The sequence below is a fragment of the Rattus norvegicus genome, chromosome 17 (genome assembly GCF_021556685.1).
Source record: "Rattus norvegicus strain SHRSP/BbbUtx chromosome 17, alternate assembly SHRSP_T2T, whole genome shotgun sequence".
NCBI lineage: Eukaryota > Metazoa > Chordata > Mammalia > Rodentia > Muridae > Rattus > Rattus norvegicus.
The window spans coordinates 47,340,021-47,412,109 of record NC_141550.1 but is presented as its reverse complement, the minus strand read 5'-3'; positions in this window follow the sequence as shown (position 1 = coordinate 47,412,109).

Genomic DNA, 72,089 nt, shown 5'->3' with positions numbered 1-72,089 from the left:
TTTAGTTCGTTAAAACGTTGGTCTATCTTGCATAGTACTCTTATTACATGCGAATCCTATTGGGAACCTACTGAATACAACATGATACTTAGATCGGTTTGTAAAAATGTTGAAATATCGTAAAAAGCACACTCATACAAGCATGTCCCATTGGGAACTCACTGAATTCGCCTAGAAATTTTGATTCCATTCGTGAAAATTTTTCTATATCCCGACCAGTCCACTTATTACTATTGTGGCCTATTGGGAACTAACTGAATTCACCATGTTACTGAGATTCGTTTCACGAAATTTTGATTACGCTTTAAAAGTACACATATTACAATAGCCTGCTAATGGGAACTAACTGGATTCACGAAGAAACAGTGTTTCAGTTCTTTAAAAGTTGCTCTATCTTGCAGAGTACTCTTATTACCTGCGAATCCTATTGGGAACCTGCCGAATTCACCATGATACTTAGATTCCGTTCGTTAAAATGTTGCTCGATCTTGAAAAACACACTCATACAAGCATGTCCCATTGGGAACTCACTGAATCAGTCTAAACATTTTAATTCCATTCGTGCAAATTTTTCTATATCCTGAGGAGTCCACGTATTACTATTGCGGCCTATTTGGAACTAACTGATTTCACCAAGTTACCTAGATTCGGCTCACGAAATTTTGATCAAGCTTTAAAAGGACACATATTACAATAGCGTGCTAATGGGAACTAACTGAATTCACAAAGAAACAGTGTTTTAGTTCGTTAAAACGTTGGTCTATCTTGCATAGTACTCTTATTACATGCGAATCCTATTGGGAACCTACTGAATACAATATGGTACTTAGATCGGTTTGTAAAAATGTTGAAATATCGTAAAAAGCACACTCATACAAGCATGTCCCATTGGGAACTCACTGAATTCGCCTAGAAATTTTGATTCCATTCGTGAAAATTTTTCTATATCCCGAACAGTCCACTTATTACTATTTCGGCCTATTGGGAACTAACTGAATTCAACAAGTTACTGAGATTCAGGTCACGAAATTATGAGAAATCTTGAAAAGTACACATATTACAAGAGCCTGCTAATGGGAACTAACTGAATTCACAAAGAAACAGTGTTTCAGTTCGTTAAAACGTTGCTCTCTCTTGAATACTACTCTTATTACATGCGAATCCTCTTGAGAACCTACTGAATTCACCAATATACTTAGATTCCGTTCGTTAAAATGGTGCTATATCTTCAAAAGCACAACATACAAGCATGTCCCATTGGGAACTCAATGAATTCGCCTAAAAATTTTGATTCCGTTCGTAAAATTTTTCTATATCCCGAACAGTCCACTTATTACTATTGCGGCCTATTGGGAACTAACTGAATACCCCATGTTACTGAGATCGGCTCACGAAATGTTGATCAAGCGTTAAAAGTAGACATATTACAATAGCCTGCTAATGGCAACTAACTGAATTCACAAAGAAACAGTGTTTCAGTTCTTTAAAACGTTGCTCTATCTTACATAGTACTCTTATTACATGCGAATCCTATTGGGAACCTGCTGAATTCACCAATAAACTTAGATTCCGTTCGTTAAAATGGTGCTATATCTTGAAAAGCACAACATACAAGCATGTCCCATTGGGAACTCACTGAATTAGTCTAGACATTTTGATTCCATTCGTAAAAATTTTTCTATATCCTGAGCAGTCAACTTATTACTATTGTGGCCTATTAGGAACTAACTGAATTCACCAAGTTACTGAGATTCGGCTCACGAAATTTTGATAAATCTTTAAAAGTACACATATTACAAGAGCCTGCTAATGGGAACTAACTGAATGCACAAAGAAACGGTGTTTCATGTCGTTAAAATTTAGCTCTACCTTTAATACTACTCTTGTTACATGCGAATCATATGGGGAAACTACAGAATTCACCATTATACTTATATTCCGTTCGTTAAAATGGTTATATATCTTGAAAGCACACTCATACAAGCATCTCCCATTGGGACTCAGTGAATTCGCCTAGAAATTCTGATTCCAATCGTGAAAATTATTCTGTATCCCGAGCAGTCCACTTATTACTATTGCGGCCTATTGGGAAATAACTGAATTCATCAAGTTACTGAGATTCGGCTCACGAAATTTTGATAAATCTTTAAAAGTACACATATAACTAGAGCCTGAAATAGGAACTAACTGAATTCACAAAGAAACAGTGTTTCGGTTCGTTGAAACGTTGCTCTACCTTGAATAGTACTCATATTACATGCGAATCCTATTGGGACCGTGCTGAATTCATAATGATACTTAGGTTCCGTAAGTTAAAATGTTGCTATATCTTGAAAAGCACACTCAAACAGGCATGTCCCATTGGGAACTCTATGAATTCACCTAGAAATTTTCATTCCACACGTGAAAACTTTTCTTTATCCCGTACAGTCCACATATTACTATTGCGGCCTACTAGGATTTAACTGTATTCACCAATTTACTGAGATTCGGCTCACGAAATTTTGATAAATCTTTAAAAGTAAACATACTACAAGAGCCTGCTATTGGGAACTAACTGAATTCACAAAGAAACAGTGTTTCAGTACGTTAAAACGTTGCTCTCTCTCGAATAACAACCTTATTACATGCGAATCCTATTGGGAACCTACTGAACTCAACGTGTTATTTAGATTCCGTTCCTTAAAATGTTGCTATATGTTGAAAAGCACACTCATACAAGCATGTCCCATTGAGATCTCGCCTAGAAATTTTGATTCCATTCGTGAAAATTTTTCTATATCCCTAAACTCTCTTTATTACGATTGCGGCTGATTGGGAACTAAATGAATTAAACAAATTATTGAGATTCGACAAAAGAAATTGTGATAAATCTTTAAAAGTACACATATTACAAAAGTCTGCTAATGGGAACTAACTGAATTCACAAAGAAACAGTGTTTTAGTTCGTTAAAACGTTGGTCTATCTTGCATAGTACTCTTATTACATGCGAATCCTATTGGGAACCTACTGAATACAATATGGTACTTAGATCGGTTTGTAAAAATGTTGAAATATCGTAAAAAGCACACTCATACAAGCATGTCCCATTGGGAACTCACTGAATTCGCCTAGAAATTTTGATTCCATTCGTGAAAATTTTTCTATATCCCGAACAGTCCACTTATTACTATTTCGGCCTATTGGGAACTAACTGAATTCAACAAGTTACTGAGATTCAGGTCACGAAATTATGAGAAATCTTGAAAAGTACACATATTACAAGAGCCTGCTAATGGGAACTAACTGAATTCACAAAGAAACAGTGTTTCAGTTCGTTAAAACGTTGCTCTCTCTTGAATACTACTCTTATTACATGCGAATCCTCTTGAGAACCTACTGAATTCACCAATATACTTAGATTCCGTTCGTTAAAATGGTGCTATATCTTCAAAAGCACAACATACAAGCATGTCCCATTGGGAACTCAATGAATTCGCCTAAAAATTTTGATTCCGTTCGTAAAATTTTTCTATATCCCGAACAGTCCACTTATTACTATTGCGGCCTATTGGGAACTAACTGAATACCCCATGTTACTGAGATCGGCTCACGAAATGTTGATCAAGCGTTAAAAGTAGACATATTACAATAGCCTGCTAATGGCAACTAACTGAATTCACAAAGAAACAGTGTTTCAGTTCTTTAAAACGTTGCTCTATCTTACATAGTACTCTTATTACATGCGAATCCTATTGGGAACCTGCTGAATTCACCAATAAACTTAGATTCCGTTCGTTAAAATGGTGCTATATCTTGAAAAGCACAACATACAAGCATGTCCCATTGGGAACTCACTGAATTAGTCTAGACATTTTGATTCCATTCGTAAAAATTTTTCTATATCCTGAGCAGTCAACTTATTACTATTGTGGCCTATTAGGAACTAACTGAATTCACCAAGTTACTGAGATTCGGCTCACGAAATTTTGATAAATCTTTAAAAGTACACATATTACAAGAGCCTGCTAATGGGAACTAACTGAATGCACAAAGAAACGGTGTTTCATGTCGTTAAAATTTAGCTCTACCTTTAATACTACTCTTGTTACATGCGAATCATATGGGGAAACTACAGAATTCACCATTATACTTATATTCCGTTCGTTAAAATGGTTATATATCTTGAAAGCACACTCATACAAGCATCTCCCATTGGGACTCAGTGAATTCGCCTAGAAATTCTGATTCCAATCGTGAAAATTATTCTGTATCCCGAGCAGTCCACTTATTACTATTGCGGCCTATTGGGAAATAACTGAATTCATCAAGTTACTGAGATTCGGCTCACGAAATTTTGATAAATCTTTAAAAGTACACATATAACTAGAGCCTGAAATAGGAACTAACTGAATTCACAAAGAAACAGTGTTTCGGTTCGTTGAAACGTTGCTCTACCTTGAATAGTACTCATATTACATGCGAATCCTATTGGGACCGTGCTGAATTCATAATGATACTTAGGTTCCGTAAGTTAAAATGTTGCTATATCTTGAAAAGCACACTCAAACAGGCATGTCCCATTGGGAACTCTATGAATTCACCTAGAAATTTTCATTCCACACGTGAAAACTTTTCTTTATCCCGTACAGTCCACATATTACTATTGCGGCCTACTAGGATTTAACTGTATTCACCAATTTACTGAGATTCGGCTCACGAAATTTTGATAAATCTTTAAAAGTAAACATACTACAAGAGCCTGCTATTGGGAACTAACTGAATTCACAAAGAAACAGTGTTTCAGTACGTTAAAACGTTGCTCTCTCTCGAATAACAACCTTATTACATGCGAATCCTATTGGGAACCTACTGAACTCAACGTGTTATTTAGATTCCGTTCCTTAAAATGTTGCTATATGTTGAAAAGCACACTCATACAAGCATGTCCCATTGAGATCTCGCCTAGAAATTTTGATTCCATTCGTGAAAATTTTTCTATATCCCTAAACTCTCTTTATTACGATTGCGGCTGATTGGGAACTAAATGAATTAAACAAATTATTGAGATTCGACAAAAGAAATTGTGATAAATCTTTAAAAGTACACATATTACAAAAGTCTGCTAATGGGAACTAACTGAATTCACAAAGAAACGGTGTTTCAGGTCGTTAAAACTTTGCTCTACCTTTAAGAGTACTCTTATTACATGCGAATCATATAGGGAACCTACTGAATTCAACCTGATATTAGATTCCGTTTGTTAAAAAGGTTATATATCTTGAAAGCACACTCATACAAGCAAGTCCCTTTGATAACTCACTGAATTCATCTAGAAATATTTATTCCTTTCATGTAAATTTTTCTATATCCCGAAAGTATACTTATTGCTATTGCGGCCTATGGCGAACTAACTGAATTCACCAAGTTACTGAGATTCGGCTCACCAAATTTTGATAAATCTTTAAAGTACACATATTACAAGAGCCTGCTACTGGGAACTAACTGAATTCACAAAGAAACAGTGTTTCAGTTCGTTAAAACGTTGCTCTATCTCGAATAACAAGCTTATTACTTGAGAATCCTATTGGGAACCTACGGAATACAACGTGATATTTAGACTCCGTTCCTTAAAACGTTGCTATATATTGAAAAGCACACTCATACAGGCATGTCCCATTGGGAACTCACTGAATTCTCCTAGAAATTTTGATTTAAATCGTGAAAATTTTTCTATATGCTGAACAGTCCACTTATTACTACTGCGGCCTATTGGGTACTAACTGAATACACCAAGTTACTGAGATTCAGCTCACCAAATTTTGATATATCTTTAAAAGTACACATATTACAAGAGCCTGCTACTGGGAACATACTGAATTTACAAAGAAACAGTGTTTCAGTTCGTTAAAACGTTGCTCTATATCGAAAACAAGCTTATTACATGCGAATCCTATTGAAAACCTGCAGAATTCACCATGATACTTAGATTCTGTTCCTTAAATGTTGCTATATATTGAAAAGCACACTCATACAAGCATGTCCCATTGGGACCTCAGTGAATTCTCCTAGAAATTTTGATTCCATTCGTGAAAATTTTTCTATACCCTGAACAGTCCACTTATTACTACTGCGGCACATTGGGAACTAACTGAATTCACCAAGTTACTGAGATTCGGCTCACCAATTTTGATAAATCTTTAAAAGAACAAATATTACAAGAGCCTGCAGCTGGGAACTAACTGAATTCACAGAGAAACAGTGATTCAGTTCGTTAAACCGTTGCTCTATCTTGAATAACAAGCTTATTACATGCGAATCCTATTGGGACCCTACTGAATTCACCATGATACTCAGATTCAGTTTTTTAAAATGTTGCTATAGATTAAAAGCACACTCATACAAGCATGTCCCATTGGGAACTCAGTGAATTCGCCTAGAAATTTTGATTCAGTCCGTGAAAATTTTTCTATATTCTGAACATTCCACTTATTACTTTTGCGGCTTACTAAGAACTAACTGAATTCACCAAGTTACTGAGAATCGGCTCACGAAATTTTGATAAATCTTTAAAAGTACACATACTACAAGAGCCTGCTAATTGGAACTAACTGAATTCACAAATAAACCGTGTTTCAGTTCGTTAAAACGTTCCTCTATCTTGAATAGGACTCTTATTACATGCGAATCCTATTGGGAACCTACTGAATACACCATGATATTTAGACCGGTTTGGAAAAATGTTGAAATATCGTAAAAAGCACACTCATATAAGCATGTCGCAATGGAAACTCACTGTATTCACCTAGAAATTTTGATTCCATTTGTGAAAATTTTTCTAATTCCCGAACACTCCACTTATTACTATTGCGGGCTATTGGGAACTAACTGAATTCACCAAGTAACTGAGATTCGGCCCACGAAATTATGAGAAATCTTAAAAAGTACACATATTACAAGAGCCTGCTAATGGGAACTAACTGATTTCACAAAGAAACAGTGTTTCAGTTCGTTAAAACGTTGCTCTATCTTGCATAGTACTCTTATTACATGCGAATCCTATGGGGATCCGGCTGAATTCACCATACTTAGATTCCATTCGTTAAAATGTTGCTATATCTTGAAAAGCACACTCATACAAGCATGTCCCATTGGGAAATCACTGAATTCGTCTAGAAATTTTGAATCCATCCGTGAAAATATTTCTATATCCCGAGCAGTACACGTATTACTATTGCGGCCTATTGGGAACTAACTGATTTCACCATGTTACTGAGATTCTGCTCACGAAATTTTGATCAAGCTTTAAAAGTACACATATTACAATAGCCTGCTAATGGAAACTAACTGGATTCACAAAGAAACAGTGTTTCAGTTCTTTAAAACGTTGCTCTATCCTGCATAGTACTCTTATTACATGTGAATCCTATGGGAACCTGCTGAATTCACCATGATACTTAGATTCCGTTCGTTAAAATGTTGCTCTATCTTGAAAAACACACTCATACAAGCATGTCCCATTGGGAATTCACAAATTTCCACAGGAATTTTGATTACGTTCATGAAAATTTTTCTATGTCCCGAGCAGTCCACTTATTACTATTGCGGCCTATTGGGAACTAACTGAATTCACCAAGTTACTGAGATTCGGCTCACGAAATTATGAGAAATCTTTAAAATTACACATATTACAAGAGACTGCGAATGGGAACTAACTGAATTCACAAAGAAACAGTGATTCAGTTCGTTAAATTGTTGCTCTATCTTGAATAACAAGCTTATTACCTGCGAATCCTATTGGGAACCTGCTGAATTCACCATGATACTTAGATTCTGTTCCATAAAATGTTGCTATATATTGAAAAGCACACTCATACAAGCATGTCCCATTGGGAACTCACTAAATTCGCCTAGAAATTTTGATTGCATTCGTGAAAATTTTTCTATATCCTGAAGAGTCCACTTATTACTACTGCGGCATATTGGGAACTAACTGAATTCACCAAGTTACTGAGATTCGGCTCACCAAATTTTGATAAATCTTTAAAAGTACACATATTACAAGAGCCTGCTACTGGGAACTAACAGAATTCACAGAGAAACAGTGATTCAGTTCGTTAAACCGTTGCTCTATCTTGAATAACAACCTGATTACATGCGAATCCTATTGGGAACCTACTGAATTCACAATGATACTTAGATTCCGTTCCTTAAAATGTTGCTATATATTAAAAGCACACTCATACAAGCATGTCCCATTGGGAACTCACTGAATTCGCCTAGAAATTTTGATTCAGTACGTGAAAATTTTTCTATATTCCGAACATTCCACTTATTACTTTTGAAGCTTACTAAGAACTAACTGAATTCACCAAGTTACTGAGATTCGGCTCACGAAATTTTGATAAATCTTTAAAAGTACACATACTACAAGAGCCTGCTACTGGGACCTAACTGAATTCACAAAGAAACAGTGATTCAGTTCGTTAAAACGTTGCTCTATCTCGAATTACAACCTTATTACATGCGAATCCTATTGGGAGCCTACTGAATTCACGATGATACTTATATTCCGTTCCTTAACATGTTGCTATATATTGAAAAGCACACTCATACAAGCATGTCCCATTGGGAACTTGCCAAGGAATTTTGATTCCATTCGTGAAAATTTTTCTTTATCCCAAACTGTCCACACATTACTATTGCCGCCTATTGGGAACTAACTTAATTCACCAAGATACTGAGATTTGGCTCACCAAATTCTGAGCAATCTTTAAAATTACACATATTACAAGAGTCTGCTAATGGGAACTAACTGAATTCACAAAGAAACAGTGTTTCAGTTCGTTAAATTTTTGCTCTATCTTAAATAACAAGCTTATTACATGCGAATCCTATTGGGAACCTGCTTAATTCACCAGGATACTTAGATTTCATTCGTTAAAATGTTGCTATATCTTGAAAAGCACACTCATACAAGCATGTCCCATTAGGAACTCACTGAATTCGTCTAGAAATTTTGATTCCATTTGTGAAAAATTTTCTATATCCCGAACAGTTCACGTATTACTATTGCTGCCTATTGGGAACTAACTGATTTCACCAAGTTACCTAGTATCGGCTCACGAAATTTTGATTAAGCTTTCAAAGTACACATATTACAATAGCCTGCTAATAGGAACTGACTGAATTCACAAAGAAACAGTGTTTCAGTTCGTTAAAACGTTGCTCTATCTTGAATAGTAGTCTTATTAAATGCGAATCCTACTGGGAACCTGCTGAATTCATATTTAGACACCGTTCGTTAAAATGTTGCAATATCTTGAAAAGCACACTCATAGAAGCATGTTCCATAGGGAACTCACTTAATTTTCAACTTTATTTTGTTTCCCCTGTGAAAATTTTATATATCCTGAGCTGTCCACTTATTACTATTGCGGCCTATTGAGAACTAACTGAATTCACCAAGTTACTGAGATTCGGGTCACGAAATTTTCATAATACTTTAAAAGTACATATATTACTAGAGCCTGCTAATGGGAACTAACTGAATTCACAAAGAAACAGTGTTTCAGTTCGTTAAAACGTTCCTCTATCTTGAATAGGACTGTTATTACATGCGAATCCTATTGGGAACCTACTAAATACGCCATGATATTTAGATCGGTTTGTAAAAATGTTGAAATATCATAAAAAGCACACTCATACAAGCATGTCCCAATGGAAACTCACTGTATTCGCCTATAAATTTTGATTCCATTTGTGAAAATTTTTTAATTCCCGAACACTCCACTTATTACTATTGCGGGCTATTGAGAACTAACTGAATTCACCAAGTTACTGAGATTTGGCTCACGTAATTTTGATAAATCTTTAAAAGTACACATATTACAATACCCTGCTAATGGGAAAAAACTGAATTCAGAAAGAAAGAGTGTTTCAGTTCGTTAAAACGTGGCTCTATCTTGAATAGTAGTCTTATTAAATGCGAATCCTACTGGGAACCTGCTGAATTCACAATGATACTTAGATTCCCTTCGTTAAAATGTTGCTATATCTTGAAAAGCACACTCATACAAGCATGTCCCATTAGGAACTCACTGAATTCGTCTAGAAATTTTGATTCCATTTGTGAAAAATTTTCTATATCCCGAACAGTTCACGTATTACTATTGCTGCCTATTGGGAACTAACTGATTTAACCAAGTTACCTAGTTTCGGCTCACGAAATTTTGATTAAGCTTTCAAAGTACACATATTACAATAGCCTGCTAATAGGAACTGACTGAATTCACAAAGAAACAGTGTTTCAGTTCGTTAAAACGTTGCTCTATCTTGAATAGTAGTCTTATTAAATGCGAATCCTATTGGGATCCTGCTGAATTCACCATGATATTTAGATTCTGTTCGATAAATTGTTGCTATATCTTGAAAACCACACTCATACAAGCATGTCCCATTGGGAACTCACTTAATTCGTCTAGAAATTTTGAATCCATTCGTGAAAATATTTCTATATCCCGAGCAGTACACATATTACTATTGTGGCCTATTGGGAACTAACTGATTTCACCATGTTATTGAGATTCGGCTCATAAATATTGATCAAGCTTTAAAAGTACACATATTACAATAGCCTGCTAATGGGAACTAACAGGATTCACAAAGAAATAGTGTTTCAGTTCTTTAAAACTTTGCTCTATCTTGCATAGTACTCTTATTACATGCGAATCCTATTGGGAACCTGCAGAAATCACCATGATACTTATATTCCGTTCGTTAAAATGTTGCTCTATCTTGAAAAACACACCCATACAAGCATGTCCCATTGGGAACTCACTGAATTCCACAGAAATTTTGATTACATTCGTGAAAATTTTTCTATATCCCGAGCAGTCAACTTATTACTATTGTGGCCTATTAGGAACTAACTGAATTCACCAAGACACTGAGATTCCGCTCACAAATTTTTGATATATCTTTAAAAGTACACATATAACTACAGACTGCTAGTGGAAACTAACTGAATTCACAAAGAAACGGTGTTTCAGGTCGTTAAAAATTTGCTCTATCTTGAATAGTACTCTTATTACATGCGAATCCTATGGGGAACCTACTGAATTCACCATGATACTTCGATTCCGTTCGTTAAAATGGTTATATATCTTGAAGAGCACACTCATACAAGCATGTCCCATTGGGAACTCACTGAATTCCACAGAAATTTTGATTATATTCGTGAAAATTTTTCTATGTCCCGAGCAGTCCACTTATTACTATTGTGGCGTATTGGGAACTAAGTGAATTCACGAAGTTACTGAGATTCGGCTCACGAAATTCTGAGAAATCTTTAAAATTACACATATTACAAGAGACTGCTAATGGGAACTAACTGAATTCACAAAGAAACCGTGTTTCAGTTCGTTAAATTGTTGCTCTATCTTAAATAACAAGCTTATTAAATGCGAATCCTATTGGGAACCTGCTGAATTCACCATGATACTTAGATATCGTTCGTTAAAATGTTGTTATATCTTGAAAAGCACACTCATACAAGCATGTCCTATTGGGAACTCACTGAATTCGTCTAGAAATTTTGATTCCATTCGTGAAAATTTTTCTATATCCTGAGCAGTCCACGTATTACTATTGCGGCCTATTTGGAACTAACTGATTTCACCAAGTTACCTAGATTCGGCTCACGAAATTTTGATCAAGCTTTAAAAGTACACATATTACAATAGCCTGCTAATGGGAACTAACTGAATTCACAAAGAAACAGTGTTTTAGTTCGTTAAAACGTTGGTCTATCTTGCATAGTACTCTTATTACATGCGAATCCTATTGGGAACCTACTGAATACAACATGATACTTAGATCGGTTTGTAAAAATGTTGAAATATCGTAAAAAGCACACTCATACAAGCATGTCCCATTGGGAACTCACTGAATTCGCCTAGAAATTTTGATTCCATTCGTGAAAATTTTTCTATATCCCGACCAGTCCACTTATTACTATTGTGGCCTATTGGGAACTAACTGAATTCACCATGTTACTGAGATTCGTTTCACGAAATTTTGATTACGCTTTAAAAGTACACATATTACAATAGCCTGCTAATGGGAACTAACTGGATTCACGAAGAAACAGTGTTTCAGTTCTTTAAAAGTTGCTCTATCTTGCAGAGTACTCTTATTACCTGCGAATCCTATTGGGAACCTGCTGAATTCACCATGATACTTAGATTCCGTTCGTTAAAATGTTGCTCGATCTTGAAAAACACACTCATACAAGCATGTCCCATTGGGAACTCACTGAATCAGTCTAAACATTTTAATTCCATTCGTGCAAATTTTTCTATATCCTGAGGAGTCCACGTATTACTATTGCGGCCTATTTGGAACTAACTGATTTCACCAAGTTACCTAGATTCGGCTCACGAAATTTTGATCAAGCTTTAAAAGGACACATATTACAATAGCGTGCTAATGGGAACTAACTGAATTCACAAAGAAACAGTGTTTTAGTTCGTTAAAACGTTGGTCTATCTTGCATAGTACTCTTATTACATGCGAATCCTATTGGGAACCTACTGAATACAATATGGTACTTAGATCGGTTTGTAAAAATGTTGAAATATCGTAAAAAGCACACTCATACAAGCATGTCCCATTGGGAACTCACTGAATTCGCCTAGAAATTTTGATTCCATTCGTGAAAATTTTTCTATATCCCGAACAGTCCACTTATTACTATTTCGGCCTATTGGGAACTAACTGAATTCAACAAGTTACTGAGATTCAGGTCACGAAATTATGAGAAATCTTGAAAAGTACACATATTACAAGAGCCTGCTAATGGGAACTAACTGAATTCACAAAGAAACAGTGTTTCAGTTCGTTAAAACGTTGCTCTCTCTTGAATACTACTCTTATTACATGCGAATCCTCTTGAGAACCTACTGAATTCACCAATATACTTAGATTCCGTTCGTTAAAATGGTGCTATATCTTCAAAAGCACAACATACAAGCATGTCCCATTGGGAACTCAATGAATTCGCCTAAAAATTTTGATTCCGTTCGTAAAATTTTTCTATATCCCGAACAGTCCACTTATTACTATTGCGGCCTATTGGGAACTAACTGAATACCCCATGTTACTGAGATCGGCTCACGAAATGTTGATCAAGCGTTAAAAGTAGACATATTACAATAGCCTGCTAATGGCAACTAACTGAATTCACAAAGAAACAGTGTTTCAGTTCTTTAAAACGTTGCTCTATCTTACATAGTACTCTTATTACATGCGAATCCTATTGGGAACCTGCTGAATTCACCAATAAACTTAGATTCCGTTCGTTAAAATGGTGCTATATCTTGAAAAGCACAACATACAAGCATGTCCCATTGGGAACTCACTGAATTAGTCTAGACATTTTGATTCCATTCGTAAAAATTTTTCTATATCCTGAGCAGTCAACTTATTACTATTGTGGCCTATTAGGAACTAACTGAATTCACCAAGTTACTGAGATTCGGCTCATGAAATTTTGATAAATCTTTAAAAGTACACATATTACAAGAGCCTGCTAATGGGAACTAACTGAATGCACAAAGAAACGGTGTTTCATGTCGTTAAAATTTAGCTCTACCTTTAATACTACTCTTGTTACATGCGAATCATATGGGGAAACTACAGAATTCACCATTATACTTATATTCCGTTCGTTAAAATGGTTATATATCTTGAAAGCACACTCATACAAGCATCTCCCATTGGGACTCAGTGAATTCGCCTAGAAATTCTGATTCCAATCGTGAAAATTATTCTGTATCCCGAGCAGTCCACTTATTACTATTGCGGCCTATTGGGAAATAACTGAATTCATCAAGTTACTGAGATTCGGCTCACGAAATTTTGATAAATCTTTAAAAGTACACATATAACTAGAGCCTGAAATAGGAACTAACTGAATTCACAAAGAAACAGTGTTTCGGTTCGTTGAAACGTTGCTCTACCTTGAATAGTACTCATATTACATGCGAATCCTATTGGGACCATGCTGAATTCATAATGATACTTAGGTTCCGTAAGTTAAAATGTTGCTATATCTTGAAAAGCACACTCAAACAGGCATGTCCCATTGGGAACTCTATGAATTCACCTAGAAATTTTCATTCCACACGTGAAAACTTTTCTTTATCCCGTACAGTCCACATATTACTATTGCGGCCTACTAGGATTTAACTGTATTCACCAATTTACTGAGATTCGGCTCACGAAATTTTGATAAATCTTTAAAAGTAAACATACTACAAGAGCCTGCTATTGGGAACTAACTGAATTCACAAAGAAACAGTGTTTCAGTTCGTTAAAACGTTGCTCTCTCTTGAATATCAAGCTTATTCCATGCGAATCCTATTGGGAAACTACTAAATTCAACATGATACTTTGATTCCGTTCCTTAAAATGTTGCTATATATTGAAAAGTACACTCATACAAGCATGTCCCATTGGGAACTCAATGAATTCGCCTAGAAATTTTGATTCCATTCGTGAATTTTTTCTATATCCCGAACAGTCCACTTATTACTACTGCGGCCTATTGGGAACTAAATGACATCACCAAGTTACTGAGATTCGGCTAAGGAAATTTTGATAAATCTTTAAAAGAACACATATTACAAGAGCCTGCTACTGGGAACTAACTGAATTCACAAAGAAACAGTGTTTCAGTTCGTTAAAACGTTGCTGTATTTTAAAAAATAAGCTTATTACATGCGAATCCTAATGGGAACTTACTGAATTCACCATGATACTTAGATTCCGTTCCTCAAAAGGTTGCTATATATTGACAAGCACACTCATACAAGCATGTCCCATTTGGAACTCACTGAATTCGCCTAGAAATTTTGATTCAATTCGTGATAATTTTTCTATATCCCGAACAGTCAAATTATTACTATTGCGGCTTATTAGGAATTAACACTATTCACCAATTTACTGAGATTCGGCTCACGAAATTTTGATAAATCTTTAAAAGTACACATACTGCAAGAGCCTGCCACTGGGAATTAACTGAATTCACGAAGAAACAGCGTTTCAGTTTGTTAAAACGTTGCTCTATCTTGAATAACAACCTGATTACATGCGAATCCTATTGGGAACCTACTGAATTCAACGTGATACTTAGATTCAGTTCCTTAAAATGTTGCTATATATTGAAAAGCACACTCATACAAGCATGTCCCATTGGGAACTCAATGAATTCGCCTAGAAAGTTTGATTCAATTCGTGAAAATTTTTCTATATCCCGAACAGTCCACTTATTAGTATTGCGGCCTATTGGGAACTAACTGAATACACCATGTTACTGTGATTCGGCTCACGAAATGTTGATCAAGCGTTAAAAGTAGACATATTACAATAGCCTGCTAATGGCAACTAACTGAATTCACAAAGAAACAGTGTTTCAGTTCTTTAAAACGTTGCTCTATCTTTCATAGTACTCTTATTACATGCGAATCCTATTGGGAACCTGCTGAATTCACCAATATACTTAGATTCCGTTCGTTAAAATGGTGCTATATCTTCAAAAGCACAACATACAAGCATGTCCCATTGGGAACTCACTGAATTAGTCTAGACATTTTGATTCCATTCGTAAAAATTTTTCTATATCCCGAGCAGTCAATTTATTACTATTGTGGCCTATTTGGATCTAACTGAATTCACCAAGACACTGAGATTCCGCTCACGAATTTTCGATATATCTTTAAAAGTACACATATAACTAGAGACTGCTAATGGAAACTAACTGAATTCACAAAGAAACGGTGTTTCATGTCGTTAAAACTTTGCTCTATCTTGAATAGTACTCTTATTACATGCGAATCCTATGGGGAACCTACAGAATTCACCATGATACTTCGATTCCGTTCGTTAAAATGGTTATATATCTTGAAAAGCACACTCATACAAGCATGTCCCATTGGGAACTCACTGAATTCCACAGAAATTTTGATTATATTCGTGAAAATTTTTCTATGTCCCTAGCAGTCCACTTATTACTATTGCGGCGTATTGGGAACTAACTGAATTCACCAAGTTACTGAGATTCGGCTCACGAAATTCTGAGAAATCTTTAAAATTACACATATTACAAGAGACTGCTAATGGGAACTAACTGAATTCACAAAGAAACCGTGTTTCAGTTCGTTAAATTGTTGCTCTATCTTAAATAACAAGCTTATTAAATGCGAATCCTATTGGGAACCTGCTGAATTCACCATGATACTTAGATATCGTTCGTTAAAATGTTGCTACATCTTGAAAAGCACACTCATACAAGCATGTCCCATTGGGAACTCACTGAATTCGTCTAGAAATTTTGATACCATTCGTGAAAATTTTTCTATATCCCGAGCAGTCCACGTATTACTATTGCGGCCTATTTTGAACTTACTGATTTCACCAAGTTACCTAGATTTGGCTCACGAAATTTTGATCAAGCTTTAAAAGTACACATATTACAATAGCCTGCTAATGGGAACTAACTGAATTCACAAAGAAACATTGTTTTAGTTCGTTAAAACGTTGGTCTATCTTGCATAGTACTCTTATTACATGCGAATCCTATTGGGAACCTACTGAATACAACATGATACTTAGATCGGTTTGTAAAAATGTGGAAATATAGTAAAAAGCCCACTCATACAAGCATGTCCCATTGGGAACTCACTGAATTCGCCTAGAAATTTTGATTACATTCGTGAAAATTTTTTTATATCCAAAACAGTCCACTTATAACTAATGCGTCTTACTAGGAACTAACATAATTCACCATGTTACTGAGATTCTGCTCACGAAATTTTGATACATCTTTAAAAGTACACATACTACAAGAGCCTGCTACTGGGAACTAACTGAATTCACAAAGAAACAGTGATTCAGTTTGTTAAACCATTGCTCTATCTTGAATAAGAAGCTTATTACATGTGAATCCTCTTGGGTAACTACTGTATTCACCATGATACTTAGATTCCGTTCATTAAAATGTTGCTATGTATTGAAAAGCACACTCATAGAAGCATGTCCCCTTGGGAACTCACTGAATTCGACTAGAAATTATGATTCAATTCATGAAAATTTTTCTATATCCAGAACAGTCCACTTATTACTATTGCGGCATACTAGGAACTAACGTAAGTCACCAATTTACTTTGATTCTGCTCACGAAATTTTGATAAATCTTTAAAAGTACACATATTACAAGAGCCTGCTACTGGGAACTAACTGAATTCAAAAAGAAACAGCGTTTCAGTTCGTTAAAACGTTGCTCTATCTCGAAAAACAAGCTTATTACATGCGAATCCTATTGTGAACCTACTGAATTCAACGTGATACTTACATTCCGTTCCTTTAAATGTTGCTATATATTGAAAAGCACACTCAAACAGGCATGTCCCATTGGGAACACACTGAATTCGCATAGAAATTTTGATTCAATTCCTGAAAATTTTTCTATATCCCGAACAGACCACTTATTACTATTGCGGCCACTAGGAACTAACTGAATTCACAAAGTTACAGAGATTCGGCTCACCAAATTTTGATAAATCTTTAAAAGTACACATATTACAAGAGGCTGCTACTGGGAACTAACTGAATTCAGAAAGAAACAGTGTTTCAGTTTGTTAAAACATTGCTCTATATCGAATAACAACTTGCTTACATGCGAATCCTATTGGGAGCCTACTGAATTCAACGTGATACTTAGATTCCGTTCCTTAAAATGTTGCTATATATTGAAAAGCACACTCACACAGGCATGTCCCATTGGGAACTCACTAAATTCACCTAGAAATTTTGATTCCATTCGTGAAAATTTTTCTATATCCCGAAGAGTCCACTTAGTACTACTGCGGCCTATTGGGAACTAACTGAATTCACCAAGTTTCTCAGATTCGGCCCACCAAATTTAATAAATCTTTAAAAGTACACAGATTACAAGAGCCTGAAATGGGAACTAACTGAATTCACAAAGAAACAGTATTTCAGTTCGTTAAAACGTTGCTCTATCTCGAATAACAAGCTTATTACATGCGAATCCTATTGGGAACCTACTGATTTAACCATGTTACTTAGATTTCCTTCCTTAAAATGTTGCTATATATTGTTAAAAACACTCATACAAGCATGTCCCCTTGGGAACTCACTGAATTCGCCTAGAAATTATGATTCAATTCGTGAAAATTTTTCTATATCCAGAACAGTCCACTTATTACTATTGCGGCTTACTAGGAAGTAACTGAATTCACCAAATTTCTGAGATTCGGCTCACGAAATTTTGATAAATCTTTAAAAATACACATACTACAAGAGCCTGCTACTGGGAACTAAATGAATTCACAAAGAAACAGTGTTTCAGTTCGTTAAAACGTTGCTCTCTCTTGAATATCAAGCTTATTCCATGCGAATCCTATTGGGAAACTACTGAATTCAACATGATACTTTGATTCCGTTCCCTAAAATGTTGCTATATATTGAAAAGTACACTCATACAAGCATGTACCATTGGGAACTCAATGAATTCGCCTAGAAATTTTGATTCCATTCGTAAATTTTTTCTATATCCCGAACAGTCCACTTATTACTACTGCGGCCTATTGGGAACTAAATGACATCACCAAGTTACTGAGATTCGGCTAAGGAAATTTTGATAAATCTTTAAAAGAACACATATTACAAGAGCCTGCTACTGGGAACTAACTGAATTCACAAAGAAACAGTGTTTCAGTTCGTTAAAACGTTGCTGTATCTTAAAAAACAAGCTTATTACATGCGATTCCTATTGGGAACTTACTGAATTCACCATGATACTTAGATTCCGTTCCTCAAAAGGTTGCTATATATTGACAAGCACACTCATACAAGCATGTCCCATTTGGAACTCACTGAATTCGCCTAGAAATTTTGATTCAATTCGTGAAAATTTTTCTATATCCCGAACAGTCAAATTATTACTATTGCGGCTTATTAGGAATTAACACTATTCACCAATTTACTGAGATTCGGCTCACGAAATTTTGATAAATCTTTAAAAGTACACATACTGCAAGAACCTGCCACTGGGAATTAACTGAATTCACGAAGAAACAGCGTTTCAGTTTGTTAAAACGTTGCTCTATCTTGAATAACACCCTGATTACATGCGAATCCTATTGGGAACCTACTGAATTCAACGTGATACTTAGATTCCGTTCCTTAAAATGTTGCTATATATTGAAAAGCACACTCATACAAGCATGTCCCATTGGGAACTCAATGAATTCGCCTAGAAATTTTGATTCAATTCGTGAAAATTTTTATATATCCCGAACAGTCCACTTATTACTATTGCGGCCTATTGGGAACTAACTGAATACAACATGTTACTGAGATTCGGCTCACGAAATGTTGATCAAGCGTTAAAAGTAGACATATTACAAGAGCCTGCTAATGGCAACTAACTGAATTCACAAAGAAACAGTGTTTCAGTTCTTTAAAACGTTGCTCTATCTTACATAGTACTCTTATTACATGCGAATCCTATTGGGAACCTGATGAATTCACCAATATACTTAGATTCCGTTCGTTAAAATGTTGCTATATCTTGAAAAGCACAACATACAAGCATGTTCCATTGGGAACTCACTGAATTAGTCTAGACATTTTGATTCCATTCGTAAAAATTTTTCAATATCCCGAGCAGTCAATTTATTACTATTGTGGCCTATTAGGAACTAACTGAATTCACCAAGACACTGAGATTCCGCTCACGAATTTTTGATATATCTTTAAAAGTACACATATAACTAGAGACTGCTAATGGAAACTAACTGAATTCACAAAGAAACGGTGTTTCAGTTCGTTAAAACTTTGCTCTATCTTGAATAGTACTCTTATTACATGAGAATCCTATGGGGAACCTACAGAATTCACCATGATATTCGATTCCGTTCGTTAAAATGGTTATATATCTTGAAAAGCACACTCATACAAGCATGTCCCGTGGGGAACTCACTGAATTCCACAGAAATTTTGATTATATTCGTGAAAATTTTTCTATGTCCCTAGCAGTCCACTTATTACTATTGCGGCCTATTGGGAACTAACTGAATTCACCAAGTTACTGAGATTCGGCTCACGAAATTCTGAGAAATCTTTAAAATTACACATATTACAAGAGACTGCTAATGGGAACTAACTGAATTCACAAAGAAACCGTGTTTCAGTTCGTTAAATTGTTGCTCTATCTTAAATAACAAGCTTATTAAATGCGAATCCTATTGGGAACCTGCTGAATTCACCATGATACTTAGATATCGTTCGTTAAAATGTTGCTACATCTTGAAAAGCACACTCATACAAGCATGTCCCATTGGGAACTCACTGAATTCGTCTAGAAATTTTGATACCATTCGTGAAAATTTTTCTATATCCCGAGCAGTCCACGTATTACTATTGCGGCCTATTTTGAACTTACTGATTTCACCAAGTTACCTAGATTTGGCTCACGAAATTTTGATCAAGCTTTAAAAGTACACATATTACAATAGCCTGCTAATGGGAACTAACTGAATTCACAAAGAAACATTGTTTTAGTTCGTTAAAACGTTGGTCTATCTTGCATAGTACTCTTATTACATGCGAATCCTATTGGGAACCTACTGAATACAACATGATACTTAGATCGGTTTGTAAAAATGTGGAAATATAGTAAAAAGCCCACTCATACAAGCATGTCCCATTGGGAACTCACTGAATTCGCCTAGAAATTTTGATTACATTCGTGAAAATTTTTTTATATCCAAAACAGTCCACTTATAACTAATGCGTCTTACTAGGAACTAACATAATTCACCATGTTACTGAGATTCTGCTCACGAAATTTTGATACATCTTTAAAAGTACACATACTACAAGAGCCTGCTACTGGGAACTAACTGAATTCACAAAGAAACAGTGATTCAGTTTGTTAAACCATTGCTCTATCTTGAATAAGAAGCTTATTACATGTGAATCCTCTTGGGTAACTACTGTATTCACCATGATACTTAGATTCCGTTCATTAAAATGTTGCTATGTATTGAAAAGCACACTCATAGAAGCATGTCCCCTTGGGAACTCACTGAATTCGACTAGAAATTATGATTCAATTCATGAAAATTTTTCTATATCCAGAACAGTCCACTTATTACTATTGCGGCATACTAGGAACTAACGTAAGTCACCAATTTACTTTGATTCTGCTCACGAAATTTTGATAAATCTTTAAAAGTACACATATTACAAGAGCCTGCTACTGGGAACTAACTGAATTCAAAAAGAAACAGCGTTTCAGTTCGTTAAAACGTTGCTCTATCTCGAAAAACAAGCTTATTACATGCGAATCCTATTGTGAACCTACTGAATTCAACGTGATACTTACATTCCGTTCCTTTAAATGTTGCTATATATTGAAAAGCACACTCAAACAGGCATGTCCCATTGGGAACACACTGAATTCGCATAGAAATTTTGATTCAATTCCTGAAAATTTTTCTATATCCCGAACAGACCACTTATTACTATTGCGGCCACTAGGAACTAACTGAATTCACAAAGTTACAGAGATTCGGCTCACCAAATTTTGATAAATCTTTAAAAGTACACATATTACAAGAGGCTGCTACTGGGAACTAACTGAATTCAGAAAGAAACAGTGTTTCAGTTTGTTAAAACATTGCTCTATATCGAATAACAACTTGCTTACATGCGAATCCTATTGGGAGCCTACTGAATTCAACGTGATACTTAGATTCCGTTCCTTAAAATGTTGCTATATATTGAAAAGCACACTCACACAGGCATGTCCCATTGGGAACTCACTAAATTCACCTAGAAATTTTGATTCCATTCGTGAAAATTTTTCTATATCCCGAAGAGTCCACTTAGTACTACTGCGGCCTATTGGGAACTAACTGAATTCACCAAGTTTCTCAGATTCGGCCCACCAAATTTAATAAATCTTTAAAAGTACACAGATTACAAGAGCCTGAAATGGGAACTAACTGAATTCACAAAGAAACAGTATTTCAGTTCGTTAAAACGTTGCTCTATCTCGAATAACAAGCTTATTACATGCGAATCCTATTGGGAACCTACTGATTTAACCATGTTACTTAGATTTCCTTCCTTAAAATGTTGCTATATATTGTTAAAAACACTCATACAAGCATGTCCCCTTGGGAACTCACTGAATTCGCCTAGAAATTATGATTCAATTCGTGAAAATTTTTCTATATCCAGAACAGTCCACTTATTACTATTGCGGCTTACTAGGAAGTAACTGAATTCACCAAATTTCTGAGATTCGGCTCACGAAATTTTGATAAATCTTTAAAAATACACATACTACAAGAGCCTGCTACTGGGAACTAAATGAATTCACAAAGAAACAGTGTTTCAGTTCGTTAAAACGTTGCTCTCTCTTGAATATCAAGCTTATTCCATGCGAATCCTATTGGGAAACTACTGAATTCAACATGATACTTTGATTCCGTTCCCTAAAATGTTGCTATATATTGAAAAGTACACTCATACAAGCATGTACCATTGGGAACTCAATGAATTCGCCTAGAAATTTTGATTCCATTCGTAAATTTTTTCTATATCCCGAACAGTCCACTTATTACTACTGCGGCCTATTGGGAACTAAATGACATCACCAAGTTACTGAGATTCGGCTAAGGAAATTTTGATAAATCTTTAAAAGAACACATATTACAAGAGCCTGCTACTGGGAACTAACTGAATTCACAAAGAAACAGTGTTTCAGTTCGTTAAAACGTTGCTGTATCTTAAAAAACAAGCTTATTACATGCGATTCCTATTGGGAACTTACTGAATTCACCATGATACTTAGATTCCGTTCCTCAAAAGGTTGCTATATATTGACAAGCACACTCATACAAGCATGTCCCATTTGGAACTCACTGAATTCGCCTAGAAATTTTGATTCAATTCGTGAAAATTTTTCTATATCCCGAACAGTCAAATTATTACTATTGCGGCTTATTAGGAATTAACACTATTCACCAATTTACTGAGATTCGGCTCACGAAATTTTGATAAATCTTTAAAAGTACACATACTGCAAGAACCTGCCACTGGGAATTAACTGAATTCACGAAGAAACAGCGTTTCAGTTTGTTAAAACGTTGCTCTATCTTGAATAACACCCTGATTACATGCGAATCCTATTGGGAACCTACTGAATTCAACGTGATACTTAGATTCCGTTCCTTAAAATGTTGCTATATATTGAAAAGCACACTCATACAAGCATGTCCCATTGGGAACTCAATGAATTCGCCTAGAAATTTTGATTCAATTCGTGAAAATTTTTATATATCCCGAACAGTCCACTTATTACTATTGCGGCCTATTGGGAACTAACTGAATACAACATGTTACTGAGATTCGGCTCACGAAATGTTGATCAAGCGTTAAAAGTAGACATATTACAAGAGCCTGCTAATGGCAACTAACTGAATTCACAAAGAAACAGTGTTTCAGTTCTTTAAAACGTTGCTCTATCTTACATAGTACTCTTATTACATGCGAATCCTATTGGGAACCTGATGAATTCACCAATATACTTAGATTCCGTTCGTTAAAATGTTGCTATATCTTGAAAAGCACAACATACAAGCATGTTCCATTGGGAACTCACTGAATTAGTCTAGACATTTTGATTCCATTCGTAAAAATTTTTCAATATCCCGAGCAGTCAATTTATTACTATTGTGGCCTATTAGGAACTAACTGAATTCACCAAGACACTGAGATTCCGCTCACGAATTTTTGATATATCTTTAAAAGTACACATATAACTAGAGACTGCTAATGGAAACTAACTGAATTCACAAAGAAACGGTGTTTCAGTTCGTTAAAACTTTGCTCTATCTTGAATAGTACTCTTATTACATGAGAATCCTATGGGGAACCTACAGAATTCACCATGATATTCGATTCCGTTCGTTAAAATGGTTATATATCTTGAAAAGCACACTCATACAAGCATGTCCCGTGGGGAACTCACTGAATTCCACAGAAATTTTGATTATATTCGTGAAAATTTTTCTATGTCCCTAGCAGTCCACTTATTACTATTGCGGCCTATTGGGAACTAACTGAATTCACCAAGTTACTGAGATTCGGCTCACGAAATTCTGAGAAATCTTTAAAATTACACATATTACAAGAGACTGCTAATGGGAACTAACTGAATTCACAAAGAAACCGTGTTTCAGTTCGTTAAATTGTTGCTCTATCTTAAATAACAAGCTTATTAAATGCGAATCCTATTGGGAACCTGCTGAATTCACCATGATACTTAGATATCGTTCGTTAAAATGTTGCTACATCTTGAAAAGCACACTCATACAAGCATGTCCCATTGGGAACTCACTGAATTCGTCTAGAAATTTTGATACCATTCGTGAAAATTTTTCTATATCCCGAGCAGTCCACGTATTACTATTGCGGCCTATTTTGAACTTACTGATTTCACCAAGTTACCTAGATTTGGCTCACGAAATTTTGATCAAGCTTTAAAAGTACACATATTACAATAGCCTGCTAATGGGAACTAACTGAATTCACAAAGAAACATTGTTTTAGTTCGTTAAAACGTTGGTCTATCTTGCATAGTACTCTTATTACATGCGAATCCTATTGGGAACCTACTGAATACAACATGATACTTAGATCGGTTTGTAAAAATGTGGAAATATAGTAAAAAGCCCACTCATACAAGCATGTCCCATTGGGAACTCACTGAATTCGCCTAGAAATTTTGATTACATTCGTGAAAATTTTTTTATATCCAAAACAGTCCACTTATAACTAATGCGTCTTACTAGGAACTAACATAATTCACCATGTTACTGAGATTCTGCTCACGAAATTTTGATACATCTTTAAAAGTACACATACTACAAGAGCCTGCTACTGGGAACTAACTGAATTCACAAAGAAACAGTGATTCAGTTTGTTAAACCATTGCTCTATCTTGAATAAGAAGCTTATTACATGTGAATCCTCTTGGGTAACTACTGTATTCACCATGATACTTAGATTCCGTTCATTAAAATGTTGCTATGTATTGAAAAGCACACTCATAGAAGCATGTCCCCTTGGGAACTCACTGAATTCGACTAGAAATTATGATTCAATTCATGAAAATTTTTCTATATCCAGAACAGTCCACTTATTACTATTGCGGCATACTAGGAACTAACGTAAGTCACCAATTTACTTTGATTCTGCTCACGAAATTTTGATAAATCTTTAAAAGTACACATATTACAAGAGCCTGCTACTGGGAACTAACTGAATTCAAAAAGAAACAGCGTTTCAGTTCGTTAAAACGTTGCTCTATCTCGAAAAACAAGCTTATTACATGCGAATCCTATTGTGAACCTACTGAATTCAACGTGATACTTACATTCCGTTCCTTTAAATGTTGCTATATATTGAAAAGCACACTCAAACAGGCATGTCCCATTGGGAACACACTGAATTCGCATAGAAATTTTGATTCAATTCCTGAAAATTTTTCTATATCCCGAACAGACCACTTATTACTATTGCGGCCACTAGGAACTAACTGAATTCACAAAGTTACAGAGATTCGGCTCACCAAATTTTGATAAATCTTTAAAAGTACACATATTACAAGAGGCTGCTACTGGGAACTAACTGAATTCAGAAAGAAACAGTGTTTCAGTTTGTTAAAACATTGCTCTATATCGAATAACAACTTGCTTACATGCGAATCCTATTGGGAGCCTACTGAATTCAACGTGATACTTAGATTCCGTTCCTTAAAATGTTGCTATATATTGAAAAGCACACTCACACAGGCATGTCCCATTGGGAACTCACTAAATTCACCTAGAAATTTTGATTCCATTCGTGAAAATTTTTCTATATCCCGAAGAGTCCACTTAGTACTACTGCGGCCTATTGGGAACTAACTGAATTCACCAAGTTTCTCAGATTCGGCCCACCAAATTTAATAAATCTTTAAAAGTACACAGATTACAAGAGCCTGAAATGGGAACTAACTGAATTCACAAAGAAACAGTATTTCAGTTCGTTAAAACGTTGCTCTATCTCGAATAACAAGCTTATTACATGCGAATCCTATTGGGAACCTACTGATTTAACCATGTTACTTAGATTTCCTTCCTTAAAATGTTGCTATATATTGTTAAAAACACTCATACAAGCATGTCCCCTTGGGAACTCACTGAATTCGCCTAGAAATTATGATTCAATTCGTGAAAATTTTTCTATATCCAGAACAGTCCACTTATTACTATTGCGGCTTACTAGGAAGTAACTGAATTCACCAAATTTCTGAGATTCGGCTCACGAAATTTTGATAAATCTTTAAAAATACACATACTACAAGAGCCTGCTACTGGGAACTAAATGAATTCACAAAGAAACAGTGTTTCAGTTCGTTAAAACGTTGCTCTCTCTTGAATATCAAGCTTATTCCATGCGAATCCTATTGGGAAACTACTGAATTCAACATGATACTTTGATTCCGTTCCCTAAAATGTTGCTATATATTGAAAAGTACACTCATACAAGCATGTACCATTGGGAACTCAATGAATTCGCCTAGAAATTTTGATTCCATTCGTAAATTTTTTCTATATCCCGAACAGTCCACTTATTACTACTGCGGCCTATTGGGAACTAAATGACATCACCAAGTTACTGAGATTCGGCTAAGGAAATTTTGATAAATCTTTAAAAGAACACATATTACAAGAGCCTGCTACTGGGAACTAACTGAATTCACAAAGAAACAGTGTTTCAGTTCGTTAAAAGGTTGCTGTATCTTAAAAAACAAGCTTATTACATGCGATTCCTATTGGGAACTTACTGAATTCACCATGATACTTAGATTCCGTTCCTCAAAAGGTTGCTATATATTGACAAGCACACTCATACAAGCATGTCCCATTTGGAACTCACTGAATTCGCCTAGAAATTTTGATTCAATTCGTGAAAATTTTTCTATATCCCGAACAGTCAAATTATTACTATTGCGGCTTATTAGGAATTAACACTATTCACCAATTTACTGAGATTCGGCTCACGAAATTTTGATAAATCTTTAAAAGTACACATACTGCAAGAACCTGCCACTGGGAATTAACTGAATTCACGAAGAAACAGCGTTTCAGTTTGTTAAAACGTTGCTCTATCTTGAATAACACCCTGATTACATGCGAATCCTATTGGGAACCTACTGAATTCAACGTGATACTTAGATTCCGTTCCTTAAAATGTTGCTATATATTGAAAAGCACACTCATACAAGCATGTCCCATTGGGAACTCAATGAATTCGCCTAGAAATTTTGATTCAATTCGTGAAAATTTTTATATATCCCGAACAGTCCACTTATTACTATTGCGGCCTATTGGGAACTAACTGAATACAACATGTTACTGAGATTCGGCTCACGAAATGTTGATCAAGCGTTAAAAGTAGACATATTACAAGAGCCTGCTAATGGCAACTAACTGAATTCACAAAGAAACAGTGTTTCAGTTCTTTAAAACGTTGCTCTATCTTACATAGTACTCTTATTACATGCGAATCCTATTGGGAACCTGCTGAATTCACCAATATACTTAGATTCCGTTCGTTAAAATGTTGCTATATCTTGAAAAGCACAACATACAAGCATGTTCCATTGGGAACTCACTGAATTAGTCTAGACATTTTGATTCCATTCGTAAAAATTTTTCAATATCCCGAGCAGTCAATTTATTACTATTGTGGCCTATTAGGAACTAACTGAATTCACCAAGACACTGAGATTCCGCTCACGAATTTTTGATATATCTTTAAAAGTACACATATAACTAGAGACTGCTAATGGAAACTAACTGAATTCACAAAGAAACGGTGTTTCAGTTCGTTAAAACTTTGCTCTATCTTGAATAGTACTCTTATTACATGAGAATCCTATGGGAACCTACAGAATTCACCATGATATTCGATTCCGTTCGTTAAAATGGTTATATATCTTGAAAAGCACACTCATACAAGCATGTCCCGTTGGGAACTCACTGAATTCCACAGAAATTTTGATTATATTCGTGAAAATTTTTCTATGTCCCTAGCAGTCCACTTATTACTATTGCGGCCTATTGGGAACTAACTGAATTCACCAAGTTACTGAGATTCGGCTCACGAAATTCTGAGAAATCTTTAAAATTACACATATTACAGGGGCTGCTAATGGGAACTAACTGAATTCACAAAGAAACCGTGTTTCAGTTCGTTAAATTGTTGCTCTATCTTAAATAACAAGCTTATTAAATGCGAATCCTATTGGGAACCTGCTGAATTCACCATGATACTTAGATATCGTTCGTTAAAATGTTGCTATATCTTGAAAAGCACACTCATACAAGCATGTCCCATTGGGAATTCTCTGAATTCGTCTAGAAATTTTGATTCCATTCGTGAAAATTTTCTATATCTTGAGCAGTCCACGTATTACTATTGCGGCCTATTTGGAACTAACTGATTTCACCAGGTTACCTAGATTCGGCTCACGAAATTTTGATCAAGCTTTAAAAGTACACATATTACAATAGCCTGCTAATGGGAACTAACTGAATTCACAAAGAAACAGTGTTTCAGTTCGTTAAATTGTTGCTTTATCTTAAATAACAAGCTTATTAAATGCGAATCCTACTGGGAACTTGCTGAATTCACCACGATACTTAGATATCGTTCGTTAAAATGTTGCTACATCTTGAAAAGCACACTCATACAAGCATGTCCCATTGGGAATTCACTGAATTCGTCTAGAAATTTTGATTCCATTCGTGAAATTTTTTCTATATCCCGAGCAGTCCACGTATTACTATTGCGGCCTATTTGGAACTAACTGATTTCACCAAGTTACATAGATTCGGCTCACGAAATTTTGATCAAGCTTTAAAAGTACACATATTACATTAGCCTGCTAATGGGAATTAACAGAATTCACAAAGAAACAGTGTTTTAGTTCGTTAAAACGTTGGTCTATCTTGCATAGTACTCTTATTACATGTGAATCCTATTGGGAACCTACTGAATACAACATGATACTTAGATCGGTTTGTAAAAATGTGGAAATATAGTAAAAAGCCCACTCATACAAGCATGTCCCATTGGGAACTCACTGAATTCGCCTCGAAATTTTGATTACATTCGTGAAAATTTTTTTATATCCAGAACAGTCCACTTATTACTAATGCGGCTTACTAGGAACTAACATAATTCACCATGTTACTGAGATTCTGCTCACGAAATTTTGATAAATCTTTTAAGTACACATACTACAAGAGCCTGCTACTGGGAACTAACTGAATTCACAAAGAAACAGTGATTCAGTTTGTTAAACCATTGCTCTATCTTGAATAAGAAGCTTATTACATGTGAATCCTATTGGGTAACCACTGTATTCACCATGATACTTAGATTCTGTTCATTAAAATGTTGCTATGTATTGAAAAGCACACTCATAGAAGCATGTCCCCTTGGGAACTCACTGAATTCGACTAGAAATTATGATTCAATTCATGAAAATTTTTCTATATCCAGAACAGTTCACTTATTACTATTGCGGCATACTTGGAACTAACATAATTCAACAATTTACTTAGATTCTGCTCACGAAATTTTGATAAATCTTTAAAAGTACACATATTACAAGAGCCTGCTACTGGGAACTAACTGAATTTAGAAAGAAACAGTGATTCAGTTTGTTAAACCGTTGCTCTATCTTGAATAACAAGCTTATTACATAGGGATCCTATTGGGAAACTACTGTATTCACCATGATACTTAGATTCCGTTCATTAAAATGTTGCTATGTATTTAAAAGCACACTCATACAAAAATGTCCCATTCGGAACTCACTGAATTCGCCTAGAAATTTTAATTCAATTCGTGAAAAATTTTCAATATCCGAACAGTACTCTTATTACTACTGCGGCCTATTGGGAACTAACTGAATTCACCAAGTTACTCAGATTAGGCTCACCATATTTTGATAAATCGTTAAAAGTACACAGATTACAAGAGCCTGCTACTGGGAACTAACTGAATTCACAAAGAAACAGTGTTTCAGTTCGGTAAAACGTTGCTGTATCTTAAATAACAAGCTTATTACATGCGAATCCTATTGGGAACTTACTGAATTCACCATGATACTTAGATTCCGTTCCTCAAAAGGTTGCTATATATTGACAAGCACACTCATACAAGCATGTCCCATTTGGAACTCACCGAATTCGCCTAGAAATTTTTATTCAAATCGTGAATATTTTTCTATATCCCGAACAATCAAATTATTACTATTGCGGCTTATTAGGAATTAACACTATTCACCAATTTACTGAGATTCGGCTCACGAAATTTTGATAAATCTTTAAAAGTACACATACTGCAAGAGCCTGCCACTGGGAATTAACTGAATTCACGAAGAAACAGCGTTTCAGTTTCTTAAAACGTTGCTGTATCTTGAATAACAACCTGATTACCTGCGAATCCTATTGGGAACCTACTGAATTCAACGTGATACTTAGATTCCGTTCCTTAAAATGTTGCTATATATTGAAAAGCACACTCATACAAGCATGTCCCATTGGGAACTCAATGAATTCGCCTAGAAATTTTGATTCAATTCGTGAAAATTTTTCTATATCCTGAACAGTCCACTTATTACTATTGCGGCCTATTGGGAACTAAATGAATACAACATGTCACTGAGATTCGGCTCACGAAATGTTGATCAAGCGTTAAAAGTAGACATATTACAAGAGCCTGCTAATGGCTACTAACTGAATTCACAAAGAAACAGTGTTTCAGTTCTTCAAAACGTTGCTCTATCTTACATAGTACTCTTATTACATGCGAATCCTATTGGGAACCTGCTGAATTCACAAATATACTTAGAATCCGTTCGTTAAAATGTTGCTATATCTTGAAAAGCACAACATACAAGCATGTTCCATTGGGAACTCACTGAATTAGTCTAGACATTTTGATTCCATTCGTAAAAATTTTTCTATATCCCGAGGAGTCAATTTATTACTATTGTGGCCTATTAGGAACTAACTGAATTCACCAAGACACTGAGATTCCGCTCACGAATTTTTGATATATCTTTAAAAGTATGCATATAACTAGAGACTGCTAATGGAAACTAACTGAATTCACAAAGAAACGGTGTTTCAGTTCGTTAAACCTTGCTCTATCTTGTATAGTACTCTTATTACATGCGAATCCTATGGGGAACCTACTGAATTCACCATGATACTTCGATTCCGTTCGTTAAAATGGTTATATATCTTGAAAAGCACACTCATACAAGCATGTCCCATTGCGAACTCACTGAATTCCACAGAAATTTTGATTATATTCGTGAAATTTTTTCTATGTCCCTAGCAGTCCACTTATTACTATTGCGGCCTATTGGGAACTAACTGAATTCACCATGTTACTGAGATTCGGCTCACGAAATTCTGAGAAATCTTTAAAATTACACATGTTACAGGGGCTGCTAATGGGAACTAACTGAATTCACAAAGAAACCGTGTTTCAGTTCGTTAAATTGTTGCTCTATCTTATATAACAAGCTTATTAAATGCGAATCCTATTGGGAACCTGCTGAATTCACCATGATATTTAGATATCGTTCGTTAAAATGTTGCTATATCTTGAAAAGCACACTCATACAAGCATGTCCCATTGGGAATTCTCTGAATTCATCTAGAAATTTTGATTCCGTCGTGAAAATTTTCTATATCTTGAGCAGTCCACGTATTACTATTGCGGCCTATTTGGAACTAACTGATTTCACCAGGTTACCTAGATTCGGCTCACGAAATTTTGATCAAGCTTTAAAAGTACACATATTACAATAGCCTGCTAATGGGAACTAACTGAATTCACAAAGAAACAGTGTTTCAGTTCGTTAAATTGTTGCTCTATCTTAAATAACAAGCTTATTAAATGCGAATCCTATTGGGAACTTGCTGAATTCACCACGATACTTAGATATCGTTCGTTAAAATGTTGCTACATCTTGAAAAGCACACTCATACAAGCATGTCCCATTGGGAACTCACTGAATTCGTCTAGAAATTTTGATTCCATTCGTGAAAATTTTTCTATATCCCGAGCAGCCCACGTATTACTATTGCGGCCTATTTGGAACTAACTGATTTCACCAAGTTACATAGATTCGGCTCACGAAATTTTGATCAAGCTTTAAAAGTACACATATTACATTAGCCTGCTAATGGGAACTAACAGAATTCACAAAGAAACAGTGTTTTAATTCGTTAAAACGTTGGTCTATCTTGCATAGTACTCTTATTACATGCGAATCCTATTGGGAACCTACTGAATACAACATGATACTTAGATCGGTTTGTAAAAATGTGGAAATATAGTAAAAAGCCCACTCATACAAGCATGTCCCATTGGGAACTCACTGAATTCGCCTCGAAATTTTGATTACATTCGTGAAAATTTTTTTATATCCAGAACAGTCCACTTATTACTAATGCGGCTTACTAGGAACTAACATAATTCACCATGTTACTGAGATTCTGCTCACGAAATTATGATAAATCTTTTAAGTACACATACTACAAGAGCCTGCTACTGGGAACTAACTGAATTCACAAAGAAACAGTTTGTTAAACCATTGCTCTATCTTGAATAAGAAGCTTATTACATGTGAATCCTATTGGGTAACCACTGTATTCACAATGATACTTAGATTCCGTTCATTAAAATGTTGCTATGTATTGAAAAGCACACTCATAGAAGCATGTCCCCTTGGGAACTCACTGAATTCGACTAGAAATTGTGATTCAATTCATGAAAATTTTTCTATATCCAGAACAGTCCACTTATTACTATTGCGGCATACTAGGAACTAACATAATTCACAAATTTACTTAGATTCTGCTCACGAAATTTTGATAAATCTTTAAAAGTACACATATTACAAGAGCCTGCTACTGGGAACTAACTGAATTTAGAAAGAAACAGTGATTCAGTTTGTTAAACCGTTGCTCTATCTTGAATAACAAGCTTATTACATACGAATCCTACTGGGAATCTACTGTATTCATCATGATACTTAGATTCCGTTCATTAAAATGTTGCTATGTATTGAAAAGCACACACATACAAAAATGTCCCATTAGGAACTCACTGAATTCGCCTAGAAATTTTAATTCAATTCGTGAAAAATTTTCAATATCCCGAACAGTACTCTTATTACTACTGCGGCCTATTGGGAACTAACTGAATTCACCAAGTTACTCAGATTAGGCTCACCATATTTTGATAAATCGTTAAAAGTACACAGATTACAAGAGCCTGCTACTGGGAACTAACTGAATTCACAAAGAAACAGTGTTTCAGTTCGTTAAAACGTTGCTGTATCTTAAATAACAAGCTTATTACATGCGAATCCTATTGGGAACTTACTGAATTCACCATGATACTTAGATTCCGTTCCTCAAAAGGTTGCTATATATTGACAAGCACACTCATACAAGAATGTCCCATTTGGACTCAGTGAATTCGCCTAGAAATTTTGATTCAATTCGTGAAAATTTTTCTATATCCCGAACAATCAAATTATTACTATTGCGGCTTATTAGGAATTAACACTATTCACCAATTTACTGAGATTCGGCTCACGAAATTTTGATAAATCTTTAAAAGTACACATACTGCAAGAGCCTGCCACTGGGAATTAACTGAATTCACGAAGAAACAGCGTTTCAGTTTGTTAAAACGTTGCTCTATCTTGAATAACAACCTGATTACATGCGAATCCTATTGGGAACCTACTGAATTCAACGTGATACTTAGATTCCGTTCCTTAAAATGTTGCTATATATTGAAAAGCACACTCATACAAGCATGTCCCATTGGGAACTCAATGAATTCGCCTAGAAATTTTGATTCAATTCGTGAAAATTTTTCTATATCCCGAACAGTCCACTTATTACTATTGCAGCCTATTGGGAACTAACTGAATACAACATGTTACTGAGATTCGGCTCACGAAATGTTGATCAAGCGTTAAAAGTAGACGTATTACAAGAGCCTGCTAATGGCAACTAACTGAATTCACAAAGAAACAGTGTTTCAGTTCCTTAAAACGTTGCTCTATCTTACATAGTACTCTTATTACATGCGAATCCTATTGGGAACCTGCTGAATTCACAAATATACTTAGAATCCGTTCGTTAAAATGTTGCTATATCTTGAAAAGCACAACATACAAGCATGTTCCATTGGGAACTTACTGAATTAGTCTAGACATTTTGATTCCATTCGTAAAAATTTTTCTATATCCCGAGGAGTCAATTTATTACTATTGTGGCCTATTAGGAACTAACTGAATTCACCAAGACACTGAGATTCCGCTCACGTATTTTTGATATATCTTTAAAAGTATGCATATAACTAGAGACTGCTAATGGAAACTAACTGAATTCACAAAGAAACGGTGTTTCAGTTCGTTAAAACTTTGCTCTATCTTGTATAGTACTCTTATTACATGCGAATCCTATGGGGAACCTACTGAATTCACCATGATACTTCGATTCCGTTCGTTAAAATGGTTATATATCTTGAAAAGCAAACTCATACAAGCATGTCCCATTGGGAACTCACTGAATTCCACAGAAATTTTGATTATATTCGTGAAAATTTTTCTATGTCCGAGCAGTCCACTTATTACTATTGTGGCCTACTGGGAACTAACTGAATTCTCCAAGTTACTGAGATTCGGCTCACGAAATTCTGAGAAATCTTTAAAATTACACATATTACAGGGGCTGCTAATGGGAACTAACTGAATTCACAAAGAAACCGTGTTTCATTCGTTAAATTGTTGCTCTATCTTAAATAACAAGCTTATTAAATGCGAATCCTATTGGGAACCTGCTGAATTCACAATGATACTTAGATATCGTTCGTTAAAATGTTGCTATATCTTGAAAAGCACACTCATACAAGCATGTCCCATTGGGAATTCTCTGAATTCGTCTAGAAATTTTGATTCCATTCGTGAAAATTTTCTATATCTTGAGCAGTCCACGTATTACTATTGCGGCCTATTTGGAACTAACTGATTTCACCAGGTTACCTAGATTCGGCTCACGAAATTTTGATCAAGCTTTAAAAGTACACATATTACAATAGCCTGCTAATGGGAAATAACTGAATTCACAAAGAAACAGTGTTTCAGTTCGTTAAATTGTTGCTCTATCTTAAATAACAAGCTTATTAAATGCGAATCCTATTGGGAACTTGCTGAATTCACCACGATACTTAGATATCGTTCGTTAAAATGTTGCTACATCTTGAAAAGCACACTCATACAAGCATGTCCCATTGGGAACTCACTGAATTCGTCTAGAAATTTTGATTCCATTCGTGAAAATTTTTCTATATCCCGAGCAGCCCACGTATTACTATTGCGGCCTATTTGGAACTAACTGATTTCACCAAGTTACCTAGATTCGGCTCACGAAATTTTGATCAAGCTTTAAAAGTACACATATTACATTAGCCTGCTAATGGGAACTAACAGAATTCACAAAGAAACAGTGTTTTAGTTCGTTAAAACGTTGGTCTATCTTGCATAGTACTCTTATTACATGCGAATCCTATTGGGAACCTACTGAATACAACATGATACTTAGATCGGTTTGTAAAAATGTGGAAATATAGTAAAAAGCCCACTCATACAAGCATGTCCCATTGGGAACTCACTGAATTCGCCTCGAAATTTTGATTACGTTCGTGAAAATTTTTTTATATCCAGAACAGTCCACTTATTACTAATGCGGCTTACTAGGAACTAACATAATTCACCATGTTACTGAGATTCTGCTCACGAAATTTTGATAAATCTTTTAAGTACACATACTACAAGAGCCTGCTACTGGGAACTAACTGAATTCACAAAGAAACAGTGATTCAGTTTGTTAAACCATTGCTCTATCTTGAATAAGAAGTTTATTACATGTGAATCCTTTTGGGTAACCACTGTATTCACCATGATACTTAGAGTCCGTTCATTAAAATGTTGCTATGTATTGAAAAGCACACTCATAGAAGCATGTCCCCTTGGGAACTCACTGAATTCGACTAGAAATTGTGATTCAATTCATGAAAATTTTTCTATATCCAGAACAGTCCACTTATTACTATTGCGGCATACTAGGAACTAACATAATTCACCAATTTACTTAGATTCTGCTCACGAAATTTTGATAAATCGTTAAAAGTACACATATTACAAGAGCCTGCTACTGGGAACTAACTGAATTTAGAAAGAAACAGTGATTCAGTTTGTTAAACCGTTCCTCTATCTTGAATAACAAGCTTATTACATACGAATCCTACTGGGAATCTACTGTATTCACCATGATACTTAGATTCCGTTCATTAAAATGTTGCTATGTATTGAAAAGCACACTCATACAAAAATGTCCCATTCGGAACTCACTGAATTCGCCTAGCAATTTTAATTCAATTCGTGAAAAATTTTCAATATCCCGAACAGTACTCTTATTACTACTGCGGCCTATTGGGAACTAACTGAATTCACCAAGTTACTCAGATTAGGCTCACCATATTTTGATAAATCGTTAAAAGTACACAGATTACAAGAGCCTGCTACTGGGAACTAACTGAATTCAGAAAGAAACAGTGTTTCAGTTCGTTAAAACGTTGCTGTATCTTAAATAACAAGCTTATTACATGCGAATCCTATTGGGAACTTACTGAATTCACCATGATACTTAGATTCTGTTCCTCAAAAGGTTGCTATATATTGACAAGCACACTCATACAAGAATGTCCCATTTGGAACTCAGTGAATTCGCCTAGAAATTTTGATTCAATTCGTGAAAATTTTTCTATATCCCGAACAGTCAAATTATTACTATTGCGGCTTATTAGGAATTAACACTATTCACCAATTTACTGAGATTCGGCTCACGAAATTTTGATAAATCTTTAAAAGTACACATACTGCAAGAGCCTGCCACTGGGAATTAACTGAATTCACGAAGAAACAGCGTTTCAGTTTGTTAAAACGTTGCTCTATCTTGAATAACAACCTGATTACATGCGAATCCTATTGGGAACCTACTGAATTCAACGTGATACTTAGATTCCGTTCCTTAAAATGTTGCTATATATTGAAAAGCACACTCATACAAGCATGTCCCATTGGGAACTCAATGAATTCGCCTAGAAATTTTGATTCAATTCGTGAAGATTTTTCTATATCCCGAACAGTCCACTTATTACTATTGCGGCCTATTGGGAACTAACTGAATACACCATGTTACTGAGATTCGGCTCATGAAATGTTGATCAAGCGTTAAAAGGAGACATATTACAAGAGCCTGCTAATGGCAACTAACTGAATTCACAAAGAAACAGTGTTTCAGTTCTTTAAAACGTTGCTCTATCTTACATAGTACTCTTATTACATGCGAATCCTATTGGGGACCTGCTGAATTCACCAATATACTTAGATTCCGTTCGTTAAAATGTTGCTATATCTTGAAAAGCACAACATACAAGCATGTCCCATTGGGAACTCACTGAATTAGTCTAGACATTTGGATTCCATTCGTAAAAATTTTTCTATATCCCGAGCAGTCAACTTATTACTATTGTGGCCTATTAGGAAGTAACTGAATTCACCAAGACACTGAGATTCCGCTCACGAATTTTTGATATATCTTTAAAAGTACACATATAACTAGAGACTGCTAATGGAAACTAACTGAATTCACAAAGAAACGGTGTTTCAGGTCGTTAAAACTTTGCTCTATCTTGAATAGTACTCTTATTACATGCGAATCCTATGGGGAACCTACTGAATTCACCATGATACTTCGATTCCTTTCGTTAAAATGGTTATATATCTTGAAAAGCACACTCATACAAGCATGTCCCATTGGGAACTCACTGAATTCCTCAGAAATTTTGATTATATTCGTAAAAATTTTTCTGTGTCCGAGCAGTCCACTTATTACTATTGCGGCCTATTGGGAACTAATTGAATTCACCAAGTTACTGAGATTCGGCTCACGAAATTCTGAGAAATCTCTAAAATTACACATATTACAAGAGACTGCTAATGGGAACTAACTGAGTTCACAAAGAAACCGTGTTTCAGTTCGTTAAATTGTTGCTCTATCTTAAATAACAAGCTTATTAAATGCGAATCCTATTGGGAACCTGCTGAATTCACCATGATACTTAGAAATCGTTCGTTAAAATGTTGCTATATCTTGAAAAGCACACTCATACAAGCATGTCCCATTGGGAACTCAATGAATTCGCCTAGAAATTTTGATTCAATTCGTGAAAATTATTCTGTATCCCGAGCAGTCCACTTATTACTATTGTGGCCTATTGGGAAATCACTGAATTCATCAAGTTACTGAGATTCGGCTCACGAAATTTTGATAAATCTTTAAATGTACACATATAACTAGAGCCTGAAATGGGATCTAACTGAATTCACAAAGAAACAGTGTTTCGCTTCGTTAAAACGTTGCTCTATCTTGAATAGTACTCATATTACATGCGAATCCTATTGGGAACGTGCTGGATTCATCATGATACTTAGATTCCGTAAGTTAAAATGTTGCTATATCTTAAAAAGCACACTCAAAAAAGCATGTCCCCTTGGGAACTCTATGAATTCACCTAGAAATTTTCATTCCACACGTGAAAATTTTTCTTTATCCCGTATAGTCCACATATTACTATTGTGGCCTACTAGGATTTAACTGTATTCACCAATTTACTGAGATTCGGCTCAGGAAATTTTGATAAATCTTTAAAAGTACACATACTACAAGAGCCTGCTACTGGGAACTAACTGAATTCACAAAGAAACAGTGTTTCAGTTCGTTAAAACGTTGCTCTCTCTTGAATATCAAGCTTATTCCATGCGAATCCTATTGGGAAAATACTGAATTCAACATGATACTTTGATTCCGTTCCTTAAAATGTTGCTATATATTGAAAAGTACACTCCTACAAGCTTGTCCCATTGGGAACTCACAGAATTCGCCTAGAAATTTTGATTCCATTCGTGAATTTTTTCTATATCCCGAACAGTCCACTTATTACTACTGCGGCCTATTGGGAACTAAATGACATCAACAAGTTGCTGAGATTCGGCTAAGGAAATTTTGATAAATCTTTAAAAGAACAGATATTATAAGAGCCTGCTACTGGGAACTAACTGAATTCACAAAAAACAGTGTTTCAGTTCGATAAAACGTTGCTGTATCTTAAATAACAAGCTTATTACATGCGAATCCTATTGGGAACTTACTGAATTCACCATGATACTTAGATTCCGTTCCTCAAAAGGTTGCTATATATTGACAAGCACACTCATACAAGCATGTCCCATTTGGAACTCACTGAATTCGCCTAGAAATTTTGATTCAATTCGTGAAAATTTTTCTATATCCCGAACAGTCAAATTATTCCTATTGCGGCTTATTAGGAATTAACACTATTCACCAATTTACTGAGATTCGGCTCACGAAATTTTGATAAATCTTTAAAAGTGCACATACTGCAAGAGCCTGCCACTGGGATTTAACTGAATTCACGAAGAAACAGCGTTTCAGTTTGTTAAAACGTTGCTCTATCTTGAATAACAACCTGATTACATGGGAATCGTATTGGGAACCTACTGAATTCAACGTGATACTTAGATTCCGTTCCTTAAAATGTTGCTATATATTGAAAAGCACACTCATACAAGCATGTCCCATTGGGAACTTAATGAATTCGCCTAGAAATTTTGATTCAATTCGTGAAGATTTTTCTATATCCCGAACAGTCCACTTATTACTATTGCGGCCTATTGGGAACTAACTGAATACACCATGTTACTGAGATTCGGCTCATGAAATGTTGATCAAGCGTTAAAAGGAGACATATTACAAGAGCCTGCTAATGGCAACTAACTGAATTCACAAAGAAACAGTGTTTCAGTTCTTTAAAACGTGCTCTATCTTACATAGTACTCTTATTACATGCGAATCCTATTGGGGACCTGCTGAATTCACCAATATACTTAGATTCCGTTCGTTAAAATGTTGCTATATCTTGAAAAGCACAACATACAAGCATGTCCCATTGGGAACTCACTGAATTAGTCTAGACATTTGGATTCCATTCGTAAAAATTTTTCTATATCCCGAGCAGTCAACTTATTACTATTGTGGCCTATTAGGAAGTAACTGAATTCACCAAGACACTGAGATTCCGCTCACGAATTTTTGATATATCTTTAAAAGTACACATATAACTAGAGACTGCTAATGGAAACTAACTGAATTCACAAAGAAACGGTGTTTCAGGTCGTTAAACCTTTGCTCTATCTTGAATAGTACTCTTATTACATGCGAATCCTATGGGACACCTACTGAATTCACCATGATACTTCGATTCCGTTCGTTAAAATGGTTATATATCTTGAAAAGCACACTCATACAAGCATGTCCCATTGGGAACTCACCGAATTCCACAGAAATTTTGATTATATTCGTGAAAATTTTTCTATGTCCGAGCAGTCCACTTCTTAATATTGTGGCATATTGGGAACTAACTGAATTCACCAAGTTACTGAGATTCGGCTCACGAAATTCTGAGAAATCTCTAAAATTACACATATTACAAGAGACTGCTAATGGGAACTAACTGAGTTCACAAAGAAACCATGTTTCAGATCGTTAAATTGTTGCTTTATCTTAAATAACAAGCTTATTAAATGTGAATCCTACTGGGAACCTGCTGAATTCACCATGATACTTAGATATCGTTCGTTAAAATGTTGCTATATCTTGAAAAGCACACTCATACAAGCATGTCCCATTGGGAACTCACTGAATTCGTCTAGAAATTTTGATTCCATTCGTGAAAATTTTTCTATATCTTGAGCAGTCCACGTATTACTATTGCGGCCTATTTGGAACTAACTGATTTCACCAGGTTACCTAGATTCGGCTCACGAAATTTTGATCAAGCTTTAAAAGTACACATATTACAATAGCCTGCTAATGGGAACTAACTGAATTCACAAAGAAACAGTGTTTCAGTTCGTTAAATTGTTGCTCTATCTTAAATAACAAGCTTATTAAATGCGAATCCTATTGGGAACTTGCTGAATTCACCACGATACTTAGATATCGTTCGTTAAAATGTTGCTACATCTTGAAAAGCACACTCATACAAGCATGTCCCATTGGGAACTCACTGAATTCGTCTAGAAATTTTGATTCCATTCGTGAAAATTTTTCTATATCCCGAGCAGCCCACGTATTACTATTGCGGCCTATTTGGAACTAACTGATTTCACCAAGTTACCTAGATTCGGCTCACGAAATTTTGATCAAGCTTTAAAAGTACACATATTACATTAGCCTGCTAATGGGAACTAACAGAATTCACAAAGAAACAGTGTTTTAGTTCGTTAAAACGTTGGTCTATCTTGCATAGTACTCTTATTACATGCGAATCCTATTGGGAACCTACTGAATACAACATGATACTTAGATCGGTTTGTAAAAATGTGGAAATATAGTAAAAAGCCCACTCATACAAGCATGTCCCATTGGGAACTCACTGAATTCGCCTCGAAATTTTGATTACGTTCGTGAAAATTTTTTTATATCCAGAACAGTCCACTTATTACTAATGCGGCTTACTAGGAACTAACATAATTCACCATGTTACTGAGATTCTGCTCACGAAATTTTGATAAATCTTTTAAGTACACATACTACAAGAGCCTGCTACTGGGAACTAACTGAATTCACAAAGAAACAGTGATTCAGTTTGTTAAACCATTGCTCTATCTTGAATAAGAAGTTTATTACATGTGAATCCTATTGGGTAACCACTGTATTCACCATGATACTTAGAGTCCGTTCATTAAAATGTTGCTATGTATTGAAAAGCACACTCATAGAAGCATGTCCCCTTGGGAACTCACTGAATTCGACTAGAAATTGTGATTCAATTCATGAAAATTTTTCTATATCCAGAACAGTCCACTTATTACTATTGCGGCATACTAGGAACTAACATAATTCACCAATTTACTTAGATTCTGCTCACGAAATTTTGATAAATCGTTAAAAGTACACATATTACAAGAGCCTGCTACTGGGAACTAACTGAATTTAGAAAGAAACAGTGATTCAGTTTGTTAAACCGTTCCTCTATCTTGAATAACAAGCTTATTACATACGAATCCTACTGGGAATCTACTGTATTCACCATGATACTTAGATTCCGTTCATTAAAATGTTGCTATGTATTGAAAAGCACACTCATACAAAAATGTCCCATTCGGAACTCACTGAATTCGCCTAGCAATTTTAATTCAATTCGTGAAAAATTTTCAATATCCCGAACAGTACTCTTATTACTACTGCGGCCTATTGGGAACTAACTGAATTCACCAAGTTACTCAGATTAGGCTCACCATATTTTGATAAATCGTTAAAAGTACACAGATTACAAGAGCCTGCTACTGGGAACTAACTGAATTCAGAAAGAAACAGTGTTTCAGTTCGTTAAAACGTTGCTGTATCTTAAATAACAAGCTTATTACATGCGAATCCTATTGGGAACTTACTGAATTCACCATGATACTTAGATTCTGTTCCTCAAAAGGTTGCTATATATTGACAAGCACACTCATACAAGAATGTCCCATTTGGAACTCAGTGAATTCGCCTAGAAATTTTGATTCAATTCGTGAAAATTTTTCTATATCCCGAACAGTCAAATTATTACTATTGCGGCTTATTAGGAATTAACACTATTCACCAATTTACTGAGATTCGGCTCACGAAATTTTGATAAATCTTTAAAAGTACACATACTGCAAGAGCCTGCCACTGGGAATTAACTGAATTCACGAAGAAACAGCGTTTCAGTTTGTTAAAACGTTGCTCTATCTTGAATAACAACCTGATTACATGCGAATCCTATTGGGAACCTACTGAATTCAACGTGATACTTAGATTCCGTTCCTTAAAATGTTGCTATATATTGAAAAGCACACTCATACAAGCATGTCCCATTGGGAACTCAATGAATTCGCCTAGAAATTTTGATTCAATTCGTGAAGATTTTTCTATATCCCGAACAGTCCACTTATTACTATTGCGGCCTATTGGGAACTAACTGAATACACCATGTTACTGAGATTCGGCTCATGAAATGTTGATCAAGCGTTAAAAGGAGACATATTACAAGAGCCTGCTAATGGCAACTAACTGAATTCACAAAGAAACAGTGTTTCAGTTCTTTAAAACGTTGCTCTATCTTACATAGTACTCTTATTACATGCGAATCCTATTGGGGACCTGCTGAATTCACCAATATACTTAGATTCCGTTCGTTAAAATGTTGCTATATCTTGAAAAGCACAACATACAAGCATGTCCCATTGGGAACTCACTGAATTAGTCTAGACATTTTGATTCCATTCGTAAAAATTTTTCTATATCCCGAGCAGTCAACTTATTACTATTGTGGCCTATTAGGAAGTAACTGAATTCACCAAGACACTGAGATTCCGCTCACGAATTTTTGATATATCTTTAAAAGTACACATATAACTAGAGACTGCTAATGGAAACTAACTGAATTCACAAAGAAACGGTGTTTCAGGTCGTTAAAACTTTGCTCTATCTTGAATAGTACTCTTATTACATGCGAATCCTATGGGGAACCTACTGAATTCACCATGATACTTCGATTCCTTTCGTTAAAATGGTTATATATCTTGAAAAGCACACTCATACAAGCATGTCCCATTGGGAACTCACTGAATTCCTCAGAAATTTTGATTATATTCGTAAAAATTTTTCTGTGTCCGAGCAGTCCACTTATTACTATTGCGGCCTATTGGGAACTAATTGAATTCACCAAGTTACTGAGATTCGGCTCACGAAATTCTGAGAAATCTCTAAAATTACACATATTACAAGAGACTGCTAATGGGAACTAACTGAGTTCACAAAGAAACCGTGTTTCAGTTCGTTAAATTGTTGCTCTATCTTAAATAACAAGCTTATTAAATGCGAATCCTATTGGGAACCTGCTGAATTCACCATGATACTTAGAAATCGTTCGTTAAAATGTTGCTATATCTTGAAAAGCACACTCATACAAGCATGTCCCATTGGGAACTCAATGAATTCGCCTAGAAATTTTGATTCAATTCGTGAAAATTATTCTGTATCCCGAGCAGTCCACTTATTACTATTGTGGCCTATTGGGAAATCACTGAATTCATCAAGTTACTGAGATTCGGCTCACGAAATTTTGATAAATCTTTAAATGTACACATATAACTAGAGCCTGAAATGGGATCTAACTGAATTCACAAAGAAACAGTGTTTCGCTTCGTTAAAACGTTGCTCTATCTTGAATAGTACTCATATTACATGCGAATCCTATTGGGAACGTGCTGGATTCATCATGATACTTAGATTCCGTAAGTTAAAATGTTGCTATATCTTAAAAAGCACACTCAAAAAAGCATGTCCCCTTGGGAACTCTATGAATTCACCTAGAAATTTTCATTCCACACGTGAAAATTTTTCTTTATCCCGTATAGTCCACATATTACTATTGTGGCCTACTAGGATTTAACTGTATTCACCAATTTACTGAGATTCGGCTCACGAAATATTGATAAATCTTTAAAAGTACACATACTACAAGAGCCTGCTACTGGGAACTAACTGAATTCACAAAGAAACAGTGTTTCAGTTCGTTAAAACGTTGCTCTCTCTTGAATATCAAGCTTATTCCATGCGAATCCTATTGGGAAAATACTGAATTCAACATGATACTTTGATTCCGTTCCTTAAAATGTTGCTATATATTGAAAAGTACACTCCTACAAGCTTGTCCCATTGGGAACTCACAGAATTCGCCTAGAAATTTTGATTCCATTCGTGAATTTTTTCTATATCCCGAACAGTCCACTTATTACTACTGCGGCCTATTGGGAACTAAATGACATCAACAAGTTGCTGAGATTCGGCTAAGGAAATTTTGATAAATCTTTAAAAGAACAGATATTATAAGAGCCTGCTACTGGGAACTAACTGAATTCACAAAAAACAGTGTTTCAGTTCGATAAAACGTTGCTGTATCTTAAATAACAAGCTTATTACATGCGAATCCTATTGGGAACTTACTGAATTCACCATGATACTTAGATTCCGTTCCTCAAAAGGTTGCTATATATTGACAAGCACACTCATACAAGCATGTCCCATTTGGAACTCACTGAATTCGCCTAGAAATTTTGATTCAATTCGTGAAAATTTTTCTATATCCCGAACAGTCAAATTATTCCTATTGCGGCTTATTAGGAATTAACACTATTCACCAATTTACTGAGATTCGGCTCACGAAATTTTGATAAATCTTTAAAAGTGCACATACTGCAAGAGCCTGCCACTGGGATTTAACTGAATTCACGAAGAAACAGCGTTTCAGTTTGTTAAAACGTTGCTCTATCTTGAATAACAACCTGATTACATGGGAATCGTATTGGGAACCTACTGAATTCAACGTGATACTTAGATTCCGTTCCTTAAAATGTTGCTATATATTGAAAAGCACACTCATACAAGCATGTCCCATTGGGAACTTAATGAATTCGCCTAGAAATTTTGATTCAATTCGTGAAGATTTTTCTATATCCCGAACAGTCCACTTATTACTATTGCGGCCTATTGGGAACTAACTGAATACACCATGTTACTGAGATTCGGCTCATGAAATGTTGATCAAGCGTTAAAAGGAGACATATTACAAGAGCCTGCTAATGGCAACTAACTGAATTCACAAAGAAACAGTGTTTCAGTTCTTTAAAACGTGCTCTATCTTACATAGTACTCTTATTACATGCGAATCCTATTGGGGACCTGCTGAATTCACCAATATACTTAGATTCCGTTCGTTAAAATGTTGCTATATCTTGAAAAGCACAACATACAAGCATGTCCCATTGGGAACTCACTGAATTAGTCTAGACATTTGGATTCCATTCGTAAAAATTTTTCTATATCCCGAGCAGTCAACTTATTACTATTGTGGCCTATTAGGAAGTAACTGAATTCACCAAGACACTGAGATTCCGCTCACGAATTTTTGATATATCTTTAAAAGTACACATATAACTAGAGACTGCTAATGGAAACTAACTGAATTCACAAAGAAACGGTGTTTCAGGTCGTTAAACCTTTGCTCTATCTTGAATAGTACTCTTATTACATGCGAATCCTATGGGAAACCTACTGAATTCACCATGATACTTCGATTCCGTTCGTTAAAATGGTTATATATCTTGAAAAGCACACTCATACAAGCATGTCCCATTGGGAACTCACCGAATTCCACAGAAATTTTGATTATATTCGTGAAAATTTTTCTATGTCCGAGCAGTCCACTTCTTAATATTGTGGCATATTGGGAACTAACTGAATTCACCAAGTTACTGAGATTCGGCTCACGAAATTCTGAGAAATCTCTAAAATTACACATATTACAAGAGACTGCTAATGGGAACTAACTGAGTTCACAAAGAAACCATGTTTCAGATCGTTAAATTGTTGCTCTATCTTAAATAACAAGCTTATTAAATGTGAATCCTACTGGGAACCTGCTGAATTCACCATGATACTTAGATATCGTTCGTTAAAATGTTGCTATATCTTGAAAAGCACACTCATACAAGCATGTCCCATTGGGAACTCACTGAATTCGTCTAGAAATTTTGATTCCATTCGTGAAAATTTTTCTATATCTTGAGCAGTCCACGTATTACTATTGCGGCCTATTTGGAACTAACTGATTTCACCAGGTTACCTAGATTCAGCTCACGAAATTTTGATCAAGCTTTAAAAGTACACATATTACAATAGCCTGCTAATGGGAAATAACTGAATTCACAAAGAAACAGTGTTTCAGTTCGTTAAATTGTTGCTCTATCTTAAATAACAAGCTTATTAAATGCGAATCCTATTGGGAACTTGCTGAATTCACCACGATACTTAGATATCGTTCGTTAAAATGTTGCTACATCTTGAAAAGCACACTCATACAAGCATGTCCCATTGGGAACTCACTGAATTCGTCTAGAAATTTTGATTCCATTCTTGAAAATTTTTCTATATCCCGAGCAGTCCACGTATTACTATTGCGGCCTATTGGAACTAACTGATTTCACCAAGTTACCTAGATCCGGCTCACGAAATTTTGATCAAGCTTTAAAAGTACACATATTACATTAGCCTGCTAATGGGAACTAACTGAATTCACAAAGAAACAGTGTTTTAGTTCGTTAAAACGTTGGTCTATCTTTCATAGTACTCTTATTACATGCGAATCCTATTGGGAACCTACTGAATACAACATGATAATTAGATCGGTTTGTAAAAATGTGGAAATATAGTAAAAAGCCCACTCATACAAGCTTGTCCCATTGGGAACTCACTGAATTCTCCTAGAAATTTTGATTACATTCGTGAAAATTTTTTTATATCCAGAACACTCCACTTATTACTAATGCGGCTTACTAGGAACTAACATAATTCACCATGTTACTGAGATTCTGCTCACAAAATTTTGATAAATCTTTAAAAGTACACATACTACAAGAGCCTGCTACTGGGAACTAACTGAATTCACAAAGAAACAGTGATTCAGTTTGTTAAACCATTGCTCTATCTTGAATAAGAAGCTTATTACATGTGAATCCTATTGGGTAACTACTGTATTCACCATGATACATAGATTCCGTTCATTAAAATATTGCTATGTATTGAAAAGCACACTCATAGAAGTATGTCCCTTTGGGAACTCACTGAATTCGACTAGAAATTATGATTCAATTCATGAAAATTTTTCTATATCCAGAACAGTCCACTTATTACTATTGCGGCATACTAGGAACTAACATAATTCAACAATTTACTTAGATTCTGCTCACGAAATTTTGATAAATCTTTAAAAGTACACATATTACAAGAGCCTGCTACTGGGAACTAACTGAATTTAGAAAGAAACAGTGATTCAGTTTGTTAAACCGTTGCTCTATCTTGAATAACAAGCTTATTACATAGGGATCCTATTGGGAAACTACTGTATTCACCATGATACTTAGATTCCGTTCATTAAAATGTTGCTATGTATTGAAAAGCACACTCATACAAAAATGTCCCATTCGGAACTCACTGAATTCGCCTAGAAATTTTAATTCAATTCGTGAAAAATTTTCAATATCCCGAACAGTACTCTTATTACTACTGCGGCTTATTGGGAACTAACTGAATTCACCAAGTTACTCAGATTCGGCTCACCAAATTTAATAAATCTTTAAAAGTACACAGATTACAAGAGCCAGCTACTGGGAACTAACTGAATTCACAAAGAAACAGTGTTTCAGTTCGTTAAAACGTTGCTCTATCTCGAATAACAAGCTTATTACATGCGAATCCTATTGGGAACCTACTGATTTAACCATGTTACTTAGATTTCCTCCTTAAAATGTTGCTATATATTGTTAAAAACACTCATACAAGCATGTCCCCTTGGGAACTCACTGAATTCGCCTAGAAATTATGATTCAATTCGTGAAAATTTTTCTACATCCAGAACAGTCCACTTATTACTATTGCGGCTTACTAGGAAGTAACTGAATTCACCAAATTTCTGAGATTCGGCTCACGAAATTTTGATAAATCTTTAAAAGTACACATATTACAAGAGCCTTCTAGGGGAACTAACTGAATGCACAAAAAAACGTGTTTCATGTCGTTAAAATTTAGCTCTACCTTTAATACTACTCTTGTTACATGTGAATCATATGGGGAAACTACTGAATTCACCATTATACTTATATTCCGTTCGTTAAAATGGTTATATATCTTGAAAGCACACTCATACAAGCATCTCCCATTGGGACTCAGTGAATTCGCCTAGAAATTCTGATTCCATTCGTGAAAATTATTCTGTATCCCGAGCAGTCAACTTATTACTATTGCGGCCTATTGGGAAATAACTGAATTCATCAAGTTACTGAGATTCGGCTCACGAAATTTTGATAAATCTTTAAAAGAACACATATAACTAGAGCCTGAAATGGGAACTAACTGAATTCACAAAGAAACAGTGTTTCGGTTCGTTAAAACGTTGCTCTATCTTGAATAGTACTCATATTCCATGCGAATCCTATTGGGAAACTACTGAATTCAACATGATACTTTGATTCCGTTCCTTAAAATGTTGCTATATCTTGAAAAGCACACTCATACAAGCATGTCCCATTGGGAACTCACTGAATTCCACAGAAATTTTGATTATATGCGTGAAAATTTTTCTATGTCCCTAGCAGTCCACTTATTACTCTTGCGGCCTATTGGGAATTAACTGAATTCACCAAGTTACTGAGATTCGGCTCACGAAATTCTGAGAAATCTTTAAAATTACACATATTACAAGAGACTGCTAAAGGGAACTAACTGAATTCACAAAGAAACAGTGTTTCAGTTCGTTAAATTGTTGCTCTATCTTAAATAACAAGCTTATTAAATGCGAAATCTATTGGGAACTTGCTGAATTCACCACGATACTTAGATATCGTTCGTTAAAATGTTGCTATATCTTGAAAAGCACACTCATACAAGCATGTCCCATTGGGAACTCACTGAATTCGTATAGAAATTTTGATTCCATTCGTGAAAATTTTTCTATATCCCAAGCAGTCCACGTATTACTATTGCGGCCTATTGGAACTAACTGATTTCACCAAGTTACCTAGATTCGGCTCACGAAATTTTGATCAAGCTTTAAAAGTACACATATTACATTAGCCTGCTAATGGGAACTAACTGAATTCACAAAGAAACAGTGTTTTAGTTCGTTAAAACGTTGGTCTATCTTGCATAGTACTCTTATTACATGCGAATCCTATTGGGAACCTACTGAATACAACATGATACTTAGATCGGTTTGTAAAAATGTGGAAATATAGTAAAAAGCCCACTCATACAAGCTTGTCCCATTGGGAACTCACTGAATTCTCCTAGAAATTTTGATTACATTCGTGAAAATTTTTTTATATCCAGAACAGTCCACTTATTACTAATGCGGCTTACTAGGAACTAACATAATTCACCATGTTACTGAGATTCTGCTCACGAAATTTTGATAAATCTTTAAAAGTACACATACTACAAGAGCCTGCTACTGGGAACTAACTGAATTCACAAAGAAACAGTGATTCAGTTTGTTAAACCATTGCTCTATCTTGAATAAGAAGCTTATTACACGTGAATCCTATTGGGTAACTACTGTATTCACCATGATACTTAGATTCCGTTCATTAAAATGTTGCTATGTATTGAAAAGCACACTCATAGAAGCATGTCCCCGTGGGAACTCACTGAATTCGACTAGAAATTATGATTCAATTCATGAAAATTTTTCTATATCCAGAACAGTCCACTTATTACTATTGCGGCATACTAGGAACTAACATAATTCAACAATTTACTTAGATTCTGCTCACGAAATTTTGATAAATCTTTAAAAGTACACATATTACAAGAGCCTGCTACTGGGAACTAACTGAATTTAGAAAGAAACAGTGATTCAGTTTGTTAAACCGTTGCTCTATCTTGAATAACAAGCTTATTACATAGGGATCCTATTGGGAAACTACTGTATTCACCATGATACTTAGATTCCGTTCATTAAAATGTTGCTATGTATTGAAAAGCACACTCATACAAAAATGTCCCATTCGGAACTCACTGAATTCGCCTAGAAATTTTCATTCAATTCGTGAAAAATTTTCAATATCCCGAACAGTACTCTTATTACTACTGCGGCCTATTGGGAACTAACTGAATTCACCAAGTTACTCAGATTCGGCTCACCAAATTTAATAAATCTTTAAAAGTACACAGATTACAAGAGCCAGCTACTGGGAACTAACTGAATTCACAAAGAAACAGTGTTTCAGTTCGTTAAAACGTTGCTCTATCTCGAATAACAAGCTTATTACATGCGAATCCTATTGGGAACCTACTGATTTAACCATGTTACTTAGAGTTCCTTCCTTAAAATGTTGCTATATATTGTAAAAAACACTCATACAAGCATGTCCCCTTGGGAACTCACTGAATTCGCCTAGAAATTATGATTCAATTCGTGAAAATTTTTCTACATCCAGAACAGGCCACTTATTACTATTGCGGCTTACTAGGAAGTAACTGAATTCACCAAATTTCTGAGATTCGGCTCACAAAATTTTGATAAATCTTTAAAAGTACACATATTACAAGAGCCTGCTAATGGGAACTAACTGAATGCACAAAGAAACGGTGTTTCATGTCGTTAAAATTTAGCTCTACCTTTAATACTACTCTTGTTACATGTGAATCATATGGGGAAACTACTGAATTCACCATTATACTTATATTCCGTTTTTTAAAATGGTTATATATCTTGAAAGCACACTCATACAAGCATCTCCCATTGGGACTCAGTGAATTCGCCTAGAAATTCTGATTCCATTCGTGAAAATTATTCTGTATCCCGAGCAGTCAACTTATTACTATTGCGGCCTATTGGGAAATAACTGAATTCATCAAGTTACTGAGATTCGGCTCACAAAATTTTGATAAATCTTTAAAAGAACACATATAACTAGAGCCTGAAATGGGAACTAACTGAATTCACAAAGAAACAGTGTTTCGGTTCGTTAAAACGTTGCTCTATCTTGAATAGTACTCATATTACATGCGAATCCTATTGGGAACGTGCTGAATTCACCATGATACTTAGATATCGTTCATTAAAATGTTGCTATATCTTGAAAAGCACACTCATACAAGCATGTCCCATTGGGAACTCAATGAATTCGCCTAGAAATTTTGATTCAATTCGTGAAAATTATTCTGTATACCGAGCAGTCCACTTATTACTATTGCGGCCTATTGGGAAATAACTGAATTCATCAAGTTACTGAGATTCGGCTCATGAAATTTTGATAAATCTTTAAAAGTACACATATAACTAGAGCCTGAAATAGGATCTAACCGAATTCACAAAGAAACAGTGTTTCGTTTCGTTAAAACGTTGCTCTATCTTGAATAGTACTCATATTACATGCGAATCCTATTGGGAACGTGCTGAATTCATCATGATACTTAGATTCCGTAAGTTAAAATGTTGCTATATCTTAAAAAGCACACTCAAACAAGCATGTCCCATTGGGAACTCTATGAATTCACCTAGAAATTTTCATTCCACACGTGAAAATTTTTCTTTATCCCGTACAGTCCACATATTACTATTGTGGCCTACTAGGATTTAACTGTATTCACCAATTTACTGAGATTCGGCTCACGAAATATTGATAAATCTTTAAAAGTACACATACTACAAGAGCCTGCTACTGGGAACTAACTGAATTCACAAAGAAACAGTGTTTCAGTTCGTTAAAACTTTGCTCTCTATGGAATATCAAGCTTATTCCATGGGAATCCTATTGGGAAACTACTGAATTCAACATGATACTTTGATTCCGTTCCTTAAAATGTTGCTATATATTGAAAAGTACACTCATACAAGCATGTCCCATTGGGAACTCATTGAATTCCCCTAGAAATTTTGATTCCATTCGTAAATTTTTTCTATATCCCGAACAGTCCACTTATTACTACTGTGGCCTATTGGGCACTAAATGACATCACCAAGTTGCTGAGATTCGGCTAAGGAAATTTTGATAAATCTTTAAAAGAACACATATTACAAGAGCCTGCTACTGGGAACTAACTGAATTCACAAAGAAACAGTGTTTCAGTTCGTTAAAACGTTGCTGTATCTTAAATAACAAGCTTATTACATGCGAATCCTATTGGGAACCTACTGAATTCAACGTGATACTTAGATTCCGTTCCTTAAAATGTTGCTATATATTGAAAAGCACACTCATACAAGCATGTCCCATTGGGAACTCAATGAATTCGCCTAGAAATTTTAATTCAATTCGTGAAAATTTTTCTATATCCCGGACAGTCAAATTATTACTATTGTGGCTTATTAGGAATTAACACTATTCACCAATTTACTGAGATTCGGCTCACGAAATTTTGATAAATCTTTAAAAGTACACATACTGCAAGAACCTGCCACTGGGAATTAACTGAATTCACGGAGAAACAGCGTTTCATTTCGTTAAAACGTTGCTCTATCTTGAATAACAACCTGATTACATGCGAATCCTATTGGGAACCTACTGAATTCAACGTGATACTTAGATTCCGTTCCTTAAAATGTTGCTATATATTGAAAAGCACACTCATACAAGCATGTCCCATTGGGAACTCAATGAATTCGCCTAGAAATTTTGATTTAATTCGTGAAAATTTTTCTATATCCCGAACAGTCCACTTATTACTATTGCGGCCTATTGGGAACTAACTGAATACAACATGTTACTGAGATTCGGCTCACGAAATGTTGATCAAGCGTTAAAAGTAGACATATTACAATAGCCTGCTAATGGCAACTAACTGAATTCACAAAGAAACAGTGTTTCAGTTCTTTAAAACGTTGCTCTATCTTACATAGTACTCTTATTACATGCGAATCCTATTGGGAACCTCCTGAATTCACCAATATACTTAGATTCCGTTCGTTAAAATGTTGCTATATCTTGAAAAGCACACTCAAACAATCATGTCCCATTGGGAACTCACTGAATTAGTCTAGACATTTTGATTCCATTCGTAAAAATTTTTCTATATCCCGAGCAGTCAATTTATTACTATTGTGGCCTATTAGGAAGTAACTGAATTCACCAAGACACTGAGATTCCGCTCACGAATTTTTGATATATCTTTAAAAGTACACATATAACTAGAGACTGCTAATGGAAACTAACTGAATTCACAAAGAAACGGTGTTTCAGTTCGTTAAAACTTTGCTCTATCTTGAATAGTACTCTTATTACATGCGAATCCTATGGGGAACCTACTGAATTCACCATGATACTTCGATTCCGTTCGTTAAAATGGTTATATATCTTGAAAAGCACACTCATACAAGCATGTCCCATTGGGAACTCACTGAATTCCACAGAAATTTTGATTATATGCGTGAAAATTTTTCTATGTCCCTAGCAGTCCACTTATTACTCTTGCGGTCTATTGGGAATTAACTGAATTCACCAAGTTACTGAGATTCGGCTCACGAAATTCTGAGAAATCTTTAAAATTACACATATTACAAGAGACTGCTAAAGGGAACTAACTGAATTCACAAAGAAACCGTGTTTCATTCGTTAAATTGTTGCTCTATCTTAAATAACAAGCTTATTAAATGCGAATCCTATTGGGAACCTGCTGAATTGACGATGATACTTAGATATCGTTCGTTAAAATGTTGCTATATCTTGAAAAGCACACTCATACAAGCATGTCCCATTGGGAACTCACTGAATTCGTCTAGAAATTTTGATTCCATTCGTGAAAATTTTTCTATATCTTGAGCAGTCCACGTATTACTATTGCGGCCTATTTGGAACTAACTGATTTCACCAGGTTACCTAGATTCAGCTCACGAAATTTTGATCAAGCTTTAAAAGTACACATATTACAATAGCCTGCTAATGGGAACTAACTGAATTCACAAAGAAACAGTGTTTCAGTTCGTTAAATTGTTGCTCTATCTTAAATAACAAGCTTATTAAATGCGAAATCTATTGGGAACTTGCTGAATTCACCACGATACTTAGATATCGTTCGTTAAAATGTTGCTATATCTTGAAAAGCACACTCATACAAGCATGTCCCATTGGGAACTCACTGAATTCGTATAGAAATTTTGATTCCATTCCTGAAAATTTTTCTATATCCCAAGCAGTCCACGTATTACTATTGCGGCCTATTGGAACTAACTGATTTCACCAAGTTACCTAGATTCGGCTCACGAAATTTTGATCAAGCTTTAAAAGTACACATATTACATTAGCCTGCTAATGGGAACTAACTGAATTCACAAAGAAACAGTGTTTTAGTTCGTTAAAACGTTGGTCTATCTTGCATAGTACTCTTATTACATGCGAATCCTATTGGGAACCTACTGAATACAACATGATACTTAGATCGGTTTGTAAAAATGTGGAAATATAGTAAAAAGCCCACTCATACAAGCTTGTCCCATTGGGAACTCACTGAATTCTCCTAGAAATTTTGATTACATTCGTGAAAATTTTTTTATATCCAGAACAGTCCACTTATTACTAATGCGGCTTACTAGGAACTAACATAATTCACCATGTTACTGAGATTCTGCTCACGAAATTTTGATAAATCTGTAAAAGTACACATACTACAAGAGCCTGCTACTGGGAACTAACTGAATTCACAAAGAAACAGTGATTCAGTTTGTTAAACCATTGCTCTATCTTGAACAAGAAGTATATTACACGTGAATCCTATTGGGTAACTACTGTATTCACCATGATACTTAGATTCCGTTCATTAAAATGTTGCTATGTATTGAAAAGCACACTCATAGAAGCATGTCCCCGTGGGAACTCACTGAATTCGACTAGAAATTATGATTCAATTCATGAAAATTTTTCTATATCCAGAACAGTCCACTTATTACTATTGCGGCATACTAGGAACTAACATAATTCAACAATTTACTTAGATTCTGCTCACGAAATTTTGATAAATCTTTAAAAGCACACATATTACAAGAGCCTGCTACTGGGAACTAACTGAATTTAGAAAGAAACAGTGATTCAGTTTGTTAAACCGTTGCTCTATCTTGAATAACAAGCTTATTACATAGGAATCCTATTGGGAAACTACTGTATTCACCATGATACTTAGATTCCGTTCATTAAAATGTTGCTATGTATTGAAAAGCACACTCATACAAAAATGTCCCATTCGGAACTCACTGAATTCGCCTAGAAATTTTAATTCAATTCGTGAAAAATTTTCAATATCCCGAACAGTACTCTTATTACTACTGCGGCCTATTGGGAACTAACTGAATTCACCAAGTTACTCAGATTCGGCTCACCAAATTTAATAAATCTTTAAAAGTACACAGATTACAAGAGCCAGCTACTGGGAACTAACTGAATTCACAAAGAAACAGTGTTTCAGTTCGTTAAAACGTTGCTCTATCTCGAATAACAAGCTTATTACATGCGAATCCTATTGGGAACATACTGATTTAACCATGTTACTTAGAGTTCCTTCCTTAAAATGTTGCTATATATTGTAAAAAACACTCATACAAGCATGTCCCCTTGGGAACTCACTGAATTCACCTAGAAATTATGATTCAATTCGTGAAAATTTTTCTACATCCAGAACAGTCCACTTATTACTATTGCGGCTTACTAGGAAGTAACTGAATTCACCAAATTTCTGAGATTCGGCTCACAAAATTTTGATAAATCTTTAAAAGTACACATATTACAAGAGCCTGCTAATGGGAACTAACTGAATGCACAAAGAAACGGTGTTTCATGTCGTTAAAATTTAGCTCTACCTTTAATACTACACTTGTTACATGTGAATCATATGGGGAAACTACTGAATTCACCATTATACTTATATTCCGTTCGTTAAAATGGTTATATATCTTGAAAGCACACTCATACAAGCATCTCCCATTGGGACTCAGTGAATTCGCCTAGAAATTCTGATTCCATTCGTGAAAATTATTCTGTATCCCGAGCAGTCAACTTATTACTATTGCGGCCTATTGGGAAATAACTGAATTCATCAAGTTACTGAGATTCGGCTCACAAAATTTTGATAAATCTATAAAAGTACACATATAACTAGAGCCTGAAATGGGAACTAACTGAATTCACAAAGAAACAGTGTTTCGGTTCGTTAAAACGTTGCTCTATCTTGAATAGTACTCATATTACATGCGAATCCTATTGGGAACGTGCTGAATTCATCATGATACTTAAATTCTGTAAGTTAAAATGTTGCTATATCTTGAAAAGCACACTCAAACAAGCATGTCCCATTGGGAACTCACTGAATTAGTCTAGACATTTTGATTCCATTCGTAAAAATTTTTCTATATCCCGAGCAGTCAACTTATTACTATTGTGGCCTATTAGGAACTAACTGAATTCACCAAGACACTGAGATTCCGCTCACGAATTTTTGATATATCTTTAAAAGTACACATATAACTAGAGACTGCTAATGGAAACTAACTGAATTCACAAAGAAACGGTGTTTCAGTTCGTTAAAACTTTGCTCTATCTTGAATAGTACTCTTATTACATGCGAATCCTATGGGGAACCTACTGAATTCACCATGATACTCGATTCCGTTCGTTAAAATGGTTATATATCTTGAAAAGCACACTCATAAAAGCATGTCCCATTGGGAACTCACTGAATTCCACAGAAATTTTGATTATATTCGTGAAAATTTTTCTATGTCCCTAGCAGTCCACTTATTACTATTGCGGCCTATTGGGAATTAACTGAATTCACCAAGTTACTGAGATTCGGCTCACGAAATTCTGAGAAATCTTTAAAATTACACATATTACAAGAGACTGCTAAAGGGAACTAACTGAATTCACAAAGAAACCGTGTTTCATTCGTTAAATTGTTGCTCTATCTTAAATAACAAGCTTATTAAATGCGAATCCTATTGGGAACCTGCTGAATTCACCATGATACTTAGATATCGTTCGTTAAAATGTTGCTATATCTTGAAAAGCACACTCATACAAGCATGTCCCATTGGGAACTCACTGAATTCGTCTAGAAATTTTGATTCCATTCGTGAAAATTTTTCTATATCTTGAGCAGTCCACGTATTACTATTGCGGCCTATTTGGAACTAACTGATTTCACCAGGTTACCTAGATTCAGCTCACGAAATTTTGATCAAGCTTTAAAAGTACACATATTACAATAGCCTGCTAATGGGAACTAACTGAATTCACAAAGAAACAGTGTTTCAGTTCGTTAAATTGTTGCTCTATCTTAAATAACAAGCTTATTAAATGCGAATCCTATTGGGAACTTGCTGAATTCACCACGATACTTAGATATCGTTCGTTAAAATGTTGCTACATCTTGAAAAGCACACTCATACAAGCATGTCCCATTGGGAACTCACTGAATTCGTCTAGAAATTTTGATTCCATTCGTCAAAATTTTTCTATATCCCAAGCAGTCCACGTATTACTATTGCGGCCTATTGGAACTAACTGATTTCACCAAGTTACCTAGATTCGGCTCACGAAATTTTGATCAAACTTTAAAAGTACACATATTACATTAGCCTGCTAATGGGAACTAACTGAATTCACAAAGAAACAGTGTTTTAGTTCGTTAAAACGTTGGTCTATCTTGCATAGTACTCTTATTACATGCGAATCCTATTGGGAACCTACTGAATACAACATGATACTTAGATCGGTTTGTAAAAATGTGGAAATATAGTAAAAAGCCCACTCATACAAGCTTGTCCCATTGGGAACTCACTGAATTCTCCTAGAAATTTTGATTACATTCGTGAAAATTTTTTTATATCCAGAACAGTCCACTTATTACTAATGCGGCTTACTAGGAACTAACATAATTCACCATGTTATTGAGATTCTGCTCACGAAATTTTGATAAATCTGTAAAAGTACACATACTACAAGAGCCTGCTACTGGGAACTAACTGAATTCACAAAGAAACAGTGATTCAGTTTGTTAAACCATTGCTCTATCTTGAATAAGAAGCTTATTACATGTGAATCCTATTGGGTAACCACTGTATTCACCATGATACTTAGATTCCGTTCATTAAAATGTTGCTATGTATTGAAAAGCACACTCATAGAAGCATGTCCCCTTGGGAACTCATTGAATTCGACTAGAAATTATGATTCAATTCATGAAAATTTTTCTATATCCAGAACAGTCCACTTATTACTATTGCGGCATACTAGGAACTAACATAATTCAACAATTTACTTAGATTCTGTTCACGAAATTTTGATAAATCTTTAAAAGTACACATATTACAAGAGCCTGCTACTGGGAACTAACTGAATTTAGAAAGAAACAGTGATTCAGTTTGTTAAACCGTTGCTCTATCTTGAATAACAAGCTTATTACATAGGAATCCTATTGGGAAACTACTGTATTCACCATGATACTTAGATTCCGTTCATTAAAATGTTGCTATGTATTGAAAAGCACACTCATACAAAAATGTCCCATTCGGAACTCACTGAATTCGCCTAGAAATTTTCATTCAATTCGTGAAAAATTTTCAATATCCCGAACAGTACTCTTATTACTACTGCGGCCTATTGGGAACTAACTGAATTCACCAAGTTACTCAGATTCGGCTCACCAAATTTAATAAATCTTTAAAAGTACACAGATTACAAGAGCCAGCTACTGGGAACTAACTGAATTCACAAAGAAACAGTGTTTCAGTTCGTTAAAACGTTGCTCTATCTCGAATAACAAGCTTATTACATGCGAATCCTATTGGGAACCTACTGATTTAACCATGTTACTTAGATTTCCTTCCTTAAAATGTTGCTATATATTGTAAAAAACACTCATACAAGCATGTCCCCTTGGGAACTCACTGAATTCGCCTAGAAATTATGATTCAATTCGTGAAAATTTTTCTACATCCAGAACAGTCCACTTATTACTATTGCGGCTTACTAAGAAGTAACTGAATTCAACAAATTTCTGAGATTCGGCTCACAAAATTTTGATAAATCTTTAAATGTACACATATTACAAGAGCCTGCTAATGGGAACTAACTGAATGCACAAAGAAACGGTGTTTCATGTCGTTAAAATTTAGCTCTACCTTTAATACTACTCTTGTTACATGTGAATCATATGGGGAAACTACTGAATTCACCATTATACTTATATTCCGTTCGTTAAAATGGTTATATATCTTGAAAGCACACTCATACAAGCATCTCCCATTGGGACTCAGTGAATTCGCCTAGAAATTCTGATTCCATTCGTGAAAATTATTCTGTATCCCGAGCAGTCAACTTATTACTATTGCGGCCTATTGGGATAACTGAATTCATCAAGTTACTGAGATTCGGCTCACGAAATTTTGATAAATCTTTAAAGTACACATATAACTAGAGCCTGAAGTGGGATCTAACTGAATTCACAAAGAAACAGCGTTTCGGTTCGTTAAAACGTTGCTCTATCTTGAATAGTACTCATATTACATGCGAATCCTATTGGGAATGTGCTGAATTCATCATGATACTTAAATTCCGTAAGTTAAAATGTTGCTATATCTTGAAAAGCACACTCAAACAAGCATGTCCCATTGGGAACTCACTGAATTAGTCTAGACATTTTGATTCCATTCGTAAAAATTTTTCTATATCCCGAGCAGTCAACTTATTACTATTGTGGCCTATTAGGAAGTAACAGAATTCACCAAGACACTGAGATTCCGCTCACGAATTTTTGATATATCTTTAAAAGTACACATATAACTAGAGACTGCTAATGGAAACTAACTGAATTCACAAAGAAACGGTGTTTCAGTTCGTTAAAACTTTGCTCTATCTTGAATAGTACTCTTATTACATGCGAATCCTATGGGGAACCTACTGAATTCACCATGATACTTCGATTCCGTTCGTTAAAATGGTTATATATCTTGAAAAGCACACTCATACAAGCATGTCCCATTGGGAACTCACTGAATTCCACAGAAATTTTGATTATATTCGTGAAAATTTTTCTATGTCCCTAGCAGTCCACTTATTACTATTGCGGCCTATTGGGAATTAACTGAATTCACCAAGTTACTGAGATTCGGCTCACGAAATTCTGAGAAATCTTTAAAATTACACATATTACAAGAGACTGCTAAAGGGAACTAACTGAATTCACAAAGAAACCGTGTTTCATTCGTTAAATTGTTGCTCTATCTTAAATAACAAGCTTATTAAATGCGAATCCTATTGGGAACCTGCTGAATTCACCATGATACTTAGATATCGTTCGTTAAAATGTTGCTATATCTTGAAAAGCACACTCATACAAGCATGTCCCATTGGGAACTCACTGAATTCGTCTAGAAATTTTGATTCCATTCGTGAAAATTTTTCTATATCTTGAGCAGTCCACGTATTACTATTGCGGCCTATTTGGAACTAACTGATTTCACCAGGTTACCTAGATTCAGCTCACGAAATTTTGATCAAGCTTTAAAAGTACACATATTACAATAGCCTGCTAATGGGAACTAACTGAATTCACAAAGAAACAGTGTTTCAGTTCGTTAAATTGTTGCTCTATCTTAAATAACAAGCTTATTAAATGCGAATCCTATTGGGAACTTGCTGAATTCACCACGATACTTAGATATCGTTCGTTAAAATGTTGCTACATCTTGAAAAGCACACTCATACAAGCATGTCCCATTGGGAACTCACTGAATTCGTCTAGAAATTTTGATTCCATTCGTCAAAATTTTTCTATATCCCAAGCAGTCCACGTATTACTATTGCGGCCTATTGGAACTAACTGATTTCACCAAGTTACCTAGATTCGGCTCACGAAATTTTGATCAAACTTTAAAAGTACACATATTACATTAGCCTGCTAATGGGAACTAACTGAATTCACAAAGAAACAGTGTTTTAGTTCGTTAAAACGTTGGTCTATCTTGCATAGTACTCTTATTACATGCGAATCCTATTGGGAACCTACTGAATACAACATGATACTTAGATCGGTTTGTAAAAATGTGGAAATATAGTAAAAAGCCCACTCATACAAGCTTGTCCCATTGGGAACTCACTGAATTCTCCTAGAAATTTTGATTACATTCGTGAAAATTTTTTTATATCCAGAACAGTCCACTTATTACTAATGCGGCTTACTAGGAACTAACATAATTCACCATGTTATTGAGATTCTGCTCACGAAATTTTGATAAATCTTTAAAAGTACACATACTACAAGAGCCTGCTACTGGGAACTAACTGAATTCACAAAGAAACAGTGATTCAGTTTGTTAAACCATTGCTCTATCTTGAATAAGAAGCTTATTACACGTGAATCCTATTGGGTAACTACTGTATTCACCATGATACTTAGATTCCGTTCATTAAAATGTTGCTATGTATTGAAAAGCACACTCATAGAAGCATGTCCCCGTGGGAACTCACTGAATTCGACTAGAAATTATGATTCAATTCATGAAAATTTTTCTATATCCAGAACAGTCCACTTATTACTATTGCGGCATACTAGGAACTAACATAATTCAACAATTTACTTAGATTCTGCTCACGAAATTTTGATAAATCTTTAAAAGTACACATATTACAAGAGCCTGCTACTGGGAACTAACTGAATTTAGAAAGAAACAGTGATTCAGTTTGTTAAACCGTTGCTCTATCTTGAATAACAAGCTTATTACATAGGGATCCTATTGGGAAACTACTGTATTCACCATGATACTTAGATTCCGTTCATTAAAATGTTGCTATGTATTTAAAAGCACACTCATACAAAAATGTCCCATTCGGAACTCACTGAATTCGCCTAGAAATTTTCATTCAATTCGTGAAAAATTTTCAATATCCCGAACAGTACTCTTATTACTACTGCGGCCTATTGGGAACTAACTGAATTCACCAAGTTACTCAGATTCGGCTCACCAAATTTAATAAATCTTTAAAAGTACACAGATTACAAGAGCCAGCTACTGGGAACTAACTGAATTCACAAAGAAACAGTGTTTCAGTTCGTTAAAACGTTGCTCTATCTCGAATAACAAGCTTATTACATGCGAATCCTATTGGGAACCTACTGATTTAACCATGTTACTTAGAGTTCCTTCCTTAAAATGTTGCTATATATTGTAAAAAACACTCATACAAGCATGTCCCCTTGGGAACTCACTGAATTCGCCTAGAAATTATGATTCAATTCGTGAAAATTTTTCTACATCCAGAACAGTCCACTTATTACTATTGCGGCTTACTAGGAAGTAACTGAATTCACCAAATTTCTGAGATTCGGCTCACAAAATTTTGATAAATCTTTAAAAGTACACATATTACAAGAGCCTGCTAATGGGAACTAACTGAATGCACAAAGAAACGGTGTTTCATGTCGTTAAAATTTAGCTCTACCTTTAATACTACTCTTGTTACATGTGAATCATATGGGGAAACTACTGAATTCACAATTATACTTATATTCCGTTTTTTAAAATGGTTATATATCTTGAAAGCACACTCATACAAGCATCTCCCATTGGGACTCAGTGAATTCGCCTAGAAATTCTGATTCCATTCGTGAAAATTATTCTGTATCCCGAGCAGTCAACTTATTACTATTGCGGCCTATTGGGAAATAACTGAATTCCTCAAGTTACTGAGATTCGGCTCACAAAATTTTGATAAATCTTTAAAAGAACACATATAACTAGAGCCTGAAATGGGAACTAACTGAATTCACAAAGAAACAGTGTTTTGGTTCGTTAAAACGTTGCTCTATCTTGAATAGTACTCATATTACATGCGAATCCTATTGGGAACGTGCTGAATTCACCATGATACTTAGATATCGTTCATTAAAATGTTGCTATATCTTGAAAAGCACACTCATACAAGCATGTCCCATTGGGAACTCAATGAATTCGCCTAGAAATTTTGATTCAATTCGTGAAAATTATTCTGTATACCGAGCAGTCCACTTATTACTATTGCGGCCTATTGGGAAATAACTGAATTCATCAAGTTACTGAGATTCGGCTCATGAAATTTTGATAAATCTTTAAAAGTACACATATAACTAGAGCCTGAAATAGGATCTAACCGAATTCACAAAGAAACAGTGTTTCGTTTCGTTAAAACGTTGCTCTATCTTGAATAGTACTCATATTACATGTGAATCCTATTGGGAACGTGCTGAATTCATCATGATACTGAGATTCCGTAAGTTAAAATGTTGCTATATCTTAAAAAGCACACTCAAACAAGCATGTCCCATTGGGAACTCTATGAATTCACCTAGAAATTTTCATTCCACACGTGAAAATTTTTCTTTATCCCGTACAGTCCACATATTACTATTGTGGCCTACTAGGATTTAACTGTATTCACCAATTTACTGAGATTCGGCTCACGAAATATTGATAAATCTTTAAAAGTACACATACTACAAGAGCCTGCTACTGGGAACTAACTGAATTCACAAAGAAACAGTGTTTCAGTTCGTTAAAACTTTGTTCTCTATGGAATATCAAGCTTATTCCATGCGAATCCTATTGGGAAACTACTGAATTCAACATGATACTTTGATTCCGTTCCTTAAAATGTTGCTATATATTGAAAAGTACACTCATACAAGCATGTCCCATTGGGAACTCATTGAATTCCCCTAGAAATTTTGATTCCATTCGTAAATTTTTTCTATATCCCGAACATTCCACTTATTACTACTGTGGCCTATTGGGAACTAAATGTCATCACCAAGTTGCTGAGATTCGGCTAAGGAAATTTTGATAAATCTTTAAAAGAACACATATTACAAGAGCCTGCTACTGGGAACTAACTGAATTCACAAAGAAACAGTGTTTCAGTTCGTTAAAACGTTGCTGTATCTTAAATAACAAGCTTATTACATGCGAATCCTATTGGGAACCTACTGAATTCAACGTGATACTTAGATTCCGTTCCTTAAAATGTTGCTATATATTGAAAAGCACACTCATACAAGCATGTCCCATTGGGAACTCAATGAATTCGCCTAGAAATTTTAATTCAATTCGTGAAAATTTTTCTATATCCCGAACAGTCAAATTATTACTATTGTGGCTTATTAGGAATTAACACTATTCACCAATTTACTGAGATTCGGCTCACGAAATTTTGATAAATCTTTAAAAGTACACATACTGCAAGAACCTGCCACTGGGAATTAACTGAATTCACGGAGAAACAGCGTTTCATTTCGTTAAAACGTTGCTCTATCTTGAATAACAACCTGATTACATGCGAATCCTATTGGGAACCTACTGAATTCAACGTGATACTTAGATTCTGTTCCTTAAAATGTTGCTATATATTGAAAAGCACACTCATACAAGCATGTCCCATTGGGAACTCAATTAATTCGCCTAGAAATTTTGATTTAATTCGTGAAAATTTTTCTATATCCCGAACAGTCCACTTATTACTATTGCGGCCTATTGGGAACTAACTGAATACAACATGTTACTGAGATTCGGCTCACGAAATGTTGATCAAGCGTTAAAAGTAGACATATTACAATAGCCTGCTAATGGCAACTAACTGAATTCACAAAGAAACAGTGTTTCAGTTCTTTAAAACGTTGCTCTATCTTACATAGTACTCTTATTACATGCGAATCCTATTGGGAACCTCCTGAATTCACCAATATACTTAGATTCCGTTCGTTAAAATGTTGCTATATCTTGAAAAGCACACTCAAACAAGCATGTCCCATTGGGAACTCACTGAATTAGTCTAGACATTTTGATTCCATTCGTAAAAATTTTTCTATATCCCGAGCAGTCAATTTATTACTATTGTGGCCTATTAGGAAGTAACTGAATTCACCAAGACACTGAGATTCCGCTCACGAATATTTGATATATCTTTAAAAGTACACATATAACTAGAGACTGCTAATGGAAACTAACTGAATTCACAAAGAAACGGTGTTTCAGTTCGTTAAAACTTTGCTCTATCTTGAATAGTACTCTTATTACATGCGAATCCTATGGGGAACCTACTGAATTCACCATGATACTTCGATTCCGTTCGTTAAAATGGTTATATATCTTGAAAAGCACACTCATACAAGCATGTCCCATTGGGAACTCACTGAATTCCACAGAAATTTTGATTATATGCGTGAAAATTTTTCTATGTCCCTAGCAGTCCACTTATTACTCTTGCGGTCTATTGGGAATTAACTGAATTCACCAAGTTACTGAGATTCGGCTCACGAAATTCTGAGAAATCTTTAAAATTACACATATTACAAGAGACTGCTAAAGGGAACTAACTGAATGCACAAAGAAACGGTGTTTCATGTCGTTAAAATTTAGCTCTACCTTTAATACTACTCTTGTTACATGTGAATCATATGGGGAAACTACTGAATTCACCATTATACTTATATTCCGTTCGTTAAAATGGTTATATATCTTGAAAGCACACTCATACAAGCATCTCCCATTGGGACTCAGTGAATTCGCCTAGAAATTCTGATTCCATTCGTGAAAATTATTCTGTATCCCGAGCAGTCAACTTATTACTATTGCGGCCTATTGGGAAATAACTGAATTCATCAAGTTACTGAGATTCGGCTCACGAAATTTTGATAAATCTTTAAAGTACACATATAACTAGAGCCTGAAGTGGGATCTAACTGAATTCACAAAGAAACAGCGTTTCGGTTCGTTAAAACGTTGCTCTATCTTGAATAGTACTCATATTACATGCGAATCCTATTGGGAACGTGCTGAATTCATCATGATACTTAAATTCCGTAAGTTAAAATGTTGCTATATCTTGAAAAGCACACTCAAACAAGCATGTCCCATTGGGAACCCTTGAATTAGTCTAGACATTTTGATTCCATTCGTAAAAATTTTTCTATATCCCGAGCAGTCAACTTATTACTATTGTGGCCTATTAGGAAGTAACTGAATTCACCAAGACACTGAGATTCCGCTCACGAATTTTTGATATATCTTTAAAAGTACACATATAACTAGAGACTGCTAATGGAAACTAACTGAATTCACAAAGAAACGGTGTTTCAGTTCGTTAAAACTTTGCTCTATCTTGAATAGTACTCTTATTACATGCGAATCCTATGGGGAACCTACTGAATTCACCATGATACTTCGATTCCGTTCGTTAAAATGGTTATATATCTTGAAAAGCACACTCATACAAGCATGTCCCATTGGGAACTCACTGAATTCCACAGAAATTTTGATTATATTCGTGAAAATTTTTCTATGTCCCTAGCAGTCCACTTATTACTATTGCGGCCTATTGGGAATTAACTGAATTCACCAAGTTACTGAGATTCTGCTCACGAAATTCTGAGAAATCTTTAAAATTACACATATTACAAGAGACTGCTAAAGGGAACTAACTGAATTCACAAAGAAACCGTGTTTCATTCGTTAAATTGTTGCTCTATCTTAAATAACAAGCTTATTAAATGCGAATCCTATTGGGAACCTGCTGAATTCACCATGATACTTAGATATCGTTCGTTAAAATGTTGCTATATCTTGAAAAGCACACTCATACAAGCATGTCCCATTGGGAACTCACTGAATTCGTCTAGAAATTTTGATTCCATTCGTGAAAATTTTTCTATATCTTGAGCAGTCCACGTATTACTATTGCGGCCTATTTGGAACTAACTGATTTCACCAGGTTACCTAGATTCAGCTCACGAAATTTTGATCAAGCTTTAAAAGTACACATATTACAATAGCCTGCTAATGGGAAATAACTGAATTCACAAAGAAACAGTGTTTCAGTTCGTTAAATTGTTGCTCTATCTTAAATAACAAGCTTATTAAATGCGAATCCTATTGGGAACTTGCTGAATTCACCACGATACTTAGATATCGTTCGTTAAAATGTTGCTACATCTTGAAAAGCACACTCATACAAGCATGTCCCATTGGGAACTCACTGAATTCGTCTAGAAATTTTGATTCCATTCGTCAAAATTTTTCTATATCCCAAGCAGTCCACGTATTACTATTGCGGCCTATTGGAACTAACTGATTTCACCAAGTTACCTAGATTCGGCTCACGAAATTTTGATCAAACTTTAAAAGTACACATATTACATTAGCCTGCTAATGGGAACTAACTGAATTCACAAAGAAACAGTGTTTTAGTTCGTTAAAACGTTGGTCTATCTTGCATAGTACTCTTATTACATGCGAATCCTATTGGGAACCTACTGAATACAACATGATACTTAGATCGGTTTGTAAAAATGTGGAAATATAGTAAAAAGCCCACTCACACAAGCTTGTCCCATTGGGAACTCACTGAATTCTCCTAGAAATTTTGATTACATTCGTGAAAATTTTTTTATATCCAGAACAGTCCACTTATTACTAATGCGGCTTACTAGGAACTAACATAATTCACCATGTTATTGAGATTCTGCTCACGAAATTTTGATAAATCTTTAAAAGTACACATACTACAAGAGCCTGCTACTGGGAACTAACTGAATTCACAAAGAAACAGTGATTCAGTTTGTTAAACCATTGCTCTATCTTGAATAAGAAGCTTATTACATGTGAATCCTATTGGGTAACCACTGTATTCACCATGATACTTAGATTCCGTTCATTAAAATGTTGCTATGTAGTGAAAAGCACACTCATAGAAGCATGTCCCCTTGGGAACTCATTGAATTCGACTAGAAATTATGATTCAATTCATGAAAATTTTTCTATATCCAGAACAGTCCACTTATTACTATTGCGGCATACTAGGAACTAACATAATTCAAAAATTTACTTAGATTCTGCTCATGAAATTTTGATAAATCTTTAAAAGTACACATATTACAAGAGCCTGCTACTGGGAACTAACTGAATTTAGAAAGAAACAGTGATTCAGTTTGTTAAACCGTTGCTCTATCTTGAATAACAAGCTTATTACATAGGAATCCTATTGGGAAACTACTGTATTCACCATGATACTTAGATTCCGTTCATTAAAATGTTGCTATGTATTGAAAAGCACACTCATACAAAAATGTCCCATTCGGAACTCACTGAATTCGCCTAGAAATTTTCATTCAATTCGTGAAAAATTTTCAATATCCCGAACAGTACTCTTATTACTACTGCGGCCTATTGGGAACTAACTGAATTCACCAAGTTACTCAGATTCGGCTCACCAAATTTAATAAATCTTTAAAAGTACACAGATTACAAGAGCCAGCTACTGGGAACTAACTGAATTCACAAAGAAACAGTGTTTCAGTTCGTTAAAACGTTGCTCTATCTCGAATAACAAGCTTATTACATGCGAATCCTATTGGGAACCTACTGATTTAACCATGTTACTTAGATTTCCTTCCTTAAAATGTTGCTATATATTGTAAAAAACACTCATACAAGCATGTCCCCTTGGGAACTCACTGAATTCGCCTAGAAATTATGATTCAATTCGTGAAAATTTTTCTACATCCAGAACAGTCCACTTATTACTATTGCGGCTTACTAAGAAGTAACTGAATTCAACAAATTTCTGAGATTCGGCTCACAAAATTTTGATAAATCTTTAAATGTACACATATTACAAGAGCCTGCTAATGGGAACTAACTGAATGCACAAAGAAACGGTGTTTCATGTCGTTAAAATTTAGCTCTACCTTTAATACTACTCTTGTTACATGTGAATCATATGGGGAAACTACTGAATTCACCATTATACTTATATTCCGTTCGTTAAAATGGTTATATATCTTGAAAGCACACTCATACAAGCATCTCCCATTGGGACTCAGTGAATTCGCCTAGAAATTCTGATTCCATTCGTGAAAATTATTCTGTATCCCGAGCAGTCAACTTATTACTATTGCGGCCTATTGGGAAATAACTGAATTCATCAAGTTACTGAGATTCGGCTCACGAAATTTTGATAAATCTTTAAAGTACACATATAACTAGAGCCTGAAGTGGGATCTAACTGAATTCACAAAGAAACAGCGTTTCGGTTCGTTAAAACGTTGCTCTATCTTGAATAGTACTCATATTACATGCGAATCCTATTGGGAACGTGCTGAATTCATCATGATACTTAAATTCCGTAAGTTAAAATGTTGCTATATCTTGAAAAGCACACTCAAACAAGCATGTCCCATTGGGAACTCACTGAATTAGTCTAGACATTTTGATTCCATTCGTAAAAATTTTTCTATATCCCGAGCAGTCAACTTATTACTATTGTGGCCTATTAGGAAGTAACTGAATTCACCAAGACACTGAGATTCCGCTCACGAATTTTTGATATATCTTTAAAAGTACACATATAACTAGAGACTGCTAATGGAAACTAACTGAATTCACAAAGAAACGGTGTTTCAGTTCGTTAAAACTTTGCTCTATCTTGAATAGTACTCTTATTACATGCGAATCCTATGGGGAACCTACTGAATTCACCATGATACTTCGATTCCGTTCGTTAAAATGGTTATATATCTTGAAAAGCACACTCATACAAGCATGTCCCATTGGGAACTCACTGAATTCCACAGAAATTTTGATTATATTCGTGAAAATTTTTCTATGTCCCTAGCAGTCCACTTATTACTACTGCGGCCTATTGTGAATTAACTGAATTCACCAAGTTACTGAGATTCGGCTCACGAAATTCTGAGAAATCTTTAAAATTACACATATTACAAGAGACTGCTAAAGGGAACTAACTGAATTCACAAAGAAACCGTGTTTCATTCGTTAAATTGTTGCTCTATCTTAAATAACAAGCTTATTAAATGCGAATCCTATTGGGAACCTGCTGAATTCACCATGATACTTAGATATCGTTCGTTAAAATGTTGCTATATCTTGAAAAGCACACTCATACAAGCATGTCCCATTGGGAACTCACTGAATTCGTCAAGAAATTTTGATTCCATTCGTGAAAATTTTTCTATATCTTGAGCAGTCCACGTATTACTATTGCGGCCTATTGGAACTAACTGATTTCACCAGGTTACCTAGATTCAGCTCACGAAATTTTGATCAAGCTTTAAAAGTACACATATTACAATAGCCTGCTAATGGGAACTAACTGAATTCACAAAGAAACAGTGTTTCAGTTCGTTAAATTGTTGCTCTATCTTAAATAACAAGCTTATTAAATGCGAATCCTATTGGGAACTTGCTGAATTCACCACGATACTTAGATATCGTTCGTTAAAATGTTGCTATATCTTGAAAAGCACACTCATACAAGCATGTCCCATTGGGAACTCACTGAATTCGTCTAGAAATTTTGATTCCATTCGTCAAAATTTTTCTATATCCCAAGCAGTCCACGTATTACTATTGCGGCCTATTGGAACTAACTGATTTCACCAAGTTACCTAGATTCGGCTCACGAAATTTTGATCAAACTTTAAAAGTACACATATTACATTAGCCTGCTAATGGGAACTAACTGAATTCACAAAGAAACAGTGTTTTAGTTCGTTAAAACGTTGGTCTATCTTGCATAGTACTCTTATTACATGCGAATCCTATTGGGAACCTACTGAATACAACATGATACTTAGATCGGTTTGTAAAAATGTGGAAATATAGTAAAAAGCCCACTCATACAAGCTTGTCCCATTGGGAACTCACTGAATTCTCCTAGAAATTTTGATTACATTCGTGAAAATTTTTTTATATCCAGAACAGTCCACTTATTACTAATGCGGCTTACTAGGAACTAACATAATTCACCATGTTATTGAGATTCTGCTCACGAAATTTTGATAAATCTTTAAAAGTACACATACTACAAGAGCCTGCTACTGGGAACTAACTGAATTCACAAAGAAACAGTGATTCAGTTTGTTAAACCATTGCTCTATCTTGAATAAGAAGCTTATTACATGTGAATCCTATTGGGTAACCACTGTATTCACCAAGATACTTAGATTCCGTTCATTAAAATGTTGCTATGTATTGAAAAGCACACTCATAGAAGCATGTCCCCTTGGGAACTCATTGAATTCGA